Source organism: Lissotriton helveticus, chromosome 3_1 (genome assembly GCF_964261635.1).
Source record: "Lissotriton helveticus chromosome 3_1, aLisHel1.1, whole genome shotgun sequence".
Lineage (NCBI taxonomy): Eukaryota > Metazoa > Chordata > Amphibia > Caudata > Salamandridae > Lissotriton > Lissotriton helveticus.
The window spans coordinates 1,044,476,949-1,044,549,037 of record NC_136061.1 but is presented as its reverse complement, the minus strand read 5'-3'; positions in this window follow the sequence as shown (position 1 = coordinate 1,044,549,037).

The following is a 72,089-nucleotide window of genomic DNA, read 5'->3' as shown; positions in this document are numbered from 1 at the left end:
CCAAGGCCACTGAATATATTTGGAGACGTGGGAGACTCGGCGGCTCCTCATCGTGTTCCGGGAGGGGAGTGGGCACCGTTTTTATCACGCCTCTGAGGAGCATTCGTGGTGAGATGGAGACGTGGGCCTTAACGGAGAGGGCAGTGGTTTTAGTGATGAGATGGATAGAGTGGTCCATGGAAAGGAGACCTTGTGTCAATGGCAAAGGGAGACGGGCATCAGTTATGGTTATAGGGAGAGAATGCGTACATTATGCTTTAGGGGAAAAAGGCAGAGGTAACCCTGAAAGTAAGAAGGGGTGACATGGAGGTCTTGGCTTCATAAAGAGTTGAGGAAGGCAGCCAGTAGAGCAATAGGAAGGAAAATCGAGACCTCGCCATAATAAAACCTAAATAAATGTACGAAGAGGAAAACGAGAAAAGAAAAAGGAGCTGGGCTTTTTGGGGTGTGTGGAGAAAAGGGACAGGGCAATGTGGGAGAACGCAGACGAAGCAGTCAGCCACGTTTGTCTTATATAACATGTCCCATACACTGTTTTACACACACATGATTGCTAGTCTCTGTGTAATGTGTGCGTTATGTACAGTGCTGTTATGTACAGTGGTGTTCATTCGACTTCCTATGTTGCTGTAGTGCATTTGTTTTTTTTGCAACTGATTCTATGACTTTTAGGGGTGTATCCTCGAAAGTCTCCTGTTAATGTGGCTGACCTGCTTGCTGAAGTGCACTTTATACTTGCTTTTGAGTGACACCAAGTATTGCTGGTTTAATTCGATTCCGTTTGCTGACTTGTGATGCACGGCTTGATGGGTGCATGCGTTTATTTCCCTGTGACTAGTTTGTTCTGATATAATTGTCTTATTTGCAATAGTTTTCAGTACACAGTTTGCTCAATCAGTTATGATTTTGTGTGACTACCTGGATTCCTGGAGTGCCTCTGACTTCGTTCTGTTTCTTTACTTTTTGTGACTGTAGGTCCTGCGGGGAAACATTTTCAATTTATGTTGTCTTGTTTACTGGGAGCATTGCTTTTATTTTCCTTTAGTGTAATAGGCTGGCTGGTGACGTGCACTTCCCATAGTGTGCAGTCACTTCAATTTGCCTTTAGGTGACTACCTGGCTTGATGGTGGTTTTCTATTTGATTTCATGTAACTCCTTGTCTTGATGAGTGCATTGGTTTTAGTTTGTTTGAGGTAAGAGCGTGTATTGGAGCTGATACAAAGAAAGTAACGTTGAACGCTTAGAAGATTTAAGCGCAGAACTATGCAAGTCTAGTTTGACCACTTCCTCCCAATGCAACACTTCAGGCATCCTGGACATATGTCCCAATTCAATTGACAAATGATTGTTCAGAACAGTGACATCCACATTAGTCTATGGTCCAATATTCTTCTAAACAGGGACTTTATAAGTCACCTATAGACCAGTGTTCATCTAAAATAGGAATCTTGTCAGTAGTTTATTAACCCATGTTTATTTAAAATAAGGCCCACTAAAGTGGCCTGTGGACGAATGTTTATCTGAAGCTGGCATTTGCATGGGAGTCTATTGTGAGGTTTAAAGTCAGTCTTCATTTAAAGTTAATTTAAGGCACAGCAACCCCTAGGACATGTCTCTTGGCCAATCTGACTGAAGTAATCTTTCACAAAGAGGGAAAGTAGTGCCCAAAAGAACATCTAATCTCCTCTGAGTAGTAGACAGAGTGGAAAGCATCACATATTGTGGTATAGTGGTGACGTGTAAATAAGGGGCCCACTTTAACACAGCAAGGGAGAGGAGTTGGCCTAACGGCTAGTGCGCTCGACCTCGGACCTGAGGGTCTGGGTTCGAGTCTCGGTAACGACGCCAAAATAACCTGTGATTCTGGGCAAATCACTTAATCTCCCCGTGCCTAAAATGAATGTGTGTCCGTCCTCATGTAACGTAACTGGTGCTATGTAAAGCGCTCTGATACCTGATTCGGTTCGGGTCTAGTTCGCGCTATATAAAACTCTGCAAAACAAACAAAACAAACTGCTTCACATGCTGGTTTCATCACACAGCTGACACCCACCCTGAGAAAGCCAGAGCTGCCCTGTAAGTGGTATGAACACCAGTACGCTTAGGTTCCTTACAGCTCCTTCACTTGAAGTGGGTTACCACCTACCCTTTACTTTTTGTATCCTGCTCGTACCAAGTCAGATCCGGACCCAGACCAGTCCCCACAGTTGCTCCGGATTAAGGGACATTGTCATGTCATCTCAGGCGCGATGTAAAGATTACCAGTGAGCTGAGGACTCTTTTGGCTCAAGAACCAACAAGCTGGAGACCCTTGTGGTTGTTTAAAGATTTAAGATCAGCCTGTAACTCAGTCTTGAGCTGGGTGGGTGACCTCAATTACAAAGTGGCTGTGCCAGATGTCCCATTATGACCCCTTTTGCCTGTCTCCCCTTCAGACGCAGAGGGCGTAAACCTGGGGGGGTGCTCAACCCTGCCAAAAAACTGAGGGGTGACCCTAAGAGCACAGCTGCCATCCAATCAGGGGTGGGATGCTTTGGTGTGCTGGTCTGGTTTTCTGGGTGACTGGTTTTCTGACTTATGACTGCGCATTCCTTTCAGTGTGCACTTGCTTCAGTTTACTTTTTGAGTCACTGTCTAGTTTGCTGGATGTATTGCTTTCATTTTTTACTTGCTTGGTGCTTTTATGTTGGTGCCTGCATGCTGAAGTGTACTCTTCTTCAGTTTAAATGTATGTGACTGGCCTGTTGACTAACACCCTGCTTTCAAAGTGAAGGTTCACAGGTTCACTCTTGCTTTAGTTTACTTTTGTATGGTTAACTGCATGCACTGTATTGCTGAAAGCATTGCTTTAAGTTACTACTTGATGCATTGCTTTCAGTTTGCTTTCAAGTAATTGCCTCTCATTTTCCTAATGCTTTGTGAAGGCTGTTTCCCAACTGCTGTGCAACTTCTTTTACTCTTAGAGCTGAGATTTTCATGAAAGTCTTATAGTCTGAATTCAGCACCTGAGCATAATAGGACGGAATGTATGAAGCTCTGTGGTTATACTGAATAAGCAGCTACCTATGTTATGCCATCTACTAATGTAATAACTGCACTTTCACAATTGCTTTATTAACCTTCCTGCTTTCTCAAATTTGCTTGAAAATGCACGTTTTTTCTTCTTTTTTTCAAAAATTTTCTTGGGGGGGGGTTATCCCCCCAAACCCCCCTTTTGGGGTTCGGGCTCGCTCGCTGCGCTCGCTCGCTATGGTGCAGTATGCAAATCACTTAGCGCCCCACCACTTTCAAATGTCACCCACCGTCCCTGCCTAACTGCTGTTAGTCCAGTGTAGTCCCAGTGATTCACAAGGCCCTAGGCCTTACCCCAGATTGTTATACCACTTTTTTGATATATGGTTTGAGTGGTCACCGGCCTCATCCAAAACGTGCAACTTGTCTATGTTATACTGTGCTTTTATTTAAACGCTTGTGCTTCATTGCTCATAAAGAGTAGTGGGGATTATTCTAAGAATAAATACATATATTTTGATAATATATAACTTGTGTGGTGTCCTTTCATTTGATATTACAGGATTGCATATGGTAAAACAGCTGGCTTCACATGTCCTTTGGAGTTAAGCCTTTAAGGCTGCTTAGTCCATGCTATTCCTAGGATAGCTTGTCTATAAGGTTGACTTACAACCACCACCATAAGGGATTGTTTGGACTGATACAAGGTGCCCACAGAACTGTGGACGTCATATACCGGGCCAACTTCTCACAAGCAGTCTCATACATACCAATAGACCTGATTCAGGTGGGAGACTCCAGATATTTTAAGCCAAAAACGGCTTTATTTTAGCTGTCTCTGGCCCGAAATTGCCTCTGCCTCAATAGAAGTCAATAGGGAAAATGCATTCTCCTGATTTTTTTTGTCCGTCCACGCCCGTCATCGGGCAGAAGAGGCTGGGCTGGGCCACGGCTCTTAGTTCCTTAATGAAGAACACAAAGTCTCCAATCCTATGGTAACCATTGACAATTTGGTGAATGTGTATATTTCCGGTGCCTGGTTCCTTGATTTACAGAACACATAACTGCTGGTCATCAATCTTTGACTGTTTGGGGGGTTTCCTTGAGTCACACGAGTCAGGGACTAATTTACTAAAAGGTATTAACCCCCCAGTATCGCAAGATTGTATTTTTATATTTTCTGCATTTTTTGTTTCTGCTTCCCTTCTTCTTCACATGTACTGAAAGTGGGGGCCTTTGCCTACTATTAGAGTTTTAGTGCTTAGGAAATATAGAGGGAAAAGTTTATTTTTTCTTATCAAGACAGGGTAAACTTTGAGGATACGATATGGGGAAAAGAAAATTGCACACCTCATCTCCTGGCCAAAAACCAAACAAGGCTAAAATCCTAGTACATCATTAATGATATACTTGTCAGGGGCGGTGGGTGCCCTTGAAAAGCAAATCTCTAATGTAGAGGAGGAGTTGAATAAAGAGTCATTCGGCTCGACTGATACTAGCAAAATCAACCCTCCAGCCCTGGGACTGATTGACGGGGCACTAAAATTGACATCACACGAGGCAACCGCTGATTTACAAAATGGCTGTGTACAGTTAGGGAGGGATGAAATATCTGTAATTGATCTTGAAGCAGCACCATTACCTTCTCATAAAAGAGTGTGTCTGTCTAAGAAATCAGCGGCCCCTATAGCATTATCTCTACAGATTAATGAGGCTCCTCCTACCCCAATAAACTTAAAACCTAAGCACAATACTATTCAGGGAAAGGACTGTCCAGCTAATATTAGAGCAAGAGAACGTGTAATATCCACTAATAATGAAGGTGAAAATAAAGGCCAAGCAAGTAACGACACTGTAGGAATCATGAATTCTATTTCGGATGTAACCATTTTCATCAAAGATACCATTGGTACCTTGGTGAAAAGACTCGATTTAATCAAGTCAAGCATGGCATCTATCTCAGGGCACAGTGGAGTGGTGTGGCTCACTGGTTAGAGGCGGCAGACCCGGAAGCAGAGGACGGCCCGGGACCAGGGTTCAATTCCCGCCACGGCAGGGTCGTGGACCAGGGTCAGCGAACTCGATAATTCTCGCCTTGATGCCTACTCTAACCAGGGATCACACTCGGCAACTCTGGGCATTAGCTTGCCTCATCTCCACAACGGCCCCCCACATACGCCGGGGATGCTGGTTTCACCTTGGAGATACCCAGTAGGGACCATCTCACTGGGAAAGCCAGGACGGGTTCCCCAGCGGTCTACAGCACGGAGATACCCCATGTGGGGTGATTCATGCGCTTTACAAGACATCATTACATTACATTACATTACATAACATTACCTAAAGGACATAACCGCTCAACAATGTGAGCCAGGTAGGGGCAGGGGTCCAGATAAAAATCATAGCCAGTCCCAATCAGATTGTGCCCCTATCCGTGGCAATCAGTTTAGTAATGGGGAGATCATATTAGCTTGAACCTTCCACCAGCAGCAGTCCCATACACACTGGTCTTGGCAAATGTGCCACCATCAAATGAGGGAGATAGAGAAAATTGGGTGACGCTGAGGAATACATCTATTCACTTTCTAGGAGCTAAAACGGGTTTGACTCAAGACATGTTCGATTCTTTTAAAATGGTGAGACATGTCACGTGGGTGGGTCCGAGTAAAAAATCTTTTAAAGGGGATTTCGTGGTCCTATCTTTAGGCTCCCCTGCCCTAGTACAAGAAATTTTGACCCGGATAGGTGCAAGTAGATTTATGACTGAGAGAATAAATGTGTTACCCCTGGGTTTCTTCTATCGGCCTAACATGTTTGACAGGGACACGACAGCCCTTGTTGGTACCTTTTCTAACAACCACTGGAGATATAATCTAGAAGTGTCAAACAGGTTTGGACCCTTACACTCACTGGAGGATGTGGATTGACATATGGTAGCTAATATTGATCATAAGTTGGTAACTAGCGGGGGGCCTAAAGTCCCCCAAAGAGCTGGCGATCTGGTACCTGTGAAGGATCTACCCATAAATGATTCTACGACAATGACAGGATTTCCTAGTAGCAGTCCCGTTCTCACTTACCCACAATTGTATGAATCATAATAATTGCATAGGTGCCCAAAAAGTGGGAGATCTCCCCGTAATAAGAACTGAAGAGCAGGGTCAGAACGCCCATGTGAGCGAGAAGGTATTGAACGAACCGGTAATAGCTGGAATCACTGATAGCAGTATGTGTATTACCGCAGAGTCAGAGAGGTGTCTAGATCGGGAGGAGTGGGACTCGGTGTCAGGGTTTCAATCTAAGCATGCCCAGGGGCAGGTGAGAATAGCCTTTTGGAACATCTCTTGGCTTCAATCCAAGGTCAACAATCCAGCCTGGATAGATTTTATTAAGTGCTTTGACATTGTGTGCCTGCAGGAGACTTGACTGGTGGATGAGTTACATTTTGACGGTTTTAAAACGTTCCATATACCTGCACGTCGTTCAATACATGGGAGGCATAAATTGGGGATCTGTGTGTATAGCTCGAATTTATTGGGGGCTTTGAAGATAAAAACTCTAAAGTCATCTAGCTATTACCAAATTTTTGTTATTATTTTTCAATCCTAGTTGAGTTAGCGGTCATTAACCTCTACAATAACACAGATAGGGGCAATTTTACTGAGATGTTTAATAGTCTCAGCGAGGATATAAAGAACTTAAGTACAACACCGAGGAAGGATACTATAATAATTTGGGGTGGGGACTTCAATACCAGTGTTTGCACCCAGCGTTCATGTGGGTTTGGGGACCTCGAGGAAGAGGACTTTGGCCACGTGGCTTATTTTGCACACCTGAATAGGGGTGAAAGTTTTAATGATGTCATGGCAAAGCATGATCTTGGATTTACCAAAAAGATGTGTTCCCCAACCGTAGATTTCAGCCCCACGTTTATCGGTCACGGCTTCAATACATTGATAGACTTCATTATTTTCCCAAATCGTTATGCAACGTAGGTTGATGATTTTATTACCCACCCAAATGGGCTTAGTGATCACCTTCCGCTATATCACTATTTTACTTCCTCATAGGAGTACTCCCTCTGTAGTAGAGAGCCTAGCCTGGACTCAAGGTTGTGTGCTGGAACGCCAGAATGGTTATTCATTGCGTTGGGCTAAGAACGACCCTGAGGCAAGGAATTCAAAAATAATGCTACAGGCCATAACCCCAATCACTGAGTGTTTGCAAGAAGAGATCTCCCATTCTGAGGTATTGACTGCCTTTTCTCAAATTACAGAGGTAATTCAAAAAATCCTGACCCCTCCGTGCAGGGAGCAAAAAACAGTGAAAAATGGCTGGTTTGATACCTTATGTACCAAAGCATACTCCCAGTTAAAAGCTGCCATACATCATTCGGTGAGGGATTATGAGGTCATTAGAGGGCTTAGGAAGGCCTATAATCTTGCTAGGAATAAGTGCAAGAAGGAAATCAAGGACCAGGCCTGGACTAACCTGTACGAGGCATCCTTACGGCGGGATTGTTCTTTTTTTGGGGAGGCTGTAAAGGCTCAGTTTTTTTTAATAATAAGGGAGCAAGGATTGAGGTGGCAATAAGTGAAGACTCCTGGGTTGACTTATTCTCCTCGGTTTATGGTAATGGGTGTAATAATATCGAAATAGCAAGCGAACCAGCATTAGTTGAGGTTCCGTGGTTTTCGGGACCGAACTCCATTTTGTTTGCGTTGTTCATAACGCCATTTTGTGTTGCCCTCACGTAGGCCGTGGAGGTAACCGAACGAACAAAGTTGCATGGGCCTCATTGTTCATGTATGCATTAAACAGGCCCTTTTCTGACTTGTGAGTGAACTGCAGGACGCTGACCTCTTCACCTGAAATTGATCCTTCACGAAGCCAATTTCTCTGGCTGATCGTTGTCTGAGATTGCCAATCAATGTTCAGGACCTCGTTAACCTTTAGTTTCCTTGCACATGTTTTATCTTGTCCATCATCTATTACTGTTTCCTTTATGTTCTGACATTACATGGGTTGTGCTTTTCAATTATAAATTTGTCCGGCTTGCAAAGATTGAATTTGGGACAGTCCTAATAATAAACTTTTGGGCTGGGTTACTGTAAATTGGGTTTTTGTTAATGTGATACTCAGTTAGAAAATGTGTCCTATTGGTCAGAATTTTGCGCAGTGGGTGTACATTTATAATGAGAATATTGTGCATTAAAGGTGATGTCTTTCTCTATGAAATTTGAACAGTTTCTTGAGTTGTACACCGTGTTGTATTGCTGAGATTACTGTTACTAGCTGCAGCTAATAAATTTGATCTCTGACGCCACCTAAAAGTATTCCTTGTCTCTGTTTGCCAAGACAGGAGGACCCGAAGACTTTGGGCGTGTCCCTGGCGCCGCTGGGTTCTAAAACCCGGTTCTTCAGTTGGCGCCCAACTGTGGGGCGACTTCAGCGGTACCGGTCCAAGCCCGAGGATCGTTTAGAGCCACCTGAGGAAATTCTTGAGGAAGGCCGGCACTTTTGGACCCCTGCATGTCGACGTGGACTGAAGGTCTTTTCTGCGAGGCTTCCCGCTTTCCAACGGCTACGAAGGACTGCTGCCCTGACTGTCGCCCTGTCTTGGACCCTTGATTGATCCTTTGTAAAGCGAGACGATAGACGGTCTTCTGGTGGCGTGACAGATATTTGGTTAAGTATAAGTGGGTCGCTCCCACGACTTTGTTTTGGTTCTTGGTTTTGATTTGATTTTTGCAAAAATCGAAGCCGAGGGGCTCGTATATTTACGAGTGTTTCAATAGTTGATAACCCCTTGAAGTTTGAAGCTAGATTAGTGAGCTATAAGATGCCTGGTCTTAGCAAAATTGGGAAATGGTTTAGTTGTGGTTGCAACAGGGATTCCCGATTGGAGGATTCGTGTCTGATACCTCCGGTTGGAACTCCGACTTATGAGCTCTATTCAAAACACGGAGTGGGTCCTATCACTTATAATGAAGTATGGGTCCGCTATACAAGGAAAGATGGTGTTTTACGATCGCCCCAACATGGTAGTTTTGAAGTAAATGTTTTAGATAATCTGGAAGTTGCGCTATTTAAGAAGAAAGCCCGGCCGGCAATGTTTGACTCTTTCCGCCTTTGGCGAAAGGAAGCCAAACAGCGAGAAATTAAGCAAGCAAAAAGAGATAGTAAAGATAAGAATATGTCAGTACTACAAGCTGCTAGGCAGTTTAAGTCAGAAGAGGAAGATCAAGTGTGTGAAGTTTTAGATAGACAGCGTTGCATGGCCATAGATAAATGTTATCCGGCCTTGCCGTCTTCTCCTCCGAAAGTGACGGAAGACCCTGAAAAAGATCCTTTGATGTCTCATTTACTGAGATTGCCACCCCCTTATGTGCAGGGTGCTACTGCACCTCCATTACCCCCGGTTGCTCTACCCTTTGTTGTTCAACCTCCTGCAGCTGTTCAGCCACCCGGTGCTCCACAGATGGTTTTGCCTCCTACTGCGCAACCCACTCTAGGGTCGCAAGCTTTGCTTCCAGCTTTGCCTCAAACTCCTTTGCCTTCTGCTTCTGCATCTCAGACTCCTACTGCTCTTGTTTCTACTTTGTCTCAAGATTTTAACTTTCCTGTTTTTACGCCTACTTCTTCCCCTTCTGCTCGAAAACGAATGACAGAAACTGTTGTTAATCTGTTGTCTCCATTGTTTGGGCTACTGAGTATGACCCCTGTTTCGGAACGTAAGCAGAGTCGTAGTCAGCTTCCTAGTTCCAAAGAGCGAGCAGTGTTGGATCTGTTGGCTCGTAGATGGATTTTAAATGCTTCCAGGTATAATTTGCCAGCAGTTATGGATGTTTTCTTTCAGTGGGAGCCGCCTAAGCAAAGGTATGTTTTTGATGTAATGTGTGCTTTTCTGCGGCAGGAATGGGAAGATAATGAGTTGGGTCCGATTCCGCAGGAAGTGCTTGATGTTCAGTCAGAGTTTGCTAAAGGGACGATAGTGGAATCTGATGTTACTGATGCTGTAGAGACGATACTTAATAATAATAATAATAATCCACATTTGTATAGCGCACAATCACCCGTTAGGGTCTCTAGGCGCTGGGGGGCCGTCGGGAAGATTAAGCAAGCTATTGCCCAGAGTCACATGGTGCTGGGCTAACCTGCCGCCGGAGCCGGGGATAGAACCCTGATCTCCAGATTCCGGCGTCAGTCGCCCTGGCCGCGGCGCCACACCTCTTCCACTTCCTACTTGCCTTCAGAACTAGACTCCCGTCTCAGCCATTGTACGAACCTGATCCTTCTGTTAGGAGGAAAGTGAAGCAGTATCCTATGAGAGAAGTTCCCCCTGTATGGAGAGAGGCAGTTGCTGCTAATGTTAATTTGGGTATTCAGGCTGCAGAAGCCCATTTTCAGCGAGTGTGGGTACATGTTCCTTGGAAGAGAGCAGAGGTCTTGGCTCTTAAGCAGACCTTACCTGACCCTCGTAAGAATCCTGCTGGTTATTACAAGGAGTTGTCCCAGACAGTTGAAGCGTGTATTATGAATTTAGCTGACATAGATATGTTAATGGGTAATGTAGTTCCTCAACCTTTGTGGGCGAAGATTCGTCATGAGAATCATGCGGCAGAATTAGGAGATACGTGGGCTAATATTGTTGCTGCAGATGGTCGACAGGTTGGAGGTGCCAAACCTGAGCCCTTAGTTGCAGAATTACCTGGTAGAATTATTAATCTAATGAAAACTATGATGCCTGCTTTACGAGTGAATTGGGACAAGTTAGCAGCATGCAAACAAAAGAAAGATGAGAGTGTGTCTGATTTCTTCACTAGGTTTGAAGAGACGTTTATCGATCATAGTGGTCAGGACATGAGTACGGAAGGTGGTCAAAGGTTGTTCGTGGACAAATTTGTCTTTAATTTGCTTCCCGAACTTTCCAATAAGTTAAAGGACTCTGAGAGTTCATGGGCTGTTTCTTCGTCAGCCCAGATATTGGCTACTGCACAATATTATGAGAATAGGGATAAAGATGAGAAGGATAAAGCAGAGAAGAAAACAAAAGATTTAAAGACGAAGGTTCTTTTGCAGCAAGCTTATCCGCCTCGTCAGAATCAGCCTCAGTTTCAGCAACCTCCACAGTTTCAGAGATTGTTACAGAAACCTGGGCCTTATGCTCCGCGAGTCTTTCCTGGTTATAATCAGTGTGCTTATTGCAGAGAGGAAGGTCATTTTAAGAATAGTTGCCCGGCTTTGTTACAGCGTGCGAATGGCGTATCTGGTCAGAGAGGTCGTGGTGGTTTCCAGCAAGCTCCTAGAGGTAGGGGACGTGGTGTGTTACATCAGAATGAGCGTTCCTCTTCCCTTCAGAATTCTGCGAATTGCTTTGACAGACAGAATGTTCTGACTGGTCAGTCTGCACAGTACTATGTTGAGGATTACTATGTCGAAGGTGAGAGTATTAGTTATAATGATAGTTAGGACAGCCATGGGCAAAGAGAGGGAGTAGTGTCAGTTCCAGTAGACCAGAGTGGACCTTATGTTCATCAGGTGTGTCAGAACCTTTTTATTGGATACTGGTGCGACAAAGAGTGCTATTATGCACTCTAAACTTCCTGGCGCACCTTTGTCTGGCTTGACCAATGTTTCTGTAGGATTTTCAGGCGCCCCAGTTTGTAACCCGATTTCTAATCCTTTGCCCCTTTCTATTGGCCCTTGTGAATTGGAAGCTCCTCTTATTTTGACGACAGGTTGTAATGACACTCTGTTGGGTTTGGACTTGCTGAAAAGATTGTATGCGACATTACATTGTTCTCCTTCTGGAGTACATCTTACCCTAGGTAAGAAAGTGATTTCTCCGATGAATGTGTCTAAAAATTGTCTTCCACTGGAATTGCGTTCTCTTCCTGATACACTTTGGGCTACAGGTCCTAATGATGTTGGTCTTTTGCAGATTCCACCTTATGTTGTCACCCTCAAATCGAATGCTAGGCTATCTCGTATTCCGCAGTACAAGATATCTAGTGATGGCGAGAGAGCTCTTTTAGCGATTATCTATGATTTGGTTGAGAAGGGTGTAGTTGAAGAAACGAGAGGTAATGTGTGTAACAGTCCTGTTTTGCCTGTCCTTAAACGCACTGATGCTTCTAGGCCACCTATGTGTATCGGTTTGTGATCGATCTTCGAGAGGTAAACAAGATTGTGGTGCCACAGTTTCCTGTTGTCCCGGATATCACTGCTTTTTTGACTCTGATTCCTGCTTCGGCAGCCTGGTTTTCTGTTATTGACCTGAAGAATGCTTTCTTTAGCATTCCGATTGCTGAGGAGAGTAGGGATATTTTTGGCTTCTCTTTAGGAGGACGAAGCTTCTGGTTTAAGAGAGCTCCCCAAGGTTATTGTGAAAGTCCCTCCATCTATAGTCAGGCGTTGAAAACTCAGCTTGATAGCTTTGTGTTGCCTACTGGTGCTACTCTTATCCAGTACGTTGATGATCTGTTGGTTGCCGCTGATGACAAAGAGATTTGTAAAGAGGCTACTCTTTCTTTGTTACGACATTTGTCTGACCTTCATCATAAAGTGTCACCTTCCAAGTTACAGTATTGCCGACAAGAAGTAACCTACTTAGGTCATCTCTTGTCGAAGGAGGGAAGAAGGTTGACCCCAGAACGAATTCAAACGATTGCGCAAATGAGTGTACCATCCACACAGAGGGAAGTGCGTGCTTTCTTAGGTATCACCTCATATTGTAGACAATGGATCCCAAATTTTTCCCTGCTAGCGAAACCTCTGTTGGCACTGACTCTTAAGGATACTCCGCATCCTCTCCCTTGGTCTGATGAGTGTCAGAAAAGTTTTTCTGAATTACGCAATGCATTGTGTTCTGCTCCGGTGTTGGGTACTCCGGACTACAGTAAGCCTTTTACGTTGTGTGTACACGAGAGAGAAGGTTGTGCATTGTCAGTGTTGACTCAACAGTTTGGAGACAAGCAACGCCCATGTGCGTATTTTTCAGCGACGTTAGATCCGGTAGCTAAAGCGTTGCCGAGCTGTTTGAGAGCTACAGCGGCAGCGGCTGTTTCTATCCGACAGTCTGCTGGTTTGGTATTGGATAATACGTTGATTGTGATGGTCTAACATGCAGTGGATACCTTATTGAACAGGACCAAGACACAGCACCTTACTAGTGCACGTCTGTCAGGTTATGAGTTGACTCTTTTGGCTAGCCATGTTCACATTAAAAGATGTAATGTATTGAATCCAGCTACGTTGTTGCCGATTTCTGTAGAGTCAGATGCTCAAGAACAGCATGATTGTTTTCTTCATACAGAGGAAGAAACGAAAGCTAGAGTTGACCTCAAAGATACTCCTCTTGAGAATGTTGATGGTACTTTATGGGTAGATGGTTCGTGTTTTAAGCTTCCGAATGGTGGAACGACTGCAGCATATGCCGTCACAACTTTACATACAGTTGTTGAGACAGCACGCATAGCACAGAATTCTGCGCAAGCAGCAGAGTTGATTACATTGACACGAGCGTGTGTATTGTCAGAGGGAAAGCGAGTGGATGTTTATACTGATAGCCAGTACGCATTTGGTGTTGCCCATAGTTTTGGACGTTTGTGGAGAGAAAGAGGATTCCTTACTTCCCATGGCACAAAAATTCAGCATGGGCAGTTAGTGAATGAACTTTTGGAATCTCTTGCTCTCCCAAAGCAGATTGCAATTGTGAAGTGTAGTGCGCATAAGAAAGTTGTGGACGATGTAGGTCGAGGGAATGCGTTTGCGGATGAAGTTGCGAAGGAAACGGCGAGAGACATTTTTTTTGTTTGAATATTTTTATTGTTATTTCAACATATACTAACAATACAGAGCTGTGTACGGTGTAGGGCGAGACAACAATTATTGACATGATTGGCAGCAAGGAACAAGTACAGTGGAAACATTGCACCTTACAATCATCCCGAGTCCCATCCAATGTTACTGAAAAGAAAAAAATATATATATATAATACAGGGAAGGAAAACAGTATTGGAGACGTATAACAGTCCTTCTCCGCATTCCCCACCAGGGTGTCTCGCCCGTGACCATTTCCACCCTTAACCATCCACCAGGGTAAAGATTGCCTTTAAAGATCAGGGCAGCGGGACGTAGTGTGTGAATGTGAATGTGGTGCATCACAAATCTCAAGTGCACGGCCAGTGGGGTGTCATAGGGGAAGGGTGCCGCTGAAGGTTGTGATGGGTGCGGCTCGCGCCATGCCATGCTCAGACATTTCGCTCCAATTACGTCGGGGGAGAAGAAAAGTGAAAGCATACCCTACTTGTTTCTAATTCACAAGGATGTAGGTGACGGCGCGGTACGCTGCGTACAATGCTTCTCACTGTCACTCAGCAATTCACAGTATGGTCGCTGCAGCATCATTGCAGTCTCATGTGCTCCGTTGTATGAACATAATAACAGGGAAAAAGGGGAGGGAGGGGCGGGGTGTGGTCAACAAGCTCGGTGGCGTGTCGTGCGTGATGCTGTGGGAGCGTCGCGACACAAGCGGGTCCCAGAGAGGCCATCCGGTGTGTTTGTCGGTGTATTATAGTGGCGGGGAGGGCGCGGGGAGGCATGCAGAAGACGCGAGATGCGGGAACGGCATGTGGGCTGTCATCCCGCCAGCCAGAGTGTGGCCCAAGGAAACGGCGAGAGACATGATGAGCCGTATGTATGTGGCAGGTCCTGCAAGATGGGTTGTGGAAAGTGGAATGTGTGAAGACACAATAGAAAGTGTGAAGATGATTCAGGCTGAAGCTACGGAAAAAGAAGTGAGTACGTGGAGAGAGAGTACGGGTATGTTGGATTCGACGGGTTGTTGGGTTGAGTTGTCAGAACACCAGCGATGGTTGTTGCCTGATGCGTATGTGCTCCCAGTGGTTACTATGGCTCATGGAATGGCTCACATTAGTTCGAAGGGAATATGCAAGTTGTTGGCTCCAGTATGGCAGAATGCTGGAATTCCGAAATGTGCTGAGAATGTTGTGAAGCATTGCATGATTTGTCTGAAGTATAATCCTGGCAAGGGAACTCCAACTCCAGCTGGTCATTTTGCTCCTCCGACATATCCGTTTGAAGTGATACAGTTAGATTACATTCACATAGAGAGATGCAACAATCTGAAGTATTTCCTTGTGGTTGTTTGCGCCTTTTCCAGATGGATAGAGGCCTACCCCCTAGAGGATAATACTGCCTTGTCTACAGCTAAGGTTTTGCTTAAAGAGTATTTCCCTAGATTTGGTTTGCCGAGAATTGTATGGTCGGACAATGGGAGTGAATTTGTGGGTCGAGTCATGAAGAAAGTGTGTGCTGGAATAGGGATAAGTCAAAAGTTCCATGCTGCGAATCACCCCCATATATATATATAAAAAATATGGTCCTAGACACAATTTATAAACACGGCTAGTGATGTGAGTATTACTTCTTCACAGTCAACAAAAAATCAGACTTAATCTGAACCTACAAATACATGGAGATGTATTATTAGCTTAACTCAGCCAAAAATGCAAACAAAAATGCAGTAAATGCAAAAAACCCAACACAATTATCACAATAAATCCTACTGCAGTTTATTTACAATTTCATAAAATTTCAGGTGAAGTAGAAAAGGAAAAGGAAAGAAATTTGGTGCTCAAGTAAAAGAAGGTGCGAGTATAGGTCTTAGAGTGATTCAGTGCAAAAGAAGAAATTATTTTACATTGCACATATTTAGCCTACCCATTCACAGTCTATATACAATTATTATACAGGGGGGCAGAAGGGGGGGGGGGGGTTTGGGCAGGTGTAGGCTTTTGGTGGGGGGATCGTCGACGTTTCGACCCTGGCGCAATAAGGGAAAGTCACAACCTCTGCTGCGGGTCTTCTTCAGGACGGATGTGGGGACAGGGGACGGGGGAGCACCTGTAATGGTAAGTATAAATATATTTTACAATTTATTAAATCCGGTTTCAGTCTAAAGGAAATTAAAAAAGTGTTGGGTACATTACCAAAGGAATTGAATAGGTGTCGCAATTCCAGATCAGTTGGGCGAAACACCTATAAGAGGTAAAGACAAACCGGGAGACTGTTAGCCCATCTCCAAAGGCACAGTCATCCCATAGTGTCAAAACAAAGGAGGGGGGGGGGAGGGGGTGGTCAGCAAGGGTCAAGACTCACCTCTGACCGGTGACTTCTGCTCAGTCTAAGGGTCAATTCGTGTATAATAGGCACTCGAATTCAATCGTGCTGTATGGGGGAAAAGGAACCAATCAGTCCCATAGTACAATTTTATGCCCCATAGAAAGGTTTCATACATGTAGGAACACTCACCCTAATCTGGTAGCACGATGGGCATTGTGCCAATGGACGAGGGCGAGAGAACTAGATTAAGTTCTGGTGTACCTGTGTTGGAAAAGACAAACTGGTGTAATTCCCTGTTGTAAATTACCACCAATACCCAGGTACAGCGCTAGTCAAAAGCGTACTGAGATTGCTCATAACGTCAGCTATAGAAAGAGGCATCTGCATTAGGTGTAATACAAGAAAACCCGTATCACAACAATAAGCCTAGTGGAGTCCAATGTTGAAACTAATACAAACGTGACCTGTGTTATAAAGAATATCCAGGTCAAATATTCAAATGTAATTAACCATAATGAGAGGCAACAGTGCTCCTAAATGTACCGCCAATAGTTATACAGTGTATGAAGGGTGCAATTCCGGTAGACTATTCCCATAGAAAAACGCGATTGAAAATTGCAACTGGGTAACGCGATTGAATTTTACCTTAAATATAAACGTTCTCCCCAATGGTTCAAAACGGGTTTTTTTTTTCCGACCACCGTTCTTCAATTGAATTCGCTCGGAGTGTAATCCGGCAGCTACCGACTCACATGACCGGCAAGGCAGACAGCAATTCATTGAGTGAAAAACGCTCGGCATGTAAACCGGCAGCTTCCGTGTCATGCACCACGTGGTGAGAACCCACCAATCCCAAATGGGAAGGCGCGTAGGCATAAAAGAAGGACTAGGGTTTTTTAATGGAAGTCATAAAGGGACTAAACGCGAGTAGTGTAAACGAAGGACTGGGTACAAGTGGGACAATAGCATGGATACACAGTAGTATTAAAAAACGCCATGTTAATTGATGATTCAGCCCTAAATGTCCAATTGGGACTGTACTAATTCAAACAATTTTCAGATAAAAATAATACATTTTGACTGCAATTATGTCTTAAAATATTTCATGAATGTACAGAACAGAAAAACGATTCAGTCAATGGAATTACAATGGTGTACATAAAAAACACAATATAAACAATCACAAACAGCAATGTGAATCAAATACATATTAATGGGGATGAAGTGTTATGGCTGCTGTTAAAACCCATTAATGATGGATTACAATTCCAATAGAATGAGGATGAGGAGAAAGTGTTATAGCTGCAGTTGAAGCCCATTAACAATGAATTACAATATCGGTAAGTCGGGGAACAAAACAAATGGTCACAGATCGAAAAAGCTCAGCCAGTTGGTAAAAGTGCCATTTGTCTCATAACCTCCTCTTGTTCATTCAGACCCCTATTAACAGTATCGAAGAAATGCATCCACCTGCACTCACGGATGCTCATCGATAATGCCAGGTTGCCCCCCCTGGGATTGGGATTGACTTTCTCGATGACACACCATCTTAAACTTTCAGGTGTGTGATTAAACCTGACAAAATGGTCAACAAGGGGCGCTCCCTGTACTATACACCGGATTCTGCTGCAGTGTTGCAGGATGCGGGTTTTCACCTTCTGGATTGTTTGCCCTATATACATAAAACCACAGGGGCAAAAGATGGCATAAATTACCCCCATGGTGTTACAATTGGTGTGATTTTGTAGGGTATGAGTGTAGTCATTATATGTGCATTCCTTGACTTCCAAGGCCATATCACAGGCCTTACAGGATCCACACTTAAAATGACCTACAACAGTCGGAAGATTCCATAATGTGGTCTGACTCTCCGCATTTTTCTTCTGCAACATAGAACGTACAACAAAATCTCTCACGCTCTTTCCTTTCCGGAAGGCATGCATTGGAGGGTCTGGCAACCCTGTCTCTTCTGCTACCAGGTGCCAGTGATTATTGATAATCCTTTTGATCTCCGTACTCTTGGTGTTAAACGTGGTAACACATATCAGTCTCTCATCTTCAATCTCTTTCCTTATTTTAGGTTCTAGCAATACTTCTCTGTGACAGAACCATGCTCTTTTACGGGCCTTTTTTACCAGGCTCCTTGGGTAGCCCCTCTCAACCAATCGGGTCATCAAGATGGTCGACTCATTAAAATAGTCCACTTTGCAACTACAATTTCTCCGCAATCTCAGGAACTGTCCATAAGGGAGATTGTCCCTGAGATTGCGGGGATGGTGGCTGGAATATCGTAACAGAGTGTTTCTCTCTGTCGGTTTTCGAAACAAGGTAGTATGTAAAACACCATGTTCCTCCTTAATAGTGATGTCCAGGAAATTTATAGCCTGGTTACTACACTCCATGGTAAACTGGATATTAGCATCTCTCCCGTTAAGCCAGTTATGGAAAATGAGTAGATCGCTCTTCGAGCCCTTCCACATAAGCAGGACGTCGTCAATGTAACGACGCCATAAACTGATGTTACCTATATATGGGTTGTTGTCACAAAGAACCAAGTTGTGTTCAAAATGATCCATATAGATCACTGCCAAGTTTGGGGCAAAGCTAGCACCCATGGCTACGCCATTTATCTGCATGAAGTAATTTCCATCAAAAATAAAGAAATTACGTTTCATAGCGATCTCTAAAAGGTCTACTATGAATTTCGTAGGGACTTGATGTGGCCTAATCCTGTCTTCCAATACCGTTCTTATCACCTCCAGGGCAGCCTGTTGTGGAATGTTTGTATACAAAGAGGTGATATCCATAGTTACCAATAGTTCTTCAGTGGGATTAAATGCTTTCTCATCTATCAACTTGATCACCTGCATAGTGTCCCTAAGGTAACAAGCTGTATTTTCTGCAATGGGTTTGATGAAGATATCTATAAACTTACACAGTGGTTCAAGGATTGAGCCACACCCAGACACAATAGGTCTCCCAGGTGGATTATGGAGCCTTTTGTGTACCTTGGGCAAGGTATAAATTGTAGGTAAACGAGGGTGTGTATTATTAAGAAACTCATATTCCAGTTTAGTGATAAATCCCTCACCGAGAGCATTATCCGTGACCTTTTTTATCGCCACCGCAATATCCTTGGTAGGGTTGGCTGATAGTTTGGTATAATTTTCAGCCACCGATAGCTGATTACAGATTTCTTTTATATAATCGTCCCTGTTCTGAATTACAATTGCCCCGCCTTTATCGGCGGGCTTGATCACTATATCTTGGTTTAGTTTCAAATTTTGTAGCGCAGTCCTTTCCTGTTTGGAAACATTATATTTCACATATTTCTTGTCCTTCAGTAGTTTATTTATATCGCTCATAACAACTTGCTCATATGCTAACACCTTGTGTGGCATCATATGAGCAGGTGGTGTAAAAGTAGAAGGTGGTCTCAGACCTGTGTTGCTAAATACCGGCTGGTGTGGTATTTTGTTAAAAAATTGCTTCAGGCGAACTTTCCGGAAGAACTGATGAAGCTCCAATTTTAAATTGAAGCTATTTGGCAAATTTGTTGGGACAAAAGACAAACCCTTCTCCAAGATTTTTTGTTCATCATTAGTCAGAGCATGACTTGAAAGATTGATTAGAGGGCTATTCAGGTTGGCTAATGCATTGGGCTCTACCACCTGTAATGTTGTTTGCGAGTTTGAATTTCGCCATGTGATTCCTGTCGGAATTGGACCTGTTTCCCTGAGCGCGTCCGCCCCTGATTCCAATTCGTTTGCCCTCTGCCCTGGTTCCAGTTGGTTCGGCCACGTCCCCTGGGACGACCCCAGGGGCGGCCTCTGCCACGCTGTTCCTCCCATGGATCCTGCTCTAAAAAATCAGATTGGGGGTCTTGCTGCGCAGATGTACTAGTGGAGGGTTGCTCCGAGTCCGACACACTGCTGACGGAGGAATTAGAGAATGTATTGTACCTCCTAAACCCTCCTCTGCCCCTGGTGCTATATCTCCCCTGGGATTCCTGGTTGTAGTACCCCTCTGCTAAATAAGGGTAGACAGTTTTTTTGTCAAAGTATTTGATATCCTTGGACAACTTATCCAACTTAGTGGATTGCGTAAAGATATCAAACTCCTTCAGAGTTACTTCTAGTCGTTCAAGGGCTTCCTTAGCATTAAGCAAGGCCGAGTCTTCTATAATCTCCTTTCTTAGTTCTCCTATTTCTTTCATTAGACGCTCAACCTCTTCCAAAGCAGTCTCCACCCCCAAGACCATCCAATGTCTAGAACAGTTATTTGAGATGAAGCTGAACTTACCCTTAAATTTAGGGTTGTCCACAAAGATCGCAGGCTCGTTACGAACCTGCAGACCTATTGGTATAACATTAGCTTGTAGATATTGGGTGAGGGAGTGTCCGTGTAGTCTCGTTCTTATGAGCTTCTTTTCGAGTCTTTCTAATTTATTAACCTTATCATTTAGAGTTGAGTCGATTGGAGTTGTTATGCGACCCAGGAAACTGCCACTTCCTTGTTTATCTATAAGGTTTTTAATGTAGTCTTCGCTATAGGTCAATGTCTCATTCTCTGACATTTCCTGACAGATATACAAACATACAAAAAATACAAACAATTCAACAAACAAGGACAACCCTCGCAGGATTCCCTGCTCAAGAGATCATTGAAAACAATGGGGTAAACCCAAGAAATCAATAGGACCTGGGTAACTGTGTATATATAAAAAATATGGTCCTAGACACAATTTATAAACACGGCTAGTGATGCTTAAAGAGTATTTCCCTAGATTTGGTTTGCCGAGAATTGTATGGTCGGACAATGGGAGTGAATTTGTGGGTCGAGTCATGAAGAAAGTGTGTGCTGGAATAGGGATAAGTCAAAAGTTCCATGCTGCGAATCACCCCCAGTCAGCTGGACTTGTTGAATGTTATAACGGCACATTGAAGCTGAAACTAGCTAAGATTCAAGCGAGCACTGGTCTTACATGGCCAGATGCCTTGCCGTTGGCTCTTTTGTCAACAAGGACGACTGTGCATTCTCGTGTGGGACTTAGCCCATACGAAATAGTATTTGGTCGTCCAGCAAATGTTTGGAGTGTGCCTCGTCCCAAGAAATATAGTGATATTGAGTACCCTATGTTGGTGGATTACTTACATGACTTGACTGCTAAATTACGTGTTCTCCACCAACAGGTCTATGACAGTTTGCCGACAGCTACTGTAGATCCAGGGCACATGATCCAACCTGGTGATTTTATCTTGACGAAGAATTTTCAGCGATCCAAGAATTTGGAGCCGAGATGGACTGGTCCCTATTTGGTATTGCTGGTCACTAGAACTGCTGTTAGGGTAGCTGGTAAAAAGAATTGGGTGCATGCCACCCATACTAAAAAAGTTCCTTTGCCCTTACCGTATGACAAGTGGGTGAGGGATGGAATAGCTGACTCGGAATGCGAAAGGGTTCCCAGATTCGTGCCTTTTAGTGATGCACATTTGACATGGACTCAGTCAGAACGCGAGGATGATGATGTTCTGCAAGCTGCTGTGCCTCCGTCCTTGAGAATAGACACGACGAATCCGGAACTCCTCTTTAAGGATCAGACTGTGCCTGGCAAACAACGCTATAATTTGAGATCGAAAAAGGCTTTTGAAACGGACTAATAAAGTTGATTTTTTTTATGTAGTGAAATACACCTTGTCAGATCAAGAGACTTTTTTGCTTTTTTCCTTTTTCGAGTCACCATCCGGACTCAGCTGCAGGGTCACGGTATAAGTTCTTAAGGGGTGAGCCGCGTATTGACACAAGGTCTGTGGTTTAGGGTCGTTAGTACGATCTTGACGCACACTTAAGTGAAGAAGGAAAATTGCTGTGAGCAGCACGTTAGAGGATGGAGTCTTTTGAGTCTGACAAGGGTGTTAAAAGAGTTGATCTCAGAGCAAAAATGTGTACATTGATCCGTAACAAATGTTTTTTGATAATGTGTTTTCTTATGCTTTTGAACATTACGTTGGTTTGTGTGGGTTGGATTTTCTATGCATCACAACAGACACTTGCATCTACCTCCCAACCTACTCTTTCTTTTCCTACTGTTTCCCCACATGAGTTTCATACGTTGCCTGAACATGAACAGACACGAAGATTAGAATTTGTGAACAATTCGTTTATACAGATGTTAAATCAGCATCAGCTAGTTGTAAATACCACGAATTGTTGGGTGTGTGGTCTTATGCCACATACGACGGTGAACAACACTTACAACGAAACTTTTACATCACAGAGCCTTTACAACGCAACCATTGCAACGCAAACTATTACAACGCATTGCTCTGGGGGGGCGCTCTAGGATAGGGAATAGGTTAATTTACTATCCAATAACCTTCCCTAGTGTCCACGGGGACTGGAGTTGGAATAGCAAATTAAACTATTCACTATCCAGCACCCCAAAGCACTATGCGTTGTAATGGACTGCATTGTAATACTTACGTTGTAAAGGCATGCGATGTAAATGCATGCGTTGTAATGTCATACATCCCATACGACTGATAAGGGAATGCCATATTTGGTTTTGCCTTTTTCGCCTAATGGGTCAGTATGGGCACTTCAGTCAATAATTATCTATGCGAATGAAGCATCTCCTGTACGTTCTGTCAAAGATAATGCGAATAATAATGCCTTGATAGAGGGAATAGTAGATATGGTCAGAGATATTGATGCATATAATGCTATCCCTAAAGATGAGGTACGAGCATATGTTGGTTGGAACAAGAGGAGATATAGCATTAGTATGACAGAGAAAGAGAGACAGAAAAGGTCTCCTCCTATTTGGATTGTACCCCACCGAGGTCATCTTTGTCTGCAAGGCAATGGTCAGAATCCGAGAGCTCAGTTTGGTAAGAGTGTGTGTGTTCACACCTATGTCTATACGTCCCAGAAATCTCCACCGTTCGTGCCAGTTAAAGGCACGTATTTTGTTTGTTATGATAGAGCATATACATGGTTGCCTTCTGACTTTTCAGGCACATGTTATGTGGCATTTTTGCTTCCCCCTACATACACAGCTGCTTTCAACTACCATAAGACAAGATATGGTAGAGGTGTTATCGATGCAAAAGACACTGCCGCACAAGAAGTTGGAGACTTCTTTAAGGGTTTCCTGCCCTTTTGGGGTCCTATGTCTAATGGTAGGACAATTTGTCAGCTTACGAGAGTGGTCGAGGCCACTATAAATGAGACTGCAGGTGCCCTTAGCAATATTACAGCCGAGCTTCAAGCGTATCGCCTTATGACATTACAGAACCGCTTTGCTTTAGATATTATACTTGCAGATAGAGGTGGAGTATGTAAATTGATCATGGTCTAGTTGCTGCGTTTTCATACCAGATAACGCCCCAACAGTGTACCAAGCCATCTTGAGGTTACATAAGTCTGCTAAGTCTATACATGTAGACGAAGGGAACTGGTCATTGATGGGATGGTTTTGGGAACTGCTGTCCAAATGGGGATGGAAGATTCTGACGTTTCTTGGTATGGCTTTAGCGATCCTTTTCTCGTGTTGCTTATGCATCCAGTGTGGTCCCGTAATTTGGGGGAACATCCTTTACAACGCAACTTTTACAACTAAGTACCTTTACGACGCAACCATTACAACGCAACTTTTACAACGTCTTGCACTGGGGGGCGCTCTAGGATAGGGAATAGTTTCCAACACCTTCCCTACTATCCACGGGGACTGGAGTTGGAATAGTAAATTAAACTATTCACTATCCAGCGCCCCCCAACGCAAGTCGTTGTAACGACTTGCATTGTAAAACTAGCTTCGTAAAGGCATGCGTTGTAATAGCATGCGTTGTAACATCATACATCCCGCCATTTGTAGTCTTTGTGCTACAATCTGTGTGAGAAGATGAGTCCCGAGAGAAGCGAAGGATAATAAGATGATGTTACAGCAACACTTTGATGACCTGATGAGAATAGATATAGACCTGGATTCAGATTGACTTGAGTTTAGGTCATTGCCTACGTAATGGCAAAAGGAGGGTCAGAGATTCCGTGGTTTTCGGGACCGGACTCCATTTTGTTTGCGTTGTTCATAACGCCATTTTGTGTTGCCCTCACGTAGGCGGTGGAGGTAACCGAACGAACAAAGTTGCATGGGCTTCATTGTTCATGTATGCATTAAACAGGCCCTTTTCTGACTAGTGAGTGAACTGCAGGACGCTGACCTCTTCACCTGAAATTGACCCTTCACGAAGCCAGACTTTGGGCGTGTCCCTGGCGCCGCTGGGTTCTAAAACCCGGTTCTTCATAGTGGGCTAGCATATTTATTTTTTGCCGATTAATGTCCATTTCACGCATGAGGAAGTACTAGTGGCCATAAATGAGAGCAAAGGTGGTAAGGCCCCGGGCCCTGATGGGATGCCGATTGACTTGTATAAACACACGACTGAGCTTTGGTCTCCATTACTAACACGTGTCCTCGAGGCCAGTTGTGCAAAGGGTTTTATTAAATCCTGGTCGGAGTTCATAATAATACCCATCTTTAAAAAGGGGGACCGGGAAAATCCTGCTTGTTACCGACCCATATCACTACTAGACTCTTTCATGAAAATTGCAGGAAGGGTCATCTTGAATAGACTGCAACAGTGGGCTGAAGATAACAAGGTCCTAAGTCCGGTTCAATATGGGTTTAGGGAGGGGAGAGGTACCGTCGAGCAGGTCTTAAACTTTTCCATCTTACATGGGAAATATACCCAGGCCAAGCAAGGCAATTTATTTGCGGTATTTGTAGATCTTACTGCTGCCTTTGACTGTGTAGATCATAATCGGCTATGGCAGATCTTAGAGGGACTTCAGGTAGAGCAGTCACTGGTGCTATTTTTGAGACAATTATATGCGGGGGCCTCCGCGAAGGTGAGGTATGGATTAAAGGGTGAATGTAGAAAGCCTTTTCATGTGAGGAGGGGTGTGAGACAAGGCTGCGTACTGGCCCCGTTCCTCTTCACATTATATACCAACGCACTGGAGGCGGCACTGGTGGCCAGTGTGAGCGATTCCCCCCGAGTAAATAACAACCAGATTGTCTCCCTTCTATACTCAGATGATGCGGTTTTAATGGCCAGAACCCAGCTTGGTCTCCAGAGCGCCCAAACCACTTACATTGACTTCATGGATAATAGAGGGCTGAGGCTCAACGTTAAGAAAACATTTTTTATGTCCTGTGGAAAGGGAGAGACTAGACGTTGTACCCTCGTAGCTGGGAAAGGTAAAATTGAACCAACTAAAACTTTCTCCTACCTTGGCATCTTACTGGAGGACTCAGGGTCTTGGGGGTCCTGCTATAAAGAATAGGACCCTCTTATTTAAGAGGTCGACGGCGGCAGTGATGATTTTCTCAAAAAAGATGGGTAGGAGGCCGCTGGAGATTTTATTGAAAATTTACCAGGCAAAGTGTACAAGTATAGCCACATATGGGGCAGGGGTCTAGGGGTTTTATGAGGTTTCACCAATACAAGTGGTAGAAAATGCTTTTGTAAGATTCATTTTAGCTATTCCTCAAAGCGCATCTGTTTTTAATTGTCACAGTGAACTAGGGATTCGCTACATCACTGATGTAATTAAAATGCAACCCTTGCTATTATGGCATAGAGCCTGGACCTCACCCAATTTAGGGTTAAACCAAGATATAATTAAAGATTCCATGGGTTTGAATCAGGCAGGAAAAATGTCATGGTTGAACTACATCAGTAAACTTTCCAAAGATTTGGGTAGGCCTGAACTTTATGGTAACCCTGATTACTTGCACTCTGTATCTAGAAAAGAGCTTAAAGCATTATTTCTGAATCACTTTGAGTCATTAAGATTGGGGCTGGAGTTTAATTAAAAAAACGTGATCCAGCATCAACTTACCCTGGTCTCTACCTCCATTCAACCCTACTTAGGGCCCGAGTAGGATTGCGGTGAATCCGCATCCTCCGGGCCGGCGGAAGCCACCGCCGGCCCGGAGGATGCGGATTCACCGCTGCGGTGAGAGGAAAGAACCCCCGCCAGATTAGGATGGCAGAGGGGTCATCTGCGGACGGGGAGACCGTCCGCCGCTTTTCCGCCGCGAGACCGTGGCGGAAAAGCTCTAATATGGTGGCGGTGTCTATCAGACACCGCCAGCCATATTAGGATTTGCATTGGGATATGCCTTTCTGCGGCGGCAATGCCGCCACGAAAAGGCATATGGTCTTTTCTTTGGGGGCCCGTTGCGGGCCCCCAGGGTGAGGGGGGTGGGGGTGCACATGGGGGGTACCTATGGTAACCCCCTGAATTTGCATGCAGTTTTAACATTGCGGCGGGCGCTGCTTCAAGCAGCACCCGCCGCAATGTTAAAAATACAGGATGTGACCAACAGGGTGGCGGTCACATCCTAATTTGCACGGAGGGACCGCTGCTGCCCCTGTGTACGGTCCCTCCACCTCTGGGGTGGCGGACGGACGCAGGTCCGTCCGCCATCCTAATAGGGCCCTTAGTGTGGTGTTTAAAGAGATATGATAGATACATCTTGACCAGGTTTAGGTTTGATTGTTTTTACCACCTGGTCTCGTTCCCTACTACTAACGACTGGTCCAGACAGCTCTGTAGTTCTCCATGTGATAACTTATCAAATCAATCTACCCTTCATTTTAAATTTTATGTAACAGAACGGGCCGGATGGATTATACCCTTTCTACAGCAGGGTACATGGCGGCAATGCCGTCCGCCTCTTTTATATTTACAATTACTGAATAATGTGTATTGTGTAGGAATCATGACGGGGTTTTTAAAAAGCATATTGAGGAAAAGAAAATGTATCACTTGTTAGCTTATATCGTATTTTTTAACACAATATTAAGTGTATATATTTAATGAATTGTTTTTTTTCTTACGTATTCTGCTTTTATGATGTTATCAATTTTTAAATCGAATAAAGCATTTTCTAAGTCTAAGCATTCTCATGATTTTTTTTGTCAAAATCTCCCACTTTCTTGTTCTGAAATGTTGGCATGTGTGCAGTCTACCATGCTAGCTTGGCGTGCATGCTTCACAGGCATTTCTTTGATAAGAAAACTATTCCTAAATTGCAATCCATGCGTGTGCACGCGTCATGACACATGCATTCACAGACAGTCAAAACAAAGCACTAGCAAAGCCAAAAGCTCAGCCTTGAAGAGCAGAGACCTGTTGACTTTGGCAATGCTTGTTCATTGTAGGTGTGCGCCTAGCAGCCTCAACATGCCGAGGCCTGAAAAAACAAGAGTGACTGAAAGTCACCCTCATAACAAGGAGCAGTTGCCAGCTGTCTCATGCCCTACAGTAACATAATTACCTCATCTGTAGGTTACCACTAATTATTGGCCTTGATTACAAGCTGAGGGTTGCATTGCAAACCGTGGGTTAATAAGAGTTTGCACACGGACTGAAATTCTGATTTATGTGAAATTTATCACAGCCCACTGTTTCCCCCTGACAGATTTTAGCAGGTCAAAGATGCTGAAACGTGTCGTGGGACACAGACTCCACATGCTTCATGTCCAAGTGAAATGCTAGGAATATTAGGGGGCATATTTACAAGCCCCTTGCTCCTCTTTTGCGCTGCCGTAGCGTCACTTTTGTGAGGCAGTGGTGGCGCAAAGCCAGCGCCATGCTGTGGGGTATTAACAACGTGACGCATCTGAGAGATGCGTCACGTTGTAAAGCCCTGCGCCACATGACAATCTACAATATTTCACTCAGTCACTTTTAAGGCCATGCTGCGTCAAAACTCTGCGCCTGCTTGAAGCAGGCGTATGGCTGGACGCAGCATGTTAGGGATAGGGCACCCCCGAGCCTTGCTGGAACAGCGTCACGCTTGTGACGCAACTCCAGCAATGTGCCGCCTTTCCGACAGGTGATGCGACACACATCTGCCCATCCGTGTGCCACGGTGTGTCGCATTGTAAATGCGGCTCATCAGTGGTGTCGCACGGGTGGGCAGATGCCTCGTAACTCTCTGGCGCATCCCTGCTGATGAGCAGAGATGCGCCAGAAGTAGTAAATCTGCCCCTATGTATTTACCTTGTGTGGAAATTGTTCTCTATACACCGATTCCATATGTAATGATGTTATGCCTAATATCCAAGTGAAAACCGGGGAGATTGTAGGTAGGTTCCGGTAAATACATACCCAAGACGAGACTAATGCTATTTAGGCGGTGCGTAAAGTACCTCACTATTTTCCGGCACACTTTTGGGGGGTCTTTGTGCAGGGCTCCAAATGATCCAGAGAGAGCGACTTTTACAACTATCTCGAATATCTCAGGTTTCACACCCCTGTATGAGATTTGAATTTTAATTCTGGCACTTGTAGTCCTGATTTAATGAGCTGAAAAGAACTACAGATCCTAGAGTGGCAAATACAAATTCTGCTCTGGACAGGCTATTTGGAGCATAAAACTGTAAACTTGAGAGCTCTGCTTTTAAGGGTCAGCAGATAGGGGGTGCAGTGACATTGTAAAAGCAGGTAGGTGTTCGTTTTCATTTGACTTCTAATTTCGTACTTCTATATGTGTATTTCTCGGAATGGAGTTGTTTTGTACCATCGTTGCCAACTTTTCTTTGCTGCTATTATCAGTACTATTTTCCACTCTTTGATGAGCATGATTGAGTTTCTTGTAATTGGCCGAAACGCATCATTCTATTTTTGTATTTCTTTTCAAAGCAAATGACGCGCTCAGCAGTTCCGAGTTCTCCGTTTCCTTCATTCATCGCTGTTCGTGTCCTCCTCGAGTTCCGGTAAATAATTAAGCCTTTATCTGCTCCCGGTGTGTTGCCTTCACCCTGGCAGGCTGCGGGCAGGACTTGCCAGCAACAGCATGTTAGGTAAGTGGCTCTGTCTGTTTTTATCTTGTTCGCTTTCTCAGGGCACTGCAAGCTGACCGTCCTAAGTGACGTAGTATCTGAAGTAGCCTGAGATAACACTTGAAACTTGTCGCTGTAATTTACTGTTGTTATTTTGTTTCTTGCAGGGACTGAGAGCCCTGATGCAAATAAGAATAGGTAAGGCACACCTGTATTACGTTTTGAACCAGCGTGATTGGTCTGCACGTAGAATATTAAACATATTCCACTACTCGATAAAGCCACATATTCCTAATTAATTCGAAAGCATTGAAAAAAGAAGAGAGTAGACGTTTCCCTCACTACTACCCTTTAACAGACCCCCTCAAGTCTCCATGATCACTTTCTCTCAGATGCATTTAATTAGTTTTATAGCGCCACTCATACCAGTGTAGGGTGTCAGAGCACTTTACTACACGCATATTACATTGAGACATACAATCTTACATGTCAAAATGAGCGTATGGTAAACGTGTGTTACAAAAGCCAGAGAACTACAGGGTTTAAGTAACAGGTCATCCATACTGGTAGGAAGCATAGTTTGAGTGCTTTGTCAGGAGAAGCACAAACTCAGAATTTAAAACGTAACACCATGGATGGGGGTTCTTTCTAATATTAAGAATTGATTTCTACCAAAATGAACCTATTTTGCAACATTAGGATATTGAACAATTGGGAAACAAATCATAACGCTCTAGTCTAACCTATACCTTGCAGTTTTCATGCAACTGTTTTATGAAAGTTAATAGCTCACTGTTCTACAATATGATTTTAACTTATAAAACTGCAAGTAACAATAAAATCTCTCTGACAAAAGCAGTAACCTATTTACAATATATGCACTTAGTGATCTACATGGCACTTGTTTTTTTATTAGCAGGCACATTAACCCTCTGTGTTACCTCACAGGAATCAAAACTTGCACTAGACAAAACTCAGATCTCTATCCAACTGGCAGATTAATTACCAGAGTTATCATTTTTATTGCTGCCGGGAAATTACTGGAGGCAAGGTACGCAGCAGGCGGTGCTTTTAAAACCATAATATACGGTGCCCCCACCCGAAATCAGTGCCCGGTGCAGTGGCACTGTTTGCAACGCCCTAAAGCCCGAACTCGGGTGTCAGTGGTGCAGCCAACTCCCGGCACACCTTCGGGTTTGTTAGCAAAAAAACAGCTATGAACATGGCGCAGTGAGCCCCTCAGAAACCATGGGCCCTGGTATCACTGCACCTGCTGCACCATTGATAGGTACGTCCCTGTCGAGAGTCATATTTCAACATCAGAGAGCTTTGTCTCCAGACCACACCTCTGCATCATTCTGTAGTCTCTCTCACCCACACAAATGGGCTCATATGAAGAATGCTTGTGTGTGATGGTTGGATAATTATTGATGCTCAGCATGAAAGGTAGGGTTTTGTCGCACCTTAAATACCTTTTATGTGGTTGATTAATTTGCAGACACCTGTCTCCCTGCCACACGAGTCACCTCAGGCAGGTCTTGATTATTGGCAGCTCGTTTGTAAGTGGCAAGGGGTCCCATTTTATGGGCAAATTATCCAGTAGACCCGCCTTTTTTAGTCAGCAGTTTGCAAGCTGGGACTTGTAGTTTAGCTTTTTAACAATGCACATATAGTCTCATAAATGTTCACTTACCTAAAAAGCAAAGCCTGCCTGAACATGTCATGCATGGCTTAAGCCCACTTGGCAACTATGCATCTGGTTTTGGTACTTCTTTTTGTGTTACTGCCACCAATATAAGTGTTATTGATACGTGGCAAGAGGTAAAGTAATGCATGCACCAATAAAGTCTTTAAAAGTCATAAGGACACAGATTCGATATTGTGCTAGCACCCAATGACAAAGGAGCAATGCATGCATATAATTTAAAAACAATTTATCAATGGGTTTTTAATGTAAACAACGAATTTATTTATATTCAATAGATTTCTTTTATATGAATTAAGTATGTTTCACTAGCGTTTGACTTCTAGTTATCATGCAGTATTTATGAATTATGCTGAGTGTGGTAGCTCACTGGGCTGAAGCATCTAACAGAGGGGCCTGTTCCTGGTCCTATGATTGTGGGGTTGGATACCAATGACGGTACTCAGAATGCCAACCTTCAGTGTTCTGTAGAATGAGTACCATTGGTTAACAATAACTTTTTGTTATTGTTGTCATGTTATGATATGGTGATTTGTATAGCACACTAATCACTCGTGACGGTATCCAGGCACCTGAGCACGTGTGTAGGCGTATGAGCCTCCACGGCGCTGTTCGAAGAGCCAGGTCTTCAGCCTCTTTTGGAATTCAAGAAGTTACAAGGAGGCTCTGATGTGTTGAGGGAGATCGCTCCATGTTTTGTGTGTGATGTGTGAGAATGAGCGACTTCCTGCTCTGCTTCTGTGAATGAGGGGTGTGTGTGCAAGTGAGAGTGAGGCAGAGCATAGGTGTCTGGCAGGGTGGTGGAAGTGTATGCGGCTCTTCAGATATCCTTGCCGGTGTTGTGTAAGGCTTTGTATGTGTGTGTGTGAAGTTTGAATTGGCAGAGCTTGTGAATGGTGAGCCAGTGAAGCTCCTTAAGGTGTGGTGCATGGTGGGTGTGGCATGGTAGGTTGAGTATGAGTCTTGCAGTGGTGTTTAGGATCGTCAGGAGTCTGTATAGGAAGGACATGCTTGGAGTTTACAGCATTAAGTGTGTTGCCATAGTCTAGCCTGCTTGTGATAAGTGCTTGCGTGACAGTACTCACTGCTTTGATTGTGCCATCATGTTGAGCTTGTTGTCATGGATGGTTCCCAGATGTGTTGTGTGGTTGGTGGGTGTTGGTCCTTGCTCCGTTAGCCAACAGATTGAGTCCCATTGGGAGATCCTATTTCCGAAGACCGGTGCTTATGTCTTGTTGGAGATGAGCTTCAAGCAGTTGGTCCTCCTCCACTCATCTACCAAAATCATGCAGTTGGAGAAGTTGGTTCTGGTGATGGTTGTCTTGTCCGCTAGGGAGAGGATGAGTTGGGTGGCATCAAGGTAGGAGACAATAGTGATGTATTGGAATCAGATAATGTTGGTGAGTGGTGTCATGTAGACGTTGAACAGGCTGGGACAGAGGGACGATCCCTTGGGGACTCCACAGATCAGGTTCTTGGTCTCTGTTGTGAAGGGTGGTAATCATACTTTTTGGGTTCTTTGCGTGAGGAAGGAGCAGATCCAGTTGAGGGCGGCTCCTAGGATGGCAATCCTGTGCATCTTCTGATGTGGGTCTTGTGGGAGATGGCGTCAGAAGCTGCAGAGAGGTCTAAGAGGGTGAGGGCTGCTGTTTCTCCTCAGTCCAGGGAAGTCCAGATGTCGTCAGGGGCACGATGAGTGCTGTGGTTCTTTCTGAATCCTGAATGGTTGTAGTTAAGCCAGTGATGAGTCTTGAAGTGGGTTTACAGTTGCTTGTTGACGGCATTCTCAATCACTTTTGCTGAGTAGGGGAGCAGGGAGAAAGGTCAGAATTTGATCCGTTGGTTTGGGTCCGTTGATGGCATGTTTCCAGTCACCTGGGAAAATGGTGGACGTGAAGGAGGTGTTGAAGATGTGGGTGAGGGGCTCCTAGGTTGCTGATGTGGTGATGACATGGATCCATTGGGACTCCTGAGTGGATGGTCTACATGATGGTCGCAATGTGTTTTCTGGTGAGGGTTGTCCATTCTGTCAAGAGACCCTGTTGGTTGGTGATGGGTAGGTTGGTGATAAGTTCCCTGGGGCCAGGTTGGTGTGTGAAGTTGCTAGAAGTTGTTTGCAATTTTGCCATGGAAGACATTTGATAGGTTGTTGCAAGGTTCTTGGGTGGGGGTAATGTTGACAGAAGCCTGAGGTGTGGTGATTCTTTGATGATTTACAAGATTGTTTGACCTTCCTTCAATGCAGTTGGCTAGTACTTTTGTCTTGGTGTCTGTTAGTTGTTGGTGGTAGCATCTAAGTGCAGCTTTGTGGGTGAATCTGTCACTACTTAGCTGGCTCTCCATTTTCTCTCTAGTTGTTTACAGTGCTGTTTGGTGCTTCAGAGTTGCTGTGTCACAGCTGGTTTGCTTTTTGGAGATTCTTTGCTTGTTTGACTTGATTGGTGCGAGGTAGTATGCGGGTTTCCTGATCCAATTGTTGAGTTTGGAGATGTTCTTGGTGTGGCTGTCTGTGAGGCTGGTTTGATCCATGCTGAGAGCATTGAGCCAATCTGATTTTGTAATTGTTCTCCAACTGCAGCCTAATGGTCTGTTACTGGTGGGTGCATTGAATGGCGGCATGTTGATTTGGAAGTGGATGATGGAGTGGTCACAGTCCAAGTGAGCTCGGAGGTCGCGATGTATTTGATGCGGTCAATTATGGTGAATATGAGATCCAGTGTGTGTCTTGCAGTGTGTGTTGATTTAGAGAAGAGCTAGGTGGGTCTGTTGTTGCTCAGTCTTTTGGGGAATGTTGTGGAGCAGGGTTTGGCTCTGTCTTCCAGGTGGAAGTTAAGGTTGCTGAAGAGTATGTATTCTTTGGAGTCATTGATGAGTAGTGTGATAAATTCATTGATGAGGCTGGTGAAGAGGTCTTGTGGTCCCGGTGGACGGTAGGTGAGGGTTCTGTTCAAGGTGAAGTTTTTGGAAATTTGCAGCTTGAAGTGCAGATGTTCCATCAATTGCTTGCGTTTTCTATGAAAGTTGAATATTTGATGCTTTCCTTGTAAATGATTGTGAGACCTCTACCTGGCTTGCCAAACCATTCCTGTTGTGCAATCTTGTAACCTACTGGGATTGCCACAGTGATGTCAGGTGCTGATGTGGAGTTGAGCCATGTTTCAGTGAAGAAGAGAATGTCTAGTGCATCACTACTCAGCAGGTCCCAGATTTAAGTTTCATGTTTGCTAAGTGAATGTGTGTTAAGTAGCATGCATTCGAGTGAGTGATGTATGAGTTCTCTTTGACGTGTGGTGTTGATCATGGATGTAGATAGTATTGCTGGTGCCTGCTTGGGTCGGTGGATGCAGGAGAACTGACAGTGGGTGCAAGTGAAGGCTCCAACTGTGGTATGTGGTGCCGTGCAGCAGCAGCAGGAAAAAGGGCATCCCAGGTTGAGTGATCAAAAGAATGCTGCGGTGTGTCAGTGGGGGATGATTGGACCAGGGTCCTTGATGCTGGGTGCAGTCCAGGTTCGGTCAGGCGCAGACAGGCTTGCTTTTGGCTTGCTAGTGGCACAGTTGTGCAGTGGCCTCCACAAAGTAGGTCCTGGGAAAAGGGAAGAGTGCAGGCTGAGGTGATGGGAGGGGCTACTGCAGCACAGGACGAAGATGTAAGAAGGAGAACGCGGTAGGAGCACAGGTAAGGAGAGGGAAAATCGCAGGAGGAGGGTGAGGGGCTACGGGGAGTGCCAAAGTGGGGCAGAAGGCCTGATTTGGGGTGAGAAGGTTTAAGTTGGCAAAAGGCAGAAAAGGGCAGAAAAGAGCACAAAAACCGTAAAAGGCTCAACAAAGAGAGCACAAAAGAGCACAGAGGAGCAGAAAAAGGGCACAAATGGCACAAAGCCATCAACAGAGTGGGAACAAAAAGCATAGAAGGGTTACAAAAGAGTGTACAGAAGAGCAGAAAAAGCCCATAGCTAGGGCCGGACTGGGAACAGCAACCAGCCCTGACAGGTTGCCGCTCAACCGGCCCTGGGAGCGGGGGCATGGGGGTGGGGATTGAGGGTGCTAGCAAGAGGCACCACTCCCGCTTTTGTTACAGGGGGCCAGTATTGTAGCACTGCTGCAAAACCGTCCCCCAATGATAAGAGGGGCCCCCACGGTCACAAACTCGGCCCCCACCCCTCTGATCCACCGAGGACAACCCCCGGTGCCTGCTATGGCCAGTCCGGCCCTGCACATAGCACAGAAGAGCAGAAAATAGCACAGAAGAGCACAAGAGAGCACAAAACAGCACAGAAGGTGCAGCAGGAATTAAGGGGTGAGAATAGAGAACAGAGGGACTGTGCGGGATGGAGGGGTGTAGTGGGTACCTCCAGGCGAAAGAGCCAGGTCCAGAAGGGCCGTACCTGATTGGAGGACTGGCCCAGGTTAGTACTGGACTGGCCTATACACCTGCTCCCTGCTTAATATATTTTATGTTAAATTATGTAATCTTTGCAAAAACAAAATGGAAATAAATAAAAAGGGCTGGCATACAACAGAGGTCACCCTTTGTCACGCAGGAGCTTCTGCTAGCCACTTTCCTTTTGTGCGTGACAAATACAGAGAAAAAGCATTCTGTTGGAACTGCTGAGTCTGAAAATCACATGACATGCCCAAATAATTATCTAACAAAGGAAAGGCTGCATTAGCCAGCAAATTTCAGAACAAGGATTTAATTATGCTTTCAGCTATATTTCTTAACCTTTTATTACCCGAATATGCAATGGAAGCTGGTAAATCAGAGAGTAGGATGGGTTTTTATTAAATGTGTTGCTGCAAGACTGAGAAATGTATTACAGGAGAAACTGGGTCAGAGGGAAAAACAGATAACTGTTCAGAGCATCAGCTTTTGATTTTCCGCCACCTTAGCATTTCTTACCTGAAATCGTGTAATGCTCAAATTAGTTACAGGTAATCTTAATAACTTCGAGCCCTGCTTGTCCTCGTCACAGTCTTAATGAGCATTTGCAAATGCAAATGCCAACTGGTGTTGCTTTGATAAGCGTGCAATTTCATATTTGCATATTCTTTCGCAAGTATACGAAATAGAAGCAAAAAGATTAAAGGCTCGAAAATAAAAGGGCTAACGATGGTGGGAGTATATTTAAAAATATAATTTAAAAAATACCTGTTGCAGTTTTTGTCCCACCTGCTTTTGCCCTGAATGGCAATATTTGTTATGTAAATATGCACATGTGATTAGGGTAAATGCCTCAAAGTGCTATACAGTCAATGGCTGAAGTGAGCTGACCCCTTGGCCAATGCTGCATGCTGTTGTGGGGGCAAGCTGAGTGCAACTGACCCTTGAAGAGTTTAAAATTGAGTGACCCAAAGAATCTCGGTATATATTTAGATATTTTTTTATTTATAATTGGCTATATGAGGTTGGTAAAATAGCTTAAGTTGTCTCTAGATCGGGCCCAATATATGTGTTTTAAGATTCAATTGATAGATCTCTGACAAGTGTAGAAAAAAATAAAAAAGGAAAACACCCTCTGACCCCTCACTACTGCTGGAGCGTCCTGTCGAATAATCTACTCAGGAGATTAGATGAACCTTTGAAGCTGATGTGTATCATTGAAAGGGAGAAAACAGTAACAATATAATTTAACCTGTGAAGCCTCTGTGACTCCACAATGAGGACCAGAAATCAATGAATATGATTAAAGGATGATTCTATCTGGATTACCAATCAATCCAGTCGATATGCAAGCCTTATGCATATGCAGAGTCAATAAGTACATTAGTACAATAGGCAAAGTAAAATATCTCAGTTGGTTGAGATGCAATAAAATGAGATACAGAATTGTGACAGCCACAAGAATACTAGCAAATAAAAGTGAGCAGGTGTTCCATAAAGAAACTGCCCTTCTCTGCTCTAACTTGGGTCAAATTTAGGATAATCTATCGAGGGTTTCTAATTAGGGAGCAATAGAGTGGGTAGGTGTCAACTTGATCATACTTCAATTCAAGTCCAAAAGAAAAGGCGATAAGGGGTTAGCCTAAAGTGTTACACTTGCAAGAATAGGGCAAGCAGAGGAGTCTCTAAATCTAGCAAAGCTCTTCCCTAATGCCTAACTCCAACCACCCTAACTCAAAACTAAATGAGTACTGACATAAAAGGACAGGAGATTCAAACATGTTATCTCTGTTCATACCACCAATAGCCAATCAGAGCACTATTCGAGTGTATCTGCAACATCGCTCTCAGTTCCCAATGCATCAGACTAAGGCTGCCATTCTCATCCTTGAACATCTTGCCATTCTGGTACACGGTGAACAGAAAACTTCTTTTGCCCATTGTTCTTCCACCGTTACTGCCAAGTCTCTCCCAGGCCTCTCTATCAGCTGTCTAACACAGACAATAAACCTTTCTCTAGCTAAGGTAGATCATGATAATAACCCCGCAAGAGAAAAGGAAAAACATTCTGGCAAAGCAAAATGCATCTCAACTGAGGCCTGTCGTCAGGCTAACTTAAATGAGCATTTAATATGCACTTCGTATACATGATTATACATGTACACATGTAACTTTAAATGAACTGCAAAACGTAACCAAAAGAATAGATGTTTTCAGATGCAATATGAATTGAAGTGTAAGCGTAAAACGTAATAGAGAATACATGATTCATGTTTAAACGAAACATTTGTGCACACACGTATATAAATCTTTAGTTTCTACAGTGAATGCATTTCAGAAATGCATTTAAATGCTTCACTCATGTTAATAAAATTAAGGCACTCAGTGAATATAATGCCAGGTGCACGTATATAATTGCATCTCTGTGACGGGTAAGGGTGGAGCCTAAATTACGCTGCTCAACTATCACTTTCCTATAAGAAACCCTCTTACATTGAGCATATACTGTAAATTTAACAAGGAGGACAAGCAGTGACATGGAAGAGGAGGACTCACTAGATTATCAGCATGTGATTGGGGCATTATCTCCTTGTCCTTCTTCTGCGTCACAGTCCTAATGAATGAGGGCATAGAGAGCGCAGTGCATCCAGTGCCAAAGTGCACTGCTGAATGAATGAGCAACAAAAAACTGTATAAAAAAATCCACAGAAGTATTTGGGGAAGCCCGGGCACTAGTCCTGCAAATGTCAAAGAGGGACACATGAAACATAGACAATACTTTAGGTTTAGCAAGCATTGGCAAAACAAATCAATCTCACCTTAGTCATGCATGTTCATTAATGACAACAAAGATGGCTACCCTCAGCTGTCCTCATACCATCCCTATTGGCTTTCAAATTTCTGCAGTACAAGCATTGGCAGAGTTGATAGTGTTGGGCGACAAACCTGAAAAGATATTTTATTTGTATACTACATTTTTGTCAAATTTGTCACCGATGATTGTCACATTGCGTTTAGATGTTGCATTTTGATGCTGTGTCTAGACACAAAGTGAAGGTAAGCAGTCTATCCATGATGGACACTACCAACCCCCACTGGACCATATTTGATGTATTGAGAGAAGGAGCAAAAACGTTTGTCTTGCAATATGCTTGTATAGGGTACCTGCTGCACAAACCAATAAAGCTATGGGAAGTGAAGCCTGTTAGGTTTGTTCCTCTTGATCTCGTCATCAGTACTGCATTTTCAATTAACCTGTCTATTTTTGATACAATTTTTTAAAGCATGATAGCGCTATCCCTAATGCTAGCACTAGTGCAACCGCCTCATACTAGAGAGCTCTTCCGAATCTCTCCCTAAGAACTGCCATATTGTAATGAGAGAGCTAGTAGTCCATATCGCATGTTCAAAGAATGGCTCAATACCAAAGCTCCAAAGAGATACAAGAAATATAATTCCAGATGGGGCTGATTATTCTTTCTTTAATGGACTCCCTCAAGACAAATTAACAGCATAACTTTGCCCACTCTCGTGGCACGGGGGCAGCATCATGCCAAGAATTATTTAAAATGTGAAAGGGCCAAGTACCAGCATACTGACTTGCACCTGCATATACTCACACACCAAATCACATGCAGCATGTGCATACACACCATTCAGCTGTTTACTTGTTGCTTGGCTTCCACTCCCACTCTGTCTTTGTGATGTCTCTGGATCCCTGGCGAGGGGTTCACAAAGGTGCATAGACAGGTAGGTAGGCAGACTGATGGGGCAGATGTCTAAGTAAATCACATGATGAGTTCAGCTGATTCCGCAGGCCAGACGCGAGCAGGAAGGAGTGGACCACAGCTAGCACACATGGGCATGTCCATCTTTTCACTGGATGTGGGGTACACTGTACATTGTTGCAGGGGGCTGTGCTGGCCAATGTGGACAGCGCAGACAGGGCCATGCAGGTGTTGAGCTGCTGTCCTCAATTCCCATATTTGTTCCAGACGCAGAAGCTGAGCTGCATGCAACATTAGCCACATACAAAGGTCACATTTCAAGGTGGGCATGGATAGCGCTGGCATTGTCCGGGTCTTGGCTGCGGGGACAGCAAGGCCAACTGGGCAGAACCTTAGAGAACAGGCAAGTAGAGATAAAAGCTTTCAGGCGTGGCCTTCCCAAACAGGGCTGGCTGGCATGACTCACAGGTGAGGGGGTCGCAGGTGTTCGCTGGGCGGGGAAGGTGGGACAATTTTAATTAAAACATTTAAAAAACTTACCTTCCCGGGTCCCGCGCCGCCTCAGCTCCTGGCCAGGTCTTGTGCTTTCCTGCACAGGAAACAGCCACAGGCAGCCTCCCTCCCCTCCCCTAAGCCAATCACAACTCTGCAATGGCAGCGTTGTGATTGGTGGGGACGGCAATCAGCCGGGTGCCTTTGGGGAGGCCTTTTTCTCTATGTAGGCTGCATGCAGCCTACAAAGAGAAAATATTATAAAATTTAGGGGGTTGGACCCATGTAGTCAGTGGGACCTGGGTAATTGCTCGGTATGTAAGAAGAGGGGTCCCAGACAGAACACAACAAATTACTATATTCACAACATTTAAAGTCAATTAATTCAAAAAGATCGAATCAAGGTGCAAGGTGTTTTTATTTTCACCGCACCAGTCCTAAACATTCATTAGAAAACAAATCTCCTATTCAGCTATATACATAAATATGTTCTGTAGGAGTTCGAGTAAGTAGAGAAAGTCTACGTTTCGACCCATAGGATGTAGGACGGTGGATCCTTACTACGCGGGTCTTCGTCAGGACGTGGGGGCAGAGGGGGAGGGGGCTGTGTGTGGGGCTGTTCCTAAAGACAAAACGTAGAGAAAAATTTAGAGAATTTTTTTTAAAAAAAGGGTCTCTTAAAGAGAATCCCAAAACTTTACTCAAAGAAACCATTAAAGAAGGATTGGAGAACAGTACATGGGGTGGCTGACAAGGAGGTATTATTAATGACAAAGCCTGCACAAAGTTACCTGATGAGGAAAACGAAAAACGGCCTCAGAAAAAAGTAGTCCTGGCACTTAGTGGAAGGAGCTGTATCTAAGAACCAAAAAGGTAAAAAGTGCCAATCACTCGGTATGTTTGCCACAAAAATATTAATTACATTAGAAATCCAGTCAGAAATCCTACCTCAGCCGTAGTAATGTATGGTATTCGGCTATTCAAATAGTTGTGGCGGGATTAGGTACAAAAAAGCGTCAGTGCGTCCCATCAATAACTCGCACTTTCCATGTACATTAGTGGAAGAGACTGTTTCTAAAAACCAAAAGGTAAAGGCGCCAATCACTTGGTATGTTCGCCAAAACACAGCAAATACAATTGTAAAAACCATTTATCCAGATATCCTACCTCTGCCGTGGTATTGCGGTATTCGCCCATTCACATAGGTGTTTATATCTCCATTATTGAGGCGGGAATTAGTTGTCCGTATGAGGTACAACAAAGCGTCAGTTTCTCCCGTCAGTTATTCTGTAGAATGGTGGGAGCGCGGTTAAAGTTAGCGTTAGTTAGCGGTTACATCAAAATGGCAAAGATTAGTGACAGGCGTCTAAACAAGCGCTGCCTGGATATTCACTTACCCGAAGCAAAAATTTGGTCCGGGAGCGCGCGAGGCAGCGTCTTCCCCAAGCAGAAAGCAATCAGGAAGTGCTGCCTTGGTAACCCGAGGTCTTTTGTAAACTCGCCTGGGACGAGACTGGCGTTGCTATGGTAACATGAGGCATAGTCAGAAATTGGTAAAGCCGCCAGGAGCGAGACTAACGTTACTGTGGTGGCCCTGAGACATGATTTAAGGAAAAGCAGGCTGCAAATCCAGCACGTGTTATTATTAAAATTGGAAAGAGGGATATTTTGGCAAAAACACATATTTGGATTTTTTGGATTTTCAACAAAGGGGTTTATACCAGGTAAAGCGCGGACATGCCAAGCACAGGGTAGTTTTGAAAATCCAAAAAATCCAAATATGTGTTTTTGCCAAAATATCCCTCTTTCCAATTTTAATAAGGGTCCGATGCAATATGCGCCTTGACTACCCTGTGCTTGGCATGTCCGCGCTTTACCTGGTATAAACCCCTTTGTTGAAAATCCCAAAAATCCAAATATGTGTTTTTGCCAAAATATCCCTCTTTCCAATTTTAATAATAACACGTGCTGGATTTGCAGCCTGCTTTTCCTTAAATCATGTCTCAGGGCCACCACAGTAACGTTAGTCTCGCTCCTGGCGGCTTTACCAATTTCTGACTATGCCTCATGTTACCATAGCAACGCCAGTCTCGTCCCAGGCGAGTTTACAAAAGACCTCGGGTTACCAAGGCAGCACTTCTTGCTTTCTGCTTGGGGAAGACGCTGCCTCGCGCGCTCCCGGACCAAATTTTTGCTTCGGGTAAGTGAATATCCAGGCAGCGCTTGTTTAGACGCCTGTCACTAATCTTTGCCATTTTGATGTAACCGCTAACTAACGCTAACTTTAACCGCGCTCCCACCATTCTACAGAATAACTGACGGGAGAAACTGACGCTTTGTTGTACCTCATACGGACAACTAATTCCCGCCTCAATAATGGAGATATAAACACCTATGTGAATGGGCGAATACCGCAATACCACGGCAGAGGTAGGATATCTGGATAAATGGTTTTTACAATTGTATTTGCTGTGTTTTGGCGAACATACCAAGTGATTGGCGCCTTTACCTTTTGGTTTTTAGAAACAGTCTCTTCCACTAATGTACATGGAAAGTGCGAGTTATTGATGGGACGCACTGACGCTTTTTTGTACCTAATCCCGACACAACTATTTGAATAGCCGAATACCATACATTACTACGGCTGAGGTAGGATTTCTGACTGGATTTCTAATGTAATTAATATTTTTGTGGCAAACATACCGAGTGATTGGCACTTTTTACCTTTTTGGTTCTTAGATACAGCTCCTTCCACTAAGTGCCAGGACTACTTTTTTCTGAGGCCGTTTTTCGTTTTCCTCATCAGGTAACTTTGTGCAGGCTTTGTCATTAATAATACCTCCTTGTCAGCCACCCCATGTACTGTCCTCCAATCCTTCTTTAATGGTTTCTTTGAGTAAAGTTTTGGGATTCTCTTTAAGAGACCCTTTTAAAAAAAAAAATTCTCTAAATTTTTCTCTACGTTTTGTCTTTAGGAACAGCCCCACACACAGCCCCCTCCCCCTCTGCCCCCACGTCCTGACGAAGACCCGCGTAGTAAGGATCCACCGTCCTACATCCTATGGGTCGAAACGTAGACTTTCTCTACTTACTCGAACTCCTACAGAACATATTTATGTATATAGCTGAATAGGAGATTTGTTTTCTAATGAATGTTTAGGACTGGTGCGGTGAAAATAAAAACACCTTGCACCTTGATTCGATCTTTTTGAATTAATTGACTTTAAATGTTGTGAATATAGTAATTTGGTGTGTTCTGTCTGGGACCCCTCTTCTTACAAAGAGAAAAGGCAGAGTGTGCATGACTGGTATGATCGGCCTGAGAGGGCCAACCAAACAGACAGGGCCCAAAGCATTGGGCAAGCCACTCCTCCCTGACCACCCTCCCGCCCGCCCCGACCAGGCATACCCTTCTGCTTTCTCGCAGTGCGAGAAGCAGAAACATAAAATATTTAAAATACCATTTTATGTTTCTAGGAAGCAGTGGGGTGATGCTCCTCCGCCCTAATGGAGGAGCCACCCCTGTTCCCAAATGAAGCTTACCCAGCTGATCGTATCAGCAATGTAAGGTGGGTGTAACTGGTCCAACATTGCAAGCTGGATTTGTGTACCATCACAATGCAGCCTCAGGCCACTGCAGTATGAGTTGTTGACTCGTTTGGAAATAAAATGTGGAATGATTGCCCAGTCATCAAATTAAAACACTTCCACAGAAAGTCAAACTGCTCTAAAATGAGTGCTGGTGCCGGATACATACTGGCAAACACCGGCTCAAATTAACTACCGCAAACGACCCTAAGTCATACATGTCAACCTTTTAGAGCAAGAAAGTGGGAAAAAAATAATTGAAGAATATTTTCCCCATTATCTTCTACTGAAGCAGATGCAACTTCAGACGGTAGAAAGATTTTAAAAAAATTTGCTTTACAAATCGGGAGTCTCCCTCCTGAATCGAGCATGTTGGCATGCATGCTAAATGCCCATTAAGGTGAACACAAAAAGCATTCAAAGAAAGCAGCCAGCTTGCTCTGAGTACTCATTGCAAAGATTGCGCCTCCTGTGTGCCCAGCTTTATTTGTTCTCTGGCATTTAGAAAGATAGCGCAAAAGACAAACAATTGATGAACGGAATACAGAACAAATCAAAACATTCACCCCGAGTCAAGAGATCTGGGTTAAATCCATCATTCTTTTGCTCACCATGCCACCCCAGTTTAGACCTTCCCTTGTGCAAATCAGTCTTGACCCTGTGCCTCATGGGAACAGTCTAGACCGAACTGCTAAGCCAGGTCCTCCCTGGACCAGAAATAAGCATCATAGGACCAGTTTCGGGTTTTCACCCCTCATCAGCCAGGATAACTTGAATTTAGTGGCACGGTGAGCCCGAGTCCCACGTCTGGGCTTACCGGCGCACTTAGGGTGAGAAAGCAAAATACACACAATTGATGGACGGAATGCAGAACTAATAAAAACATTCAACCCCAGTCAAGAGATCAGGGTTAAATCCATCATTCTTTTTTTCACCATGCCACCCAAGTTTAGACCTGGCCATGTCCAAATCAGTCTTGACCCTGTGCCTCATGGGAACCGTCCCGACCGAGCTGCCAAGCCAGGTCCTCCCTGAACTGGAAACTAGCATCCTAGGACCGGTTTCGGGGTTTCACCCCTCATCAGCCAAGATAGCTTGAATCCAGTGGCAAGGTGAGCCCAGGACCCACGTCCAGGCATACCCGGCGCATTTAGGGCGAGGAAGCAAAAGACACACAATTGATGGATGGAATGCAGAACAAATCAAATCCTTCACCCCCAGTAAAGAGATCTGGGTTAAATCCCTCATTCTTTTGCTCACCATGCCACCCCAGTGTAGACCTGGCCATGTGCAAATCAGTCTTGACCCTGTGCCTCATGGAAACAGTCCAGACCGAACTACCAAGCCAGGTTCTCCCTGGACCGGAAACAAGCATCCTAGGACCGGTTTCGGGGTTTCACCCTTCATCAGCCAGGACAACTTGAATCCAGTGGCACGATAAGCCTGGGACCTACGTCTGGGCATACCTGGCGCATTTAGGGTGAGAAAGAAAAAGACACACAATTGATGGACGAAATGCAGAACAAATCAAAACATTCACCCCCAGTAAAGAGATCTGGGTTAAATCCATCATTCTTTTGCTCACCATGCCACCCCAGTTTAGACCTGGCCATGTGCAACTCAGTCTTGACCCTGTGCCTCATGGGAACAGTCTAGACCGAACTACCAAGCCAGGTCCTCCCTGGACCAGAAACAAGCATCCTAGGACCGGTTTCGGGGTTTCACCCCTCATCAGACAGGATAGCTTGAATCCAGTGGCACAGTGAGCCTGGGACCCACGTCTGGGCATACCTTTCACACTTAGGACAAGAAGCAAAAGACACACAATTGATGGACGGAATGCAGAACAAATCAAAACATAAGGCCAGAGTGCTGCCAGTAAATTTGATGTAGAATTGCTGGGACAGGAATTGCGAGTGCGTTCTGCGATCCTGCAACCGGCACAACTCGAGCCGTGATCTGGACGGTCTCCTTGCCCTAAACGCGGAATTTCCTGACATTAACGCGCTACCAATACATGAAAGGCAACTGTTTATAATTCCAAGACAAACATGATTTATATATTTGTCCTGAAGATGATGCCATGTATCTTGTTTTTCGGCATTGAAACGTCGTCGACACAATAGGATCATATGTACTGTGTATGCTTGTGAATGCTATGTACAATGGTCACTCAAACTACAATCAAGTCTGTTCACTGATTATAAGTATACAGACCGATTAGCTCGCTTTTGCCTATACTTGTTGTTTTGTCTTGTTCACTGTAGGTCACGGGCTGTGCCCCCTTGACATTACTTTCTGATTTTGTGCGTCGCTAAATAAATTCCTGTCCGGCTGGACAAAGGACATAAATACTATTCAAGTTTATGTCTATTTTTATCTTGACCCTCCAAACTACTCGGGTCTACTGTTTTTTAGTTACTCCTAGCTAGAACACTGGTGTACTTTTAAATATATTAGTTAGTGACATTGAGGCCCAGAGCAGGTCTTTGTGGTCTGAAGGGTGCATCAAACTTGCTTTGCTTAGCAAGTGCGACCATCTAAAGGTCACCAGATTATTTGATACTGGGAGTGTGGTGGCGGCATCTAATTGGCAGTATTGCGGCATGCCTTTTTGCCTACGCGTGCTGATGTGAGCTCCCTACTGGCCTTGACAAATGCAACATTTGCCCATTTTCCTGGAACTAGGGGCTTCATTTATGGGTTTTTTGCCGTAACAGGGTCTCTGTTCTCTCATCCTCTAGGTGATAATTTACAAGTTCTCATGTCCCAATGCAAGCATAGGTTTCCTTCTATCATACTAATATTTTCTTTCTGTATTCTTAGACATTAAATATCATTACTAAAATGAATCCGTTTTAATTATTAGTTGTATTCTGGGTTTAATCCTTGTTAGACATGAAAGCACTTTTTTTAAAATACAAAAAAACTAGAACTAAATATTGTAATTTGAATCCTTATGCATTTCCACCATGTAGGATACTGAGGAAATCAAGTATTTTTTGTGCACCTCTCCGTATCTGGAAGCCTGAGTTACTTATACTTTAGATTTCAGTGTTCCTACCTTCTTCAAGAAGAAAGTAGAGTCTGCAAAACTGTTGTGGGACCGTTTGTGGACAGAGGATTGCTCTTATTCTGTGGGCTTCAAAATGGGCTGGTTATTCTGCCATTAGGTGTACTTTGAGGAGGTGAGTCTTCAGCTGTTTCCAAAAGTGGAGTTGAAATGGGGTTTGGTAGTAGGTCTGGACAGGGATGGAATTCCACACCCTTAGATCACATAAGAAGATGTGGTGTCTCATCATCTCCTTCGTGTATTTACTGATTTAGAGTCCAGGGATATTGCTGCTGCATGCCTTCCATGTTTTACCAGAGTTTTTATCTTAAATGCCATGTTCATTGGGGTGTTGGAGCTGTCTCCCTTGTAGCCGGAGCAACAGGTCTTGAATGTGACGCAGGCAGGTAGCGTTAGCCTGTGGAAATCTCTCAGCGTTGGTGATAGTTTCACATGTTCTATGAAACTTTGATGAGACAGACTGCTCCATGGAGGCTCTCATCAGCAATATCAGGAGGGACTCTGGGATAATAGCCAGCAATTAGATGAGATGGTCGTTGAGAAGTCTCCTTCCTGCAGGATGGGTCTCACTCTTTGGAACATGGTCAGCTCTGAAAAGCAGCAATGTGTATGATGTGGTTTCTAAAGCTAATGTTGGTGCCCCGTGAAAGCCATTGTTTTTATTTATTGTTTGCAGTCTTGCTGGGGCTCAACCTGAGGTAGGTTTTGGACATCCATGTTTGAGCTAAAGGGAAAGAGTCTTTCAGACCCTTATTTTTGTGGGCGTCGAAAACCTCCAGCTAGCATTGGGTGTCATCTAGGCACTGGCTAACACTAATGTTGTTGCACTCCAGAGGGCTCCATGTATAGATTGAAAGATATCACTAGCTTCATTGTCATTGGGCTGTTGACCTATATGGCAGGAATATGACCCAGAATAAGAGTGTTCAATTTGTTTTTAATGCCAGTATTTGTATTGTTGAGATAGAGAGCACTCAATTTTTTTTACAAAATACAGAAAATAATCTCACTGTAGGCAAAGCATTCTGAGAGATGGTCCAAAACTCACTTTAACCCCCTAAATTAACATTTACCACCTCTGTAAGAAATTGACGAAATACATCTCTTATGGGCTTCTACTCAAGGATATCAGATAGAAGGGGGAAGGGGATCATAAAAACTGAGGAAAACGACATATACTTTGAACCTTAGGAGATAAAACCTCACAAACGTGTCCAAAAACACCACACACTCCCCACCAACCCAACTATGGTGATAAAATAACCGCTGTTCCACCTCGGCTGTATCTAATCATGAAATAGAGCAGGAAAGCACATTAAACTGACCCAGGAACATTTTGGTTATTTGAATAAGTTTCTAGAAAGTCGTGCTCTACTTCAGGTTGGATAAAAGTCTTGACTAGATTCTCCCGAAGTGGGTTTTGCCTCAGTCAAGAGTAAGTGACAGGGCTCGAGCGACCAGAGGACTAGCTAGAAGAGAAGTAGTAACAAAAACACGGTATACAAAATATGTGAGAAATATGTGAGGGTGAGAATAGTATTATGAGAGGGTCTTTACAGCAGAAGTCATTATAATGTGCACCCTATCTGGGAGTAAGGTCATGTGCTGCTGTAGTGAACATCAATGTGCTTATATTATGTATTTGTCATGAACTTTGAGGACTTACCAGACGTCTTTGTACTGCAGCAGTACCATGAATATACTGAGGCTTGGTCCAGCACTCCCAAATGACAATCCAGACCCTCATAAATTCAAGGTGAATCACAAATACTCAAGGGGAAAGGGGAATGGATGAGAGAGAAAAAGTTGTTGCTTGGAAACTTTATTCACATCAGATAGATTTTGGGTAAACACAACTTCCATATTCCGGACTACAAAAACGCCTCTTTCTCACTCTTCTTTAATTGTGTATCTATAAACAAAAAAATAGTATAGTTATTTCTTTTTATGATAACATCCTCCTTAGAGAGGATAATAGAAATGTGTGTTAAGGAACTCACCGTACTTCTAACATACTCTAAGAAAACAAATGAAATGTCACAGTATCATAGAGGGTGAAGTCCCTTACCGCACCCACAACCCACTAAAGTTCACAAAATATGCAGAAAGTTCAGTCATTGACTTCTTATAATATGATGCCCAATTTAGCAATGCTTATTCCTAGGGTGAATAGAATCACAAGCTAATTCTTGCAAGAGAATATTAAAGTACACCTTCTTACCAGACCTCCGAGAACAGTAGTACGGGCACGAGAAGCAGACATCTAAGGGACATGAAGAACAAAGGTGTGGTTCCAAAAAGTTGGGGGTTTCCTATACTCCAACAGCAAGTTTGGGAAGATATTTGATTCTGTTCACTTTCTAATTTTATACTGAAGATTCAAGATGGTCACTTCCATGCAATCTCGCAATATTCTGTTCTATTTAACTTTCACTTTGTGACATCCTTGTTCACAGCGACCTCCATCTTGTATAAGGAATCACTGCAAACAAATTCCTGCAATAGAAGTGTGTTAAAGAATTTTGCAGTAAGATTATATTTCCTTTTATTACAGCCTTTGAGCCCAGGTCTGTATTTATCTTTACTACTAAAGAAGAAGGAGAACCTTCCGCCTTTATATATACAGTGGTCCTATGCTAGGATCCTAGAATATAGGCAGAACTTCGGAGCAACCATCCAGAGAGAGAAATAACATCAGACCTAATAGTCCATTGATATATTTTTATTATTCACATTACTCAGTTTTTAATATACATCTTACAAAAATAAATGAAAATTCTTAGGTTAAAACAGATACTCAAATATATATTCTCTTTATATTGTCATAAGTCCCACAACACACCGTTAGTATCTCAATCTGCCATAATCACACATTCAAATCCTAAACACACATCCAATCCCACATTCATATCTCTACATTCAATCACACAAGCATATAAACGCCACACGATGATTTGACAATAGATGAAAAAAAGGTTGTCATGAATATACAGAGGTGGGCTGAATTTTTTTTTTAAACAGACTGTACAGATAACAAACAATCCTGTGGCCCACACTACCAACGCGCGTTTCGGTGTACCGCCCAACGGGGCCACACCTTCATCAGGGCGAAAATATATCACGGGGTGGGGGACAAATTCAGAATATCAGATCCAAGCTACGACCTGGACAGCTTCTCTATTGGGAGCATATTTGACTGCCTCTATCACCACCCCCAGCTCTCACCAGTTGGGGGTGGTGATAGAGGCAGTCAACAGTGCTCCCAATCGAGAAGCTGTCCAGGAGTACAAGAGTTTATCATCGTCGACAAGTCTTGGACACCGCTTAAACAGACTGTACCCCTCTTTTGAACCGAGTCCAGCCTTGAGCAACATTTAATCTGCGATATACTTGATCAAGATATTATTTGCAATCCAGGACTTGCGCTGACCAAACAGCAGGTCGTAGCTTGGATCCGATATTCTGAATTTGTCCCCACCCCGTGATATATTTTTGCCCTGATGAAGGTGTGGCCCCGTTGGGCCATACACCGAAACGCGCGTTTTAAAAAAAATTCAGCCCACCTCTGTATATTTATGACAACCTTTTTTTCATCTATTGTCAACTCATCGTGTGGCGTTTATATGCTTGTGTGATTGAATGTAGAGATATGAATGTGAGATTGGATGTGTGTTTAGGATTTGAATGTGTGATTATGGCAGATTGAGATACTAACAGTGTGTTGTGGGACTTATGACAATATAAAGAGAATATATATTTGAGTATCTGTTTTAACCTAAGAATTTTCATTTATTTTTGTAAGATGTATATTAAAAACTGAATAATGTGAATAATAAAAATATATCAATGGACTATTAGGTCTGATGTTATTTCTCTCTCTGGATGGTTGCTCCGAAGTTCTGCCTATATTCTAGGATCCTAGCATAGGACCACTGTGTATATATAAAGGCGGCAGGTTCTCCTTCTTCTTTAGTAGTTTATTTTCCCCTTAAACCTGCCCTTATTTGCCATAGGGGGTCCCCTTCTGTGCTGTATTTCTCTTTAACCTTACCCACGATCATGGCAGTCTTAGCCTCCAGTACATTTGGTTAGCTGCTTTTCAGATACTCTGGGTATATTGCAAGAAAGCTAGAACAAAGGGAATAGATGAAGTTGTGACAGGGGTTGTGATTTTGTCATGTCATATCGGCACATGAAATCCATATGAATAATATAGAGTATGTTGCACAGTGGTTAATGCAATAAATTATTGTGAGTGAAATTTGCAAGTACAATCTAACTGGTCCATGCATTTTGATGATTCTTTAGAAATCATCAAGGGCTTGTTCAATAGAATGGGTCACATGTGAGTGACAGCCAGTGGGTTTGAAGTAAATGTAAATATAAATGTAGCCGTACTTGTAAAGCGCACTGATACTCCTAAGTGTCCTGGCGCTGTACTCATACCGCTAGAGAACCCTTCCTGGTTTTTCCCCATGAAATGTCCACTCCTGGGCATCCCCAGGGTGCAACCAGGCATCCCTAGCGCTGTAGGGGGCCGTTGTGGAGACTAAGCAAGCTATTGCCCAGAGTTGCAGCGTGGGACCCATGCTTAGAGTAGGCACCGAGGCGAGAAATCAGGTCCGAGGAATTATGAGCCCAAGATCCGCCAAGGCAGGAATTGAACCCTGGTCCCGGACCAGACCTCTGCATCAGGGTCTGCCGCTCTAACCATTGAGCCACACTTCTCCACTACTGGGCCAAAGTATACTGGGCCAATTTATTTCATGAGTTCTTTCCAGATCAGTGCTTTCAATTGAGTGATAGTAACCTTCGGAATACCATCTAAAGATTATAGCTCTATGGAATTTTTTGAGGAATGAAACGATTAATCTTATAAACATAGTCTACTATGACTGTATTCATTGCCTTGGCAACTCTACAATGTAGTCCTTAAAATCATATTTCATGTCTTTGCAGAGGATGATAAGGGTTTCAGTAATTCATCTGAAAGAGGATCGGGTTCCTTTGCCTGGGAACATACTTTGCATTACTGTACATTTTGTGTAGGAAGTGCAGTAATCTGACCCATTAGAAATGTCTGGTTATAGATCTTTCATCTTCCCTTGGTCCTCAGTTGTCTGTCCCCAGAGTTTTGTGATGCTATTTCATCATCTGCTGTTGAAAAGCACTGCTGGGCATGTACCCCTCTTTTCGATATAAATATTTGCTCTTGCAGGACTCCCTTTCTGACTCTTTCTACATTCACTGCTCCAATGTGTGACAGATTCTGTAACTGCTAGTAAATCTCTGTCATAGATGAGAGAGTTTCTTTCAATTTCAGAAAAGGTTCGTGAAAAATATGATTCACAATGCAAAGGTTTGCATTTGCCTGTCACATTGTGATGAGACTGCTCCATTCATGAAGAAAGGCACAGAAGAGACAGTAACACATCGAGGTGTCCCAATATTGGGCCTGGTGAAAATGCTATTTGATTTTCTGGAACGATTGATCTTGTTCAGCCACCCAGTAAAAGAGCAAGCTCTTGGTTAACCAAATGATGGGAAGTATAATTGTGCAGCAATCTTATATGAATTATTTGTTTAAAAAAGTACGATTCCCACAAACCGTTGCACTTCTTTGACTGATCTGGGTGGCTAATAATTGGCCTCGTGTCACTAAACTGCGTGCACACCATTTAGTGACACGAGGATTTCCTTCAGACAGTTACTATGCCGGACTGAGGATATTTGGTCGGTTGGGACCCTTCTTTTGCTTACGTCATCGATATTGGTGAACACTTGCATTTAATTTATGTGTGGATACGCGCTAGGATTTTAGGACTATTCGGGGCTTTAGTTTTCTTAATATCTGATCTTTGACGACTATGATGATTTATTATGTTGCCCTGATGAAGTCTATGGGTTACAGCCGCATAGACGAAACATGTGTTGGCATGGTCTGTGGTTCGAACAAAATTTGTTAAGAAGATGCATAACATGGAAGCATACCTTAAAACTTGGAATAAAACAAGAATAACACACTAGGATTAACATTTGGATTTTATTTGTTGCTTCTGCTTGTGCGCCATCTGCTCAGGTTGCCAACTGCTAATTTAACACTGAGATGTGGTAGGAAGCATACTGGTTTCTGGTGGTGATAGCATTAAGAGCCGGATGTACTAAGGCATTTTTTGGTCGCAAAGGGTCTGATTTGCAAATTGGACCATTTGTGACTAAGAAAAGGCTTTTTTATTTACCAAAACTAAACTGCAATTCAGTAATCAATTAATCAATCAATCAAAGCATTTATATAGCGCACTACTCACCCAGAGGGTCTCAAGGCGCTAGGGGAGGGGGGTCCGCTACTGCTCGAACAGCCAGGTCTTGAGTTGCTTCCTGAAGGCGAGGTGGTCCTGGGTCAGGCGGAGGTGGGTCGGGAGGGAGTTCCATGTCTTGGCGGCGAGGTAGGAGAAGGACCGTCCCCCTGTGGTGGCTCTTCGAATGCGGGGGACGGCAGCGAGGGCGTGGCCGGTCGATCGGAGCTGGCGTTTGGGAGCGTAGAAGTTGAGGCGACTGTTGAGGTACCCTGGGCCTTGGTTGTGTAGGGCTTTGTGTGCGTGGGTGAGGAGGCGGAAGGTGATTCTCTTGTTGACCGGGAGCCAGTGCAGGTCTCTCAGGTGTCCGGAGATGTGGCTGCGACGGGGGATGTCCAGGATGAGTCATGCTGAGGCGTTCTGGATCTGCTGGAGTCTATTCTGGAGTTTGGCGGTGGTTCCGGCGTAGAGGGAGTTGCCGTAGTCCAGGCGGCTGGTGACGAGGGCCTGGGTGACCGTCTTCCTGGTCTCGGTGGGGATCCACCGGAAGATCTTACGTAGCATGCGCAGGATGTTGAAGCCTGACGAGGAGACGGCTTTGACTTGTCTGGTCATGGAGAGGGAGGAGTCCAGGATGAATCCCAGGTTGCGTGCGTGGTCTGTTGGTTTGGGTGCGCTGCCCAGGGCGGGGGGACACCAGGAGTCGTCCCAGGCGGAGGGTGAGGATCCCAGGATGAGGACTTCCGTCTTGTCCGAGTTCAGTTTCAGGCGGCTGTTCTTCATCCATTCGGCTACCTCTTTCATCCCTTCGTGAACGTTGGCTCTGGCGGTGGCGGGGTCGTTGGTGAGGGAGAGGATCAGCTGGGTGTCATCGGCGTAGGAGATGATGTTGAGGTTGTGCTGGCGTGCGATGGCTGCGAGGGGGCTCATGTAGATGTTGAAGAGGGTAGGGCTGAGCGAGGAGCCTTGGGGAACGCCGCAGATGACTTCGGTGGCTTCAGATCTGAACGGTGGGAGGCGAACTCTCTGTGTCCTTCCGGCGAGGAAGGAGGTGATCCACTCCAGTGCCTTCTCCTGGATTCCGACGTTGCTGAGACGCTGTACTAGTGTACGGTGGCAGACAGTGTCGAAGGCCGCGGAGAGGTCTAGGAGGATGAGGGCTGCTGTTTCTCAGTTGTCGAGCAGTGCTCGGATGTCATCGGTGGCTGCGATCAGGGCGGTCTCGGTGCTGTGGTTGGCCCGGAAGCCAGACTGCGAGAGGTCAAGGGATCCGTTCGTCTCGAGGAAGGCGGCCAGCTGCTTGTTGACGGTCTTCTCGATGACTTTTGCAGGGAACGGGAGCAGCGAGATGGGGCGGTAGTTCTTGAGGTCGGTGGGGTCGGCTGATGGCTTCTTGAGAAGAGCGCTGAGTTCGGCGTGCTTCCAGCTCTCCGGGAAGGTAGCGGTGTCGAAGGAGGTGTTGATGATGTCCCGCAGGTGGGGTGCGATGACAGCGTCGGCCTTGTTGAAGACGTGGTGGGGGCAGGGGTCGGTCGGAGATCCGGAGTGGATGGAGTTCATCGTGCGGACGGCGTCTTCGGTGCTGATCGGGGTCTAGGCGTGGAGGGTGGTGGTGGGGGGTGGTGGTTCGGTCATGGCGTGTGTTGGTTGAGTGCTGAAGCTGTTGTGTATGTCCGCGATCTTGTTGTGGAAGTAGGTGGCGAGGGAGTTGCAGAGGTCTTGCGAAGGGGTGATGTCGTTGTTTCCAGCGTTGGGGTTGGCGAGCTCTTTAACGATGTTGAAGAGTTCCTTGCTGTTGTGTGCGTTGTAGTCCAGTCGTTCCTTGAAAGCAGTTTTCTTGGTGGCACGGATGAGTTGGTGGTGTTTTCGGGTGGCGAGCTTGAGGGCAGTCATGTTGTCCGGTGTTGGGTCTCTGCGCCAGGTTCTCTCGAGGTCTCGGCAGTTCTTCTTGGAGCTCTTGAGTTCGTCGGTGAACCATGGGGCTTTCTTGCTGCCGGGTCTGCTGGGCGGGGTCCTCAAGGGGGCAAGGTCGTCTGCGCAGTCGCTGATCCACTTGGTGAGGTTGGTGGCCGCTTGGCTGGGGTTCTGTAACTGCGGGACCAGGAAAGGGCAGGAGACGTGTTTTTGTGATACCGCTTCTTAATTGGTCGTACAGTGCATCGGTACAGGTTTTGCGAACAGCTGCTCTTCTCGGCGATCTGCTTCTCTCCTTGCGTGTCTTTCTGAATACTCCTTCCTCTCTCCTCCTGACTGGACTCCGCCGTCTAGGGGGCTCTGGAGGCTCCGTGCTGTCGGCCCTCGCCGCCACCAACAGGGGGAACAAAAGGAGAGGCAGATGTCAGTGAGGCGCACGAGGTGCTATACTGTGATCACAGGGAAGGGGGAGTGAGGGATAGCACACCACACCGTGAAACCCAGTCGGGTACGTGCTTTTAACCAAATGAGGAGGAAAGGTGCGTGTGACGTTCCCCTGGGACCCGTCCCTCAGGCTTCTTCCCCCCTGTCCGTTAGCCGTCTGGCTCTTTTAATGAACCACCCTAGGAAGCGGTTACGTACCTCTGGGGGCCGTACCCCTCCTGGTGTACGGCAGGGCGGCTCGTGGTGTTGGCCTCCAGGTGTTCCCTGCGCGTCCTCGGCTCTCTCGGTGTCTCCACTCGTCGGCAAGGCGGGGTCCGGGCTGTTCTCCGCGATCAGCTCCCAGCTCCAATCTTGAGTCGTCCTCTCTTCTCCGTCCGTGAGACTGGCTTCGCTGATCCACCTGCTACAGCCTGGCCACTCGGTCTCTCGGTCGTCGCGTCCTGTCCTTCTCCGCTCCGCTTCGCTGCTTCCACGTCCTTCTCTTCTCCTCTCCACCTCGCTGCTTCCCGCCTCTCCGCTCTGCTCCACTCTGACCGCTCCTCCGGTGTATAGACACACCTGGGGTTGGGCGTCGTCCTTCTTTATCCTGCTGCTGGGCCCCTCCTCCGAATCACCACCTTGTAGGTTAAAGGGCCAGGCGTCCTCCTCATCGCAGCTGTAGGAGTCGCGGCCGGTCCACTCTGAATACTGCGCGGGCTGTGAAGAGAAGAGGGGGGGGTCACAAGTGATCAAGTCGCGCCCTACAGCGGGGCGCTCAAGGGGGACCCCGTTACACACCTCCCCCACGGGACACTTCCGATCGGGAAGTGGGTGTCGGGAGAGAAAGTCGGCCCCGGTGTTGTCAACCCCCCGCTTGTGGCACACCCTGAACGAGAATGGCGGCAACGCCAGAAACCATCGCATGACCCTGGCGTTGGAGGACTTGTTACGGGCCATCCATGTGAGAGGTGCGTGGTCTGTGTATAGCGAGAAGGAACGGCCCTCAAGGTAATAGGCCAGCTTCTCCACGGCCAAACGGATAGCCAGACACTCTTTCTCCACAGTTGCATATTTGAGTTCACGGGGGAACAACTTCCTGCTAACGAACAGGATCGGATGATCCAACCCGTCGCCACCCTCCTGAGAAAGTACTGCGCCGATCCCGAAATCGGACGCATCGGTGTGAAGCGAAAACGGACGAGAGAAGTCCGGTGAGTTGAGGATAGGCGTTGAGGTGATCCTTTTCTTGAGCTCGGAAAAAGCATCCAACATGACCGGAGTGGGTTTCGACAGCGCTGCCTGTTTGACCGACGACTGTAGGGCATCCGTAAGGGGGGCTGCTAATTGAGCAAAGTTGGGGATAAAACGTCTGTAATATCCTATCAGCCCCAAAAACGCCCGTAGTTCTTTCTTGGTGTTGGGAAAGGGGGCCTCCGCGATAGCCCTGACTTTCTCGGTCTGAGGTTCTATCAGTCCATGCCCCAGCACGTACCCCAGGTATTTCACCTTGTGGAAAGCAATCCTAGACTTTTTAGCGTTTATCCTCAGTCCCGCTTGCTCGAGGGTTTCCAGCACTTGCTCTAAGTGTCCTAGGTGTGTTTCCCAGTCGGGGCTAAACACCACGATGTCGTCCAGATAGGCTGAGGTAAATGAGGACAGTCCTTGTAGCACATTGTTCATTAGCCTCTGGAAGGTGGCAGGGGCGCCGTGCAGTCCAAACGGGAGCACCGTAAATTCGTAGTGCCCCTCGGCAGTCGAGAACGCGGTTTTGTGGCGGTCCTCTTCCCGAAGAGGAACCTGCCAGTACCCTTTCGTGAGGTCAATCGTGCTGATATACTTCGCCTCCCCAAGCTTCTCGATGAGTTCGTCTATCCGGGGTATGGGATAAGCATCAAATCGTGAGATGTCGTTCAAGGCACGGAAGTCCATACAGAATCGTCTTGTCCCGTCGGGTTTGGGTATGAGAACAATCGGGCTGGACCAGTTACTCCGGGAAGGGCGTATAACCCCGAGTTGCAACATGTCGTTCACCTCACGTCGTATGTCCTGTCGTCGGGCCTCAGGGATACGATAGGGGCGTATCTTTACGGTCTTACCCGGGTCGGTGTCTATTCGGTGTTCTGCCAGAGTGGTTTTTCCGGGAAGGTCTGAAAACACCCGTTCTTGTTTCCGCAGTACTCCCATCAATTCCTGTTTTCTTCCTGTCGGAGGTCTTCATTGATGACCAATTGTGATATTGTGGAGGTGTCGGGCGTCTTCTCTTCTTCCGCTAGGTGTATTTCGTTAGGGGGTTTCCCCAGCCACTTCTTCAGCATGTTGATGTGGTACACCTGCCTTTTCCTAGGGTTCACCTGTAGTCTGTAGCTCGTGTTGCCGATCCTTTCCACTACTCGGTACGGCCCACTCCACTCTGCTTTAAACTTTTGCGTGGAGGAGGGCAGCAATACCAGGGCCCAATCCCCCTTTTCCATAGTCCTCCATTTTTTTCCTTTGTCGTACAGGTTCTTTTGTTTGTTTTGGTGTTTCTCCAAATTGGCGAAGGCCAGATCCCTTAGTTTACCCAGTTTGGAGCGCAGATTTCGGGCATACTCCAGGGTGTTAGCAGTCTCTTCAGGGGTTTCTTTCTCCCACGCCTCCTTGGTCATGTCTAACAATGATCTGGGCTATCGCCCGTACAGCATCTCAAAGGAGGAGACCCCTAGACTACTTTGTGTCTGTCCTCTGATCACATACAAGGCAAGGGGGAGTACCTGATCCCATTCATTACTGTTGACCTCTAGCATTTTTCTCAGGGTGGTTTTTAGGGTGCGGTTGTACCGTTCCACGAGTCCGTCCGTTTGAGGGTGGTACACTGCAGTCCGTATCTGATGTATGTGAAGTGCCTTACATACTTCCCCCATGAGGCGGGACACGAACGGGGTCCCCTGGTCGGTTAGTATTTCTTTTGGGAACCCCACACGCGCGAACAGTTCTAGCATTTTGTCTGCCACATTTCTGGTGGTGGTAGACGAGAGGGGAAACGCTTCCGGGAAACGGGTGGCATAGTCCACGATGACTAGGACGTATGAGTATCCTTTCTTTGTTTTCGGGAGAGGTCCGATGATGTCCATCCCTATCCTCTCAAAAGGGACACCAATGATGGGGAGGGGTTGCAAGGGGACCGCTGGGGGTCTGGTCATGTTTCGGGTTTGGCATGTGTTGCATTCTTGGCAATAGGTCATAGCGTCTTTGTAGATCCCAGGCCAATAGAAACATTTCAGTAGATTCTGGGTTGTTTTCTCTGCTCCTGTGTGGCCTGCTACCAAATGTGAATGTGAAAAAAAAAGTACTTGTTCCCGGAATGAGACTGGAATCAACAACTGCTCGGCTTCTTCTTTTCCTCCTTGACGGTACAACAAGCCGTTTTTGATGTAGAACCGCGGATACCGAATCGGTTCAGTGTCCTGGGAGTGATGGGCCTTTTCCCAGGCGTTGAACAACGTGGCGTCGTTGGCCTGGGCGAACTGAAAACTGCGGTCCAAGGTCCACGGATCAGAGGACGTTAAGGCTGACATCGCTGCGGGGCGTCCTATTTTCTCACCCCTATCCTTCACTCTCCTCATGCTTTGTTCAAACATGGACAGAAAAGCCGGATTGTCGGTTCCGATGATGAGGTCCTCGGGAAGAGTCGATAACACTCCGACCCTTACCCTAGAGGGGGGTCCTCCTCGAGTTTCCAGGGCCAAGACAGCTACGGGATATGGTTTTACGTCCCCATGCACGCAACGTATATATACTTGCTCAAGGGGGACCCCGTTACAGGTTCGTTGCGCTGGTGGGTGGGTTCTTGCTCAGGGAAGACGTGAGCTGGTCGGCTGTGATCTTGTTCCAGCTTCTGCGTGGGGCCTGTTGTTGTTGGTGGTGGATCGTGGTCCTTTTGAAGCTGAAGTGGACGCAGCCGTGGTCGGTCCAGTGTAGTCCGGTGGCGTGGCTGAAGGCGATGTCCTTGCTGGATGAGAAGACGGGGTCGAGTGTGTGTCCGGCGTAGTGGGTGGGGGTGGTCACCAGTTGCTTGAGTCCGAGGTTAGCGAGGTTGTCCAGCAGGGTGGTGGTGTTGCGGTCGTTGTTGTTCTCCAGGTGGCAGTTGAGGTCCCCGAGGAGGATGTAGTCAGCGGAGAGGAGGGCGTGTGGGCTGATGAAGTCGGCGATGTCCTCGCTGAATTGTGTGCGTGGTCCCGGGGGTCTGTAGATGAGGGTGCCTCTGAGGGTGGTCTTGGGGTTGATGTGGACCTGGAAGTGCAGGTGTTCGGCGGGTGCGAGGGAGTCGTCGGTGTTGGTCGTGATGCGGATCGTGTTCTTGTGGATGATGGCGATGCCTCCTCCGGTCTGGTTGATACGGTCCCTACGGATGATCTTGTAGCCGTCTGGGATGGCGATGGCGATGTCGGGCGCTGAAGAGGCGTTCATCCAGGTTTCCGTGAGGAAGGCGACGTCTGGGGCTGTGGTGTCGAGCAGGTTCCAGAGCTCGACGGCGTGTCTGTGGACGGAGCGGGTGTTGAGCAGGATGCATTTCAGGTGGCTGCTGCTGTTGCTCATCTTGGTCGGTGCTGGAGAGGTGCAGGTCCGGATGCAGGTGAACTTGCAGGAGTGGCAGCAGAAGGGTCCGTGGGTGCGTCTCGGGGTGGCTCGGTAGCAGCCCGGGAATCTCCCGGCGTTGAGTGCGTAGAGTTCGGTGGCGTCGTAGGTCCGACGGGTGGGCTGGTTTCTGTGGGGCGAGAAAAGGAACTCGGTGGTGCACTGCTAGTTAATCAGTGGTATAGTCAAAGTTAACGGGTGCTCCTACGGGTGGTGTCTTCCGTCAGACACTTTGAAACATGAAAAAGTAGTGTATGCAAGACCTTGCAAATACATCCCCGTTAGGGCACTCCAAGTTCGCAAAGAAAATTTTGCTTCACGTTGTATCGGAAAAGTTTTTATTTGGATTTAAACATTCGATATTGAAGTCATATCAATGTAATTCATTCCATTATGTAGACACATGAACTGTTCTCCAATGCGTTTCGGGCCGGAGGCCCTTTGTCAAGGAGCGTTAGTTCTTGCGCGTAGCAGAGTTCAACACAGCCGTGTTGAACTCTGCTACGCGCAAGAACTAACGCTCCTTGACAAAGGGCCTCCGGCCCGAAACGCATTGGAGAACAGTTCATGTGTCTACATAATGGAATGAATTACATTGATATGACTTCAATATCGAATGTTTAAATCCAAATAAAAACTTTTCCGATACAACGTGAAGCAAAATTTTCTTTGCGAACTTGGAGTGCCCTAACGGGGATGTATTTGCAAGGTCTTGCATACACTACTTTTTCTGGTTTCTGTGGGGGCCAGGGGTCCTGGCGCTGGGCGCAGTCCAGGCGCGGACGGGCTTACCTTTGGCGCACCTTCGGCGCTCATTCGGTGCTCCCGCTGCGCGCGTCCGCTGCGCGGTCGCTCTGGGGGCGTCATAAGAAGGGAGCCGGGAGGGAGGGTCCGCTGGGAGGAGGGAGCTTGATGTCCAATCGGCTGGCGTGGGGGCGGGGCCGCAGGCAGGCAGCGGCGGGAAAGCGGGAGCAGGCAGGCTAGGCGGGCGGCCCTGCGGTGGCTGGGGCGCTGAAATCGGCGTCGGCGCAAGTTGCAGAATCACAATTTGGGCTGCGGCTACATAGGAAATTGCTATTTGGAAGGAGCATGTTTACGGCGTCCATTCCAAAGAGTGTTTCACAATGGGGTGCATTAATGTTTTGCAATCGAAAGTCTCTAGCGAAAAATATATATTTTACCGGACACTAAAAGGTAGTGGTAGCCCATTCTTTAAGAATGTTGACAAAACATGTTTTAAGAGTAGGTAGTGGTCCAATTGACCTCTGCCTAGTCTTAATAATAATAATAATAATAATAATAGGGGCATTTGTAAAGCGCTGAGTTACGCACACCGGCGTGTCCCCGCGCTGACAGTGGGAGAGGCGGATAACAGGGAAGTTTAGCTACCAGGCAGACCGTTATCTGACAAAGAAGTAGGTTTTTAGTTTAGCTCGAAACCTCGTTTCTAATGGTTCCTGGCGTAGGTCTACTGGGAGTTTATTCCAGTGATATGCCGCTAAATACCTAAAGGATCTGCCTCCCATACGAGCTTTCTTCACTTTGGGGATCCTCAGCAGTCCCCCACCCGCAGATCTAAGCGCCCGGGCAGGTTCATAAACTTCGATCAGTTTCTGCAGTGGTCTAGGTGCCCTGCCATTCACAATCCGATGACAGGTGCAGAGGGCCTTGTATTCAACTCTCCTCTTCACCGGGAGCCAATGTAGCTTCTGCAGGGCCACCTTCGAGGGCACCCTTTTGGGCAACCTGAGGATCAAACGTGCTGCCGCATTTTGCAGCACTTGAAGGCGATCAACAGCTTTCCCCGGTGCCCCCAAGTACAGCAGGTTCGCATAGTCCAGCCTTGCGGTCACCAATGCATGTACTAGGGTTTGACGGGCTTCCATCGGCAGTAAGTCGAGGACTTTCCTCATCCTTTTCAGGACCCCAAAACACACGCCTACCACCCGGTTGATCTGGAGCCCAAAAGTAAGGCCCGCGTCAAACCATACTCCTAAATATTTTGCCTCCTGACAAGGGGCGGGAGTTGGTCCTAGACAGGATGGCCACCACGCCGACGACCAGGCAGACTGGGCTCCCCCCACCACCAGCACCTCTGTCTTGCTGCCGTTAAGTTTTAGACAATTCTTGGCCATCCAATCGGCAAGATCTTTCATGCACGATCGGAAGCCATCCGCAGCAAGACAGGGCGCATGCGACAGGGAGATGACCAGCTGCGTATCATCGGCGTAAGATACCATTCGGAGGCCATGGCTCTCTACAATAGAGGCAACAGGCGCTACATATAGATTAAAAAGGGTCGGGCTCAGGGACGAGCCCTGGGGCACTCCCTGGCCCAAAGAAATCCCTTTAGAGTAGCAATCGCCTTGCCTCACTCGAAAGCTTCTTCCCGTTAGGAATGCCTGGATCCACCTCAGCGCAGTGCTAGCGATGCCACCTCTGTTCAGACACTGTAGCAAGATGGAATGTGCTACAGTGTCGAACGCCGCGCTGAGGTCTAGCAGGATCAAGGCCATGGTTTGCCCCTCATCTACACCCTGTCTCAGATGTTCTGTGGCCATGAGAAGGGCCGTCTCCGTAGAGTGGCGCGGTCTGAAGCCGAATTGTGTGGCATGAAGCAGTCCCGTCTCCTCCACATGTTCCATAATTTGGGTGTTAACCACCTTCTCTGCTACTTTAGACAGAAAAGGCAGGAGTGAGATGGGCCTCAGATTTTCTAGCACCTCAAAGCCAATGTGAGATTTTTTCCGGAGCGGAAGCACCACTGCCTGTTTCCACCCCTTGGGTACCATACCGGACTTAAAGGAGGTCTCCAGGACATGCCTAATGTAAGGCTCCAGAACTTCCAGGCTGTCCCCCAACCGTTTAGGGAACACCGGGTCCCGCGGGGAGCCAGATTTTATTAATAAACATTTTTTTAAAATACATTACATTTTCCCCGGGCTGCATTTAAAAAATAATTACAAGGTGGTCTATGAACACCAGCAGGCCCCCATCCCTGTGATGGCAGCAAATTATAGTGGGTCGCAATTTGTATTTTGAAAACTGACCTACTAGTACATTGGTCAGTTTACAAAATACCACATTAGTCACAAAAATACTGGCCCCAAAGTGCGACCAGTATTTTGTGTCCTGTGTTTAGTACATTTGACCCATATTTCATGATAATATGAACACAGTTTGTGTTCTCCCTTAGGTTTGGGGATAAAAAAGATGGGAGCACTAGCTGGTGAGGTTCAGTATCAAGTAAAGCCTTTCTCAGTGTTAGAACCGGGAGTCTCTGGTTGGCAAAGGTAAGTACCTTGGCCCAAGTAGGGACCCCTAGTTCCGGTCAGGGCGACGGAATAACCCTCTGAGATAACCCCTGCTCACCCTCTAGGTAGCATGGCGCGAGCAGTCTAGGCTAAACTCGGAGGCAATGTGGATAACATTTGCACTTAACTCAACAGTAATTCCCAATCCACCACAAACTGAGACCACACAGGTAGTATATATAAAATATAACTTTATCTAGTTTCAGCATGTAAATGAAGCAGTTGCATGATAATCACTTCTTTAGAAAACATAGCATTTTAGCTTAAAGGTTGCACTTAATTCCTAGGATGGTACTTGTAAATAGGCAGTTCTGGTCATTCAAAACAATGGTCTCAGGCTCCAAACAACAATAGTCTCTAGTCTCTTAAATCAGAAGGTAAAAGAATATGGCCACTGATTTATATTCCCACCGCTCTCAAGACGAGCAGTAAACACAAGGCCCACATGTACTTATCGCTATGGGCTTCAAGCGCTGTTCATCCACTCCCTCGCGAGGCCCAGGGACTCTTTCTCGTCCCCGGGGCAGCCTCGCGTCTTCCTGGGATTCAGGCGCACCAAGGCACACCAGCCGTGCAGATTGCACGCGTCCCCGCCCCGGCCGGTCCCCTTTCCTCTCCCGCCCGCTCTCGACAATCCAACGAGCGGCGGGGGAGGCGGTGAGGCTCACCTGTTGGGGGGACGGCTGGCCAGGGGTGCGGGACGCTTCCAAGTCCCTCGGCGGGGTCAGATCTCTTCCCCGGTCCCGGCGGTGATTACGGCAATTCTTCGGCGCCTCCCGCAGCTTCAGCGGAGGCAGCCTATCCTGTCGCGGCCCTCTAGTCGAGCCCCTCTGAGCGCGAGGCCGCCAACCAATGGCAGCGCGGCCTCGCCGATGACGCTCCGCCGGCTCCGCCAATCACGGCACACCACAGCTGATGACGCTGCGCCGCGCGGGCCAATCCCGTCGCAGCGTTAGTGAGGGGGCTCGGCTCCCTCAGCCAATGGGGTCGCGGCGGGTTCGTTCTTCGCCGCGGCAGCTCCTGGACCTCGGAGCAAGTCGCGGGGGGGTTTCCTGGCCCCGGGCCGCGGTGGTGATTTGGCAGCAAAGGGTTTTCAAGGGCGCTGGTCTCGACTAGACCCCCCTCTCGACCTTGCCACCACCTGGGAGCAGATTTCACGAGGGGAGGCTCCACAAGCCTCCAACCCTCACGGTTAATGTGCCGATGAGCACACCGATCCCTTCCTCATGCTCCGCAGTTCAGCACCACGCGTCTCGGGTCCCAACAGCACGATTTTCCAGCCGTTTTCTGGGATAGCTTTAGGAACCTTTAGTCCTGGGTTGCCAACAGGAGGCCAGCTCTTCTCAGGCCCTTGGAGATTCAGTTGCAGACACAGCACACAGCAGAGTCTTGGCAGTTTCAAGTAGGCAGGGTCACAGCACACAGCAAAGCCCCTTTTCTTCTCCTCAGCTTCCAGGTAGACAGTAGAACAGGTCAGCCCTTAGAGCACACAGCAAGGCAGTCTTCCTTTAGTTCCCTAGCTGTCCTCCTTCCAGCAGAGGTTCCTTCTTGGTTGCAGAATTTCAGAATCTAATCTTCTGTAGTCAGGGGTCCTTCCCTTATACCGCTCAATATCTTTGAAGTCTTTGTGCATGGCGGCCCTTGGTCCAGTCTAAACCAGTTCTGGGGGTTGCGGAGCACTGAGGTGTCTCTGGTTTTCTTCTTCCTGTCAGCTTCAGGGCCAGGGGGGTCAGTTGACCACCAGGAGAGAGCTAACGTGGGGGAGGTAGGCAGGCACAGCTCAGCACTTATCAGGCATTCCTTCCTCCCTCCTCCCAGGCAGGCAGATGTGCCCTTTCATCCCCGGGATGGCTCCGACCCTCTCCTCTGGGGCTCTGCAGCCCCTCCCTGTCACATCCAGACCAGGCAGGCATTCCACAAACCCAGGCACACAGAAAGGTTTAGACAAGAGAACAGCCACTTTCTAAAAGTGCTATTCTCCAACACAGGATTTAAAAACACCCTTCACTAAAAGATGTGTCATTAAATTCTGAGTCCAGGGATATCTTTCACTTATGTCCCATCTTGTTCCTAGGGGAAGATAGGCTGGTATCACATGGGCCCAGCCCCCTCCATGTTACTCTATGGAGCAAGATAGCCTTACAGCAGTGAGCACACAAAATGGCTGCAGCCCACTACCAGAGCATATTACCTGCACTCGCACATGCTCTACCTTATCCATACACTGCACCCTGCCCAGGGGGGTACCTGGAGCCTTCCATAGGGGTGACTGATGTGCACAGACAGGGAAGGGTTAGGCCTAGCCAGTGGGGACACTGGCCAGGCTGACATGGCAGTCACTGACTGCACACAGGCCCTGCGCTGGCAGGCGTGAGTCGCCCTTTTAAAGCTACTCATGTGGGTGGCGCAATCTGCGCTGCAGGCCCACTAGTAACATTTGTCATCACCAGCCCTGGCACACACAGTGCCCTCTACTAGGGACTTCGTGGTGATACAAATATGCCAATTAGGTATACTCAATCAATATCACAATTTACAGAAGGAGCACTTACACTCTGACACTGATCAGCAGTGGCAGAGTGTCCAACGCATCTAAATCAGCAAAAACGAAATCCAGCACAGCATCAAAACACATGAGTCAGAGGCAAAATATGGGGGAAGAATCACGCCAAAAGGTGTCAGGTCTAACACGTGTCCCCTCCAGCTGAAAGTGGGGAGAACTACCCAACCTCTTGGGAGTCCTCATCACTAAGGCGGAAGAATCTGGACAGACCGTCAGCATTGGCGTGTTCTGTACCAGGGCGGTGCTCCACCGTAAAATCCATCCCCTGTAGGGAAATGGACCACCTCAACAATTTTGGATTCTCACCCCTCATCTGCATTAACCATCTGAGGGGCCTGTGGTCGGTCTGAACCCGGAAGTGAGTCCCAAACAGGTAGGGCCTCAGCTTCTTCAGAGCCCAGACCACAGCGAAAGCTTCTCTTTCAATGGCACTCCATTTTTGTTCCCTGGGGATTAGCCTCCGGCTAATGAAAGCCACAGGTTGGTCTCCTCCCTCATCATTGATCTGTGAGAGTACTGCTCCCACGCCTTGCTCTGAAGCGTCAGTTTGCACAATGAACTCACTGGACAAGTCAGGTGCCTTAAGCACCGGTGCTGTGCACATGGCAGTTTTGAGGGTGTCAAAAGCAGTTTGACAGGCCTCAGTCCAATTCACTTTCCTGGGCTGATTCCTAGATGTCAGCTCTGTCAAAGGGGCCACAATGGTGCCATAGCCTTTGACAAACCGTCTGTAATACCCGGTGAGACCTAGAAAGGCTCTCACCTCAGTCTGGGTCTTGGGGGGTTCCCAAGCCAGAATGGTATCAATTTTTGCCTGTAGGGGCGCCACCTTGCCGCTCCCCACCTGGTGTCCGAAGTACACCACAGATCCCTGCCCTATCTGGCATTTACTGGCCTTGATAGTGAGGCCTGCCTTCTGCAGAGCCTTCAACACTTCAGTGAGGTGTTGCAGGTGTTCCTCCCAAGTGGAGCTGAACACAGCAATGTCATCCAGGTAGGCTGCGCTGAATTGCTCCAGCCCTGCCAGTACCTGGTTGACCAATCTCTGAAATGTGGCGGGAGCATTTTTCAACCCAAAGGGCATGACACGAAACTGGAAGTGTCCTTCTGGCGTTGAAAATGCTGACCTCTCCTTTGCCCCTTCAGTTAAGGCAATCTGCCAGTACCCTGAAGTCAAATCAAAAGTACTCAGGTACTGGGCAGCTCCCAACCGATCCACCAGCTCATCAGCTCTGGGGATGGGGTGCGCGTCAGTCTTGGTGACCGCATTGAGCCCACGGTAGTCCACGCAGAACCGAAGTTCTGGGGTGCCACCGGGGGTAGCAGCTTTCTTAGGCACTAAGACCACTGGGCTAGCCCAGGGGCTGCTGGAGGGCTCAATAACCCCAAGCGCCAACATCTTGGAAACTTCTTCCTTGATGCTAGCTCTGACCTTGTCAGCCACCCTGTAAAACTTCTGTTTCACAGGCATGCTGTCTCCAGTGTCCACGTCGTGGACGCACCACTTGGTGACACCTGGGGTCAGGGAGAACAGTGGGGCGAACTGACCCAAGACTTGGCGACAGTCCTCCTGCTGTTCTGGGGTCAGGGTGGGGGAGAGGACCACACCATCCACTGACCCATCTTGCTCCTTGACTGCCAGGAGGTCAGGGAGAGGATCACTATCCTCCTCCCCTCCAACATCTGTAGCCATGAGCATAGTCACTTCAGTTCTTTCAAAGTGGGGTTTGAGGCGGTTCACATGTAGCACTCTCAGGGGCTGCCTGGGAGTCTTCAGGTTAACCAAATAGGTAACCTCGCTCTTGCGCTCCACCACCTCATATGGGCCAGACCACTTGTCACGGAGCGCACAAGGCTCCACTGGCGCCATCACCCACACCTTCTGACCAGGTTGGAACTCAACCAGAGAAGTGTTCTGGTCATACCACCTCTTCATTTCCTCCTGGCTAGCCTCCAGGTTCTCTTGAGCGAGCTTCCTGAAGCGCTTGGTCTGGTTGCGGATGGCCAGCACATAGCTGAACACATCCTGAGGGGTTTTCCCACGGGATTTCTCCCACCCCTCTTTCACCAGCGCCAGAGGCCCTCTGACAGGGTGGCCATACAGCAACTCAAAGGGACTGAACCCTAAGGATTTCTGAGGCACCTCCCTGTAGGCAAACAACAGGCATGGCAACAAGACATCCCATTTCCGCCTCATGGGCTCCTCCAGGCCCATGATCATGCCCTTCAATGTGCGGTTGAATCTCTCAACCAAACCATTTCCTTGAGGGTGGTAAGGAGTGGTGAATTTGTATGTCACCCCACACTCACTCCACAGGGACTTCATATATTTAGAAATGAAGTTTGTCCCGTTGGCCGAAACGACCTCCTTCTGAAATCCCACCCGGGAAAAGATCCCCATCAGGGCACGGCCCACCACTGGGGCGGAGACTGTCCTGAGCGGAAGGGCTTCCGGGTACCGAGTGGCATGGTCCACCAAGACCAGGATAAACCTGTTGCCTAGGGCTGTCTTGGGATCCAGGGGCCCCACGATGTCAATGCCCACCCGCTCAAAAGGGGTGCTCACCACGGGAAAGGGTTGGAGGGGGGCCACGCGCCTCCCTCCACTCTTGCCACTGGCCTGACAAGTCTGGCAAGACTTACAAAAGGCAGAGACGTGCGTCTTCATCTGGGGCCAGTAGAAATGGGTGACAAGCCTGTGATAGGTCTTGTCTTGCCCCAGATGTCCTGCGAGAGGCACGTCATGAGCCAGACCCAGTAGGAAGTTCCTGAAGCGCTCCGGTACCACCAGCACACGGGCTGCGCCGGGCTCAGCGAACTTAGGCTCACTATAAAGTAAGTCATCCTCCCAATAGATCAAATGCTCCTTGGACCCCAGGCCGGCGGCCTGGTCTGCAGCCTGCTGCCGCACACCAATGAGAGAAGGGCACTCCTTCTGAGCCTGGCAGAATTCCTCCCTGGAGGGACCACCCTCTTGCTGCCACTGGACAGCTCAGGCAATTCCCCTAGTTCGGCCACCTGCTCCCCTGTAGGTTCCAGGGCATCCCCTTTCGGGTCTGCCTCCTCCTGGACCGTGGGAACAGTGGGGGCCGGTTTCCCGCGCCCTCTACCCCGTCCTCTCTTGGCAGGTCCCTGGGCCATTGTTCCAGGCTCCAGCTCTGTTAGACCGCCCTCTCTTGCTGTCATTGCACGGGTGGACACACAGATCCACGCAGGCAAACCCAACATCTCCAAGTGAGTCCTGTGCTCCACCTCCTTCCATGGGGAGCTCTCCAGGTCATTACCTAATAGACAATCTACAGGCAAGGCATCACTTACAACAATCTCCAAAATACCGGAGACTCCTCCCCATTCAAATGGAACTTTCGCCAGCCTGCAGTAGCGCACTGAACTGTCAGCTGCCACCACAGGCCGGAGTACCTGGGGAACAATTTGCTCTTCAGACACCCACTGACACCTAACAGATGTCACGCTGGCCCCTGTGTCTCTCAGAGCCTCCACCACCTGTCCATTGATGGTCACCTTCTGCCCGTATTTCTTAGTGTTTTGGGGCAGCAAGGTTTCCTGGGCCATCTCTTGGTCTCCTAGAGAGACAAGGGTCATCAATGCTAACCCCTCCTCCCCACTAGAAATCAAATCCCCTCCCAAAGCTACACTGGCTATCGCCGGAGCTGGAGCTGGAGCACCAGTGGGTGCAGATTTCTTCTTTGGACAGTTTGGAGCAATGTGCCCCACCTCCCTACATGCATAGCAAGTGAGGGTCTTCTTGTCCTGCGGGCCCTTATGGGGCCAGGACTTCTTAGACTTGGGGGGTTGAGACACCTTCTCTTGGGAACTACTTTGGGGCCCTTTAGAAGACTCCTTTTGATTACCCGTGTCCCCCCCACTCTTCTGCTGGGGACCCTGTCCACCTTTGGCTGGGGTACTTACCACCCCCTTGTGGACCCTGGTGCTAGTCCACCGGTCCGCCTCTTTAGCAAGCTCACTGGGATCAGTTAACTTACTATCCAAAAGATGCTGGCGCAGCTCTGGGACACACAAACTACTTAAGTGCTCTCTACTAATCAAGTGACACAACCCCACATAATCAGTAACTTTGCTGCCCTTCATCCAACCTTCCAGTGCACGCGTGTACATACTCACACACTCCAACCAAGTACTTGAATCAAGCTTCTTGAAGTTCCTAAACTTCTGGCGGTACTGTTCAGCAGTGAGCCCATACCTGAGGCACAAAGCCTCCTTCATGGCGGAGTAGGCTAAAGCATTCTTTGCGTCTAAGGGTGCCAATACATCCCTCCCTGAGGCCTCAAAATGCTTCCACAATCCTGCTCCCCAATTCTTTTCAGGCACCTCATTCATCTTCAAGGCAAGTTCATACGCTCTGAACCACGCATAAATATCCTCACCCCTCTGATAATTCTGTACCAGATCCTTTGGTATGTATACCTTACCCGCCTGTACTGGTTGTGCGCTGCCACCATTAGAACTGGACCCCCTCTCTTTATATTTGAAATCCAATTCCTTCATGCTCCTCTCATGAGCCAATTGGAGCTTCTTCTCCTCCAAAGCGAGATCATGCCTTCTCTCCTGTGCCGCTCTCTCCTGCGCCTCTTTCTCAACTTCTAGGCGCAGTCTCTTCTCGTCGGCTTCCGCTTTGAGCTTCAAAAGCTCAATCTCATGGGCCCTAGCTCTCTGATTCTCCTCCACCTCCTCTGGAGAAATAATCCTACTGGAGTGGGTGCTGCCAGCCCTAGACGCTGGCTTCGCCACTGGCAAATCACTAGGCAGAAAAACAATCTCCTGTGCGCCACCCTCTTCAATAGTAGCTTCTAGTTCACCATGTTTGGCCTCCCACCAGGCCCTCAGAGCTGTCCGTAGCTCTTCCTTGTTTGCGCCGCCCCTTACTGGGCATTCAAGCTGTCTGCAGAATTTCCTCAGTTGCTCCTTGTTATAGGTGAGCAACTCCTGAATTTCAAATTCCACTTCCACTTCTACATTCATGCTTTGCGCGTTCTGAGACATGGTACCTCCTACCCTTTTTCAACTAAAAGGTTTCACCAAAAAGAAAAAATCTTGCGCAACCTGTTCTGCTAAACTAGACTAGTGATGTACAAGAAATCACTGCCGGTCAAGTGCAATCCTTAGTTCAAAATCCGCACCGCGAGCCACCAATGTTAGAACCGGGAGTCTCTGGTTGGCAAAGGTAAGTACCTTGGCCCAAGTAGGGACCCCTAGTTCCGGTCAGGGCGACGGAATAACCCTCTGAGATAACCCCTGCTCACCCTCTAGGTAGCATGGCGCGAGCAGTCTAGGCTAAACTCGGAGGCAATGTGGATAACATTTGCACTTAACTCAACAGTAATTCCCAATCCACCACAAACTGAGACCACACAGGTAGTATATATAAAATATAACTTTATCTAGTTTCAGCATGTAAATGAAGCAGTTGCATGATAATCACTTCTTTAGAAAACATAGCATTTTAGCTTAAAGGTTGCACTTAATTCCTAGGATGGTACTTGTAAATAGGCAGTTCTGGTCATTCAAAACAATGGTCTCAGGGTCCAAACAACAATAGTCTCTAGTCTCTTAAATCAGAAGGTAAAAGAATATGGCCACTGATTTATATTCCCACCGCTCTCAAGACGAGCAGTAAACACAAGGCCCACATGTACTTATCGCTATGGGCTTCAAGCGCTGTTCATCCACTCCCTCGCGAGGTCCAGGGACTCTTTCTCGTCCCCGGGGCAGCCTCGCGTCTTCCTGGGATTCAGGCGCACCAAGGCGCACCAGCCGTGCAGATTGCACGCCTCCCCGCCCCGGCCGGTCCCCTTTCCTCTCCCGCCCGCTCTCGACAATCCAACGAGCGGCGGGGGAGGCGGTGAGGCTCACCTGTTGGGGGGACGGCTGGCCAGGGGTGCGGGACGCTTCCAAGTCCCTCGGCGGGGTCAGATCTCTTCCCCGGTCCCGGCGGTGATTACGGCAATTCTTCGGCGCCTCCCGCAGCTTCAGCGGAGGCAGCCTATCCTGTCGCGGCCCTCTAGTCGAGCCCCTCTGAGCGCGAGGCCGCCAACCAATGGCAGCGCGGCCTCGCCGATGACGCTCCGCCGGCTCCGCCAATCACGGCACACCACAGCTGATGACGCTGCGCCGCGCGGGCCAATCCCGTCGCAGCGTTAGTGAGGGGGCTCGGCTCCCTCAGCCAATGGGGTCGCGGCGGCTTCGTTCTTCGCCGCAGCAGCTCCTGGACCTCGGAGCAAGTCGCGGGGGGGTTTCCTGGCCCCGGGCCGCGGTGGTGATTTGGCAGCAAAGGGTTTTCAAGGGCGCTGGTCTCGACTAGACCCCCCTCTCGACCTTGCCACCACCTGGGAGCAGATTTCACGAGGGGAGGCTCCACAAGCCTCCAACCCTCACGGTTAATGTGCCGATGAGCACACCGATCCCTTCCTCATGCTCCGCAGTTCAGCACCACGCGTCTCGGGTCCCAACAGCACGATTTTCCAGCCGTTTTCTGGGATAGCTTCAGGAACCTTTAGTCCTGGGTTCCCAACAGGAGGCCAGCTCTTCTCAGGCCCTTGGAGATTCAGTTGCAGACACAGCACACAGCAGAGTCTTGGCAGTTTCAAGTAGGCAGGGTCACAGCACACAGCAAAGCCCCTTTTCTTCTCCTCAGCTTCCAGGTAGACAGTAGAACAGGTCAGCCCTTAGAGCACACAGCAAGGCAGTCTTCCTTTAGTTCCCTAGCTGTCCTCCTTCCAGCAGAGGTTCCTTCTTGGTTGCAGAATTTCAGAATCTAATCTTCTGTAGTCAGGGGTCCTTCCCTTATACCCCTCAATATCTTTGAAGTCTTTGTGCATGGCGGCCCTTGGTCCAGTCTAAACCAGTTCTGGGGGTTGCGGAGCACTGAGGTGTCTCTGGTTTTCTTCTTCCTGTCAGCTTCAGGGCCAGGGGGGTCAGTTGACCACCAGGAGAGA